At 37.4% G+C, this 72,089-nt stretch overlaps 4 protein-coding genes across 6 annotated transcripts in view; 2 read left to right on the top strand and 2 right to left on the bottom strand.

Annotated features, from left to right (window-relative positions):
- The first annotated feature begins 1,648 nt into the window (after positions 1–1,648).
- On the top strand, positions 1,649–32,272 carry ctxnd1 (cortexin domain containing 1). Its single transcript, XM_084110226.1, has 2 exons — positions 1,649–1,788; positions 31,912–32,272. Exon 2 carries the CDS (start codon positions 31,966–31,968, stop codon positions 32,143–32,145), a length of 180 nt encoding a protein of 59 aa, XP_083966352.1. The 5' UTR covers positions 1,649–1,788; positions 31,912–31,965; the 3' UTR covers positions 32,146–32,272.
- Positions 32,273–43,365: 11,093 nt separating this feature from the next.
- fah (fumarylacetoacetate hydrolase (fumarylacetoacetase)) lies at positions 43,366–59,532 on the bottom strand. The gene is made up of 14 exons (XM_084108203.1): positions 59,319–59,532; positions 58,667–58,777; positions 58,464–58,585; positions 57,830–57,879; positions 56,023–56,113; positions 54,218–54,315; positions 53,398–53,450; positions 52,810–52,909; positions 49,010–49,140; positions 47,090–47,165; positions 46,923–46,969; positions 45,048–45,149; positions 44,062–44,179; positions 43,366–43,908 (listed from the first exon to the last, which is right to left on the bottom strand). The coding sequence occupies exons 1-14, from the start codon at positions 59,481–59,483 to the stop codon at positions 43,832–43,834; spliced, it is 1,341 nt and encodes a 446-aa protein (XP_083964329.1). The 5' UTR covers positions 59,484–59,532; the 3' UTR covers positions 43,366–43,831.
- A 2,278-nt stretch (positions 59,533–61,810) lies between these two features.
- Positions 61,811–70,300, bottom strand: zfand6 (zinc finger, AN1-type domain 6). 3 transcript variants are annotated; one of them, XM_084110174.1, is made up of 7 exons: positions 70,126–70,300; positions 67,053–67,206; positions 66,100–66,169; positions 64,549–64,637; positions 63,526–63,672; positions 63,209–63,310; positions 61,811–62,550 (listed from the first exon to the last, which is right to left on the bottom strand). In XM_084110174.1, exons 2-7 carry the CDS (start codon positions 67,195–67,197, stop codon positions 62,402–62,404), a joined length of 702 nt encoding a protein of 233 aa, XP_083966300.1. In that variant the 5' UTR covers positions 67,198–67,206; positions 70,126–70,300; the 3' UTR covers positions 61,811–62,401. The 3 variants fall into 3 exon arrangements, with proteins under 3 accessions (XP_083966300.1, XP_083966302.1, XP_083966301.1); XM_084110176.1 differs by having other exon boundaries at positions 63,526–63,669; positions 70,126–70,280; XM_084110175.1 differs by having other exon boundaries at positions 69,247–70,244.
- Positions 70,301–71,215: 915 nt separating this feature from the next.
- mthfs (5,10-methenyltetrahydrofolate synthetase (5-formyltetrahydrofolate cyclo-ligase)) overlaps positions 71,216–72,089 on the top strand; it is a 10,290-nt gene continuing 9,416 nt past the window's right edge. The window contains exon 1 of the mRNA XM_084109048.1: positions 71,216–71,494. Within this exon, the coding sequence (XP_083965174.1) occupies positions 71,384–71,494 (111 nt within the window). The 5' untranslated portion in view covers positions 71,216–71,383. The remainder of the gene's footprint in view (positions 71,495–72,089) is intronic.

Consider the following 72,089-nt stretch of genomic DNA (forward strand, 5'->3'; position numbering starts at 1 on the left):
TACAGCAGTTAATTTCACATTCAAAATGCACTAAAACTACCCAAACACTTCGTACATGTCTCAAATCAAGCCATTCTTTTCATAACACTAGCAAAGTTTTAACCCAGCAAACACACTTTGTCAATCATAAAACTTAGACCTAAAAAACTCTAACATCAGGTAGCATTATACAATTTTTTTCTTTTGTAAACTTTCTTTACAAAACGAGAATGACACTCTCTACTGCTTATGGTTCACTGCAGAATATGTTACATAGCCCATGTTTACATTACAGTAGAAAATGAAATTTTCCCCTTTTGAATGGATGATAATGAAAGTGAAAGACTAAACACTTGTGTAGGTGTTCAGTTACATCTAATTGCTTTGATAGTGTTTGATTTTTTTAGATTCAGAATATATTTCAATATGGTATTATTGCAAAATTGTTTGCAATGTCTTGCTCATTTTTTGATTATGTTAGGTTTTGGACTTAAGTTTAAGAGTTTTGAAAAGAGTATGTAAACGTGCAAATTGGCCTAGTACATAAAGTGTTGGTGGTGTTGTGTGAGAAAAAAAAAAGTAATTTGAAAGTAGTCATTGAATGCATTTTGTGCCATAACAATGATAAATAATCCATTGTTTAGCATACATAGACTGATGTTGTGCTCACTGTGTGAAGAGATTTGGAAAAAAGTGACCTAAGTTGAGAAATATGTCCTAGCTATTGGTAAGGCAGGCTTTTTTAGAGAATATCCCTTCAATATGTCTTTTACAAACTACTTATATATTTGCATATATATTAATATTTTGCAATAAACTTTACCTTGGATGGGCGAACAGACAGACAGACAGACAGACAGACAGACAGACAGACAGACAGACTGAAAGAAAGAAAGAAAGAAAGAAAGAAAGAAAGAAAGAAAGAAAGAAAGAAAGAAAGAAAGAAAGAAAGAAAGAAAGAAAGAAAGAAAGAAAGAAAGAAAGACAGATGGATACTGACACACAAATACTGTTGACAGACAGACAGACGGATGGATACTGTAGACAAACAGACAGATAGATAAATGCTGTAGACAGACAGACAGACGGGCAGACAGACACAGACAGACAGACAGATGGATACTGTAGACAGACAGATATTAAGACAGACAGATGGATACTGTAGACAGACAGACACACAGACAGATGGATAAATGCTGTAGACAGACACACAGACAGACAGACAGTCAGACAGACAGATGGATGATATTGTAGACAGACAGACAGATGGATGGATAAATACTATAGACAGACATACCAACAGACAGACAGACAGACATACAGATGGATAAATACTGTAGACAGATAGATAGCTAGATAGCTAGATAGCTAGATAGATAGATAGATAGATAGATAGATAGATAGATAGATAGATAGATAGATAGATAGATAGATAGATAGATAATGTAGACAGACAGACAGAGGGATGGATGGATGGATACATACATAGATAGAGACGGACGGATAGACAGATAGAATGATGGATAGACAAACGTCAAGACAGTCGGATAGATATGCTCAAATGTTGGTCACAAAATGTTGTCTGTGAGTGTATGTGGAGTGGGAGTCCCTCACTTCCATTTCCAAATACTCGTGCTCTTACACACACTCTCTCTCTCTCTCTTTCTCTCTCAGTCTGTTTTAAGAAGCAATGCAGTACGGGTGAGCTCTGAGCTGCAGCAGGATCCACAGCCTCAGTGTCAGACGCTCTGCAGCATGCATCAAGGAACACTTCATCCACACTTTCTGCTCCACGGGATGTGAGTTCAGGTAGGAACGAAGCCAGAACAAAGAGCTGGTCACAGTGTCTCGTCTTATTCCAAGAGAACCAAATAATTGTTGCATGTTTCATTGAATGAGAGGTGGTTTGAGCACTTTTACCTGTTTAAAGCTGGATAATGATGTTGAGGATTGACGACTTCATCTTGTTTTAATAACGGAGTTGTCTTTCATAGCCAAGGGAATGCAAAAAGTTTTTTGCAATCTTTAAGATGAGGATTAAAAAAGCATATGTGATGCTTTTGCCTGTGAATCCTTCAGTCTTTCATGCAATCGCCATAAAAAAAAAAAACTGTTCAGTCAGACCAGAGGCATTTGTAACCATTTAAATTTCACAATTCCTCATAATATCTTTCTGTCTGAGAAAATGAACTGTGACTTTATTACTCGAGAAACTATGAGAAATTTAGAGTGATTTTTTGGTATAAATGTGTTTTTTTTTCCTCCTGTCTAAAGGGTTGATGCCTTTGAATTTAAACTTCTGTACTGTTTATTTTATTTTTTGTTAATAAGAATACATGCTAACTGTTGCTGATAGCTGCTGATGCCTGCGATTTTGAGGACAATTATAACACTAGTTTTGAAATAAAAATTGCATGACTGATTTGAAAAAATAAATCTTTAAAATATCTTGAACATTATTATATGTCTCTCATAGACTTCTGCTTTAAACATTATTCTGGCATTAAAAATAAGTCAATCAGAGCGCATTACTTACTGTATTAATTTCTAAATTATGATCATCTTTCTCAATCTAAATATTTCAATAGCACTGTAACGAAGGTAAGGTGAAGCTACAGACGCGTGTCTCTAATCCCACTGATTCATATCAGTCAGTCCTGCATGATCAAGCAGAATCTGAATCACTGTAATCATTTATGACTGATTCTCTCAGGCGACTGCCAACATTTTCAAGGTGTGCTGTGTTAATGATCACATATAGCACAGAAATACGACACACACACACGCACACGCGCGCACACACACACACACACACACACACACACACACACACTGAATATATATTTAAAATAAATAAATACATCTTTTTGATGAATACATCAAATTACATATTACTACATTTTCTAAAAGCAACTATATGATCATCTTCAAAATTGTAGATAACTAGATTAGATAGTTAATTAGATACGCTATTAAAGTCATCATGAAACTGTTAGTGTAGTACTATTATATTTTTTATGAATATTTTAAATTAGTTTTTATTTGTTTATTTCCCATTTTCATTCTAATTTAAGTTAGTTTTAGTAATTGTTTTGTGTGTTCTTGTCGTTTTTTTTGTTTATATAGTTTTTATTCATTTTTATTTAAGTTTTAGTTTTAGATTTAGTTATTTCTGTATGTCAAGTTAAACTAAATGAAAATGAGAAATGTTGCCTTAGCAACTAGCTGAAATAAAATATGCTAATTTCTTTATATTTTATTTTATTTCAATTAACATTTATTGTATTTCAAACAACAAAAATATTTTTTATGGTTTTAGTTTTTGTTTAAGTTAACTTTAATAACCTTGATAAGTTTAATAAACTTGTCATAAAATCAAAATGTACACATTATTTAAGAGAATTAAATGTTTGTACTTTGTCACACAGATATGAAAAATCTGTCAATTACTCACCCTCATGTCGTTTCAAACCTGTAAGACTTTCAATCACCTTCAGAACACAGATGAGGATCTTTTTGATGTAATCTGAGAGCTTTCTTCTTCTCTTCTCTTGAGCTTCAGCAAGAACCAATGAGGTTCATTCTCGTGTGTTACGCAGCACGTTTGAGCTTCAGCAAGAACCAATGAGGTTCATTCTCGTGTTACGCATCACGTTTGAGCTTCAGCAAGAACCAATGAGGTTCATTCTCGTGTTACGCAGCACGTTTGAGCTTCAGTAAGAACCAATGAGGTTCATTCTCGTGTTACGCATCACGTTTGAGCTTCAGTAAGAACCAATGAGGTTCATTCTCGTGTGTTACGCAGCACGTTTGAGCTTCAGCAAGAACCAATGAGGTTCATTCTCGTGTTACGCAGCACGTTTGAGCTTCAGAAAGAACCAATGAGGTTCATTCTCGTGTTACGCAGCACGTTTGAGCTTCAGTAAGAACCAATGAGGTTCATTCTCGTGTGTTACGCAGCACGTTTGAGCTTCAGTAAGAACCAATGAGGTTCATTCTCGTGTTACGCAGCACGTTTGAGCTTCAGTAAGAACCAATGAGGTTCATTCTCGTGTGTTACGCAGCACGTTTGAGCTTCAGTAAGAACCAATGAGGTTCATTCTCGTGTTACGCAGCACGTTTGAGCTTCAGTAAGAACCAATGAGGTTCATTCTTGTGTTACGCAGCACGTTTGAGCTTCAGCAAGAACCAATGAGGTTCATTCTCGTGTTACGCATCACGTTTGAGCTTCAGTAAGAACCAATGAGGTTCATTCTCGTGTGTTACGCAGCACGTTTGAGCTTCAGTAAGAACCAATGAGGTTCATTCTCGTGTTACGCATCACGTTTGAGCTTCAGCAAGAACCAATGAGGTTCATTCTCGTGTTACGCAGGTTCTGAGCTTCTGTTTATGTTTTCGCTGATCAATGTTAATATGTGAATAACAGCCTAAATTCAATCAATCATATAAAGTGATCGTGTCTCTTCAGAAAATTTGGACTAAACCACTCAATTCATATGGATTAGTTTTACGATCTCTTTATGAACTTTTTTAAGGGTCAAAATGGTAGTTGTGTAGCTGTCTAATATGGAGAGTACAGAACGATTTCATCAAAAAGATCTTCATTTGATCTTCATTATTCCAAAGATAAACAAAAATCTTACGGGTTTGGGACAACATGAGAAGAGTAATGAATGACAGAATTAAAACCAACCATTTAAAAATCTTACAGTTTTTCTGTCTCTGAAACAACTTTCCTCTTGATATCGGCAGATGTCACCTCCCCTCCAACCACCTGTCAAAAAAGACACATTTCACAATCCAATCAGAAAAAATATCCAGTCCTTCATTATTCTGTATCAGAAAATACATCAAATTATGGAAATCAAAATGCTCTTGACTTTGAATTGAATAGAAACATAATGAAGGATAACATAAATAATCTAATGTCAGTCTTTACAAGACTTAATGGCCAAAGAAAAAGCACACTGAGGCGAAATTCCACTAATAGCTGCTAATATGAAACATTTACTCTGTTATTGAATGAAATAACCACAACAAAGCACAATTTTCTTACAGTTTTCAGAGAGCCTATATTGACAAGAATGTTCTTCATAGAGAACGTGTGTTGGTGCCAGACTATTAAAGATGAAAGATTATACTGGCAAACACACTTCATCGATTTGTGCCTGGAATCGTGACGAATATGATTTATTAAACCATAGCTTAATAATTTTTACCTTCACTATTTCCCCTTTAGATCAAAGTGTTGCCCCCTTCTTTTGAACTCACACTTTGATGGTTTTTGCTGATAATCTCATTGGAAAATCAGATATAATGTTCTCCTTCCTCAAAATAAAACTGTTGTTCTTTTAAACCTGTGGAAGTAAAGACCCTTATAGTCAGCAGACTTTAGCTTTATGATGATAAAACGGAAATTGAGCTTTAAACTCTCCAGTTTAGACCTGAGGTTTATTGGGGTGAATGGAGGTCATACAGGAAATTAATTTGTGGAATATTTTCTGGCCACCAAGATATGAACTATCCTGGCAGAGAGATCTGAAGGAAAAGGTATGGAGAGAGAGAGATATAATGTATAAGAGACTGAATGGAAGAATAAGAGCAGTACCCTAGTAAAAAATAAATATATCAAAATGTATTTGAAATACATTTATTTTATGCTACTACAAATACATGTACATATTATGTACTTAATATAAATACTCTGCAATTGTACTTTTAGTATACTAAATTGTATACTTAAAGTCTGCTAAATTGGAACAACTAATTTTCTTTTGTTATACTTTAGGTACACTTTAAATATCTTGAATTTTAAAGACTGATATTATACAGAGACCATACTATCTTTACTACTAGTGATGTCAAAACACACTTTGGGCTTAATATCAAGAAATGTGTATTGTGCAATAAAGAAGTACTCCAAATAAAGTTTAATTATTATATTTTTATCAGTAAGCCTCAAGCATTAAGTCAGTAAATATGTTAATGGATTTGTAGTATACTTAGTATGAAATAATGTATTTTAAATACATTTTGGTATAGTTTGTTTTCACTGATAGACAGAAAGTGTTTGTTTAAATGACCTTAAAGTCTATAAAATCTGGAAAGAAATGTTAGCATTCTCATTCATCTCAATGTCAGTTACAAATTAAATTAAAAGTCCATGTCATGCTTTTAAGAGCCTCAAAAAAACATTTTATGTCACTAGAAAACATCAGTAATATATTGAAATATTAGTATCTTATTTTGCTTGCACGATCCCTTTTTTGTATAGCTTTTCTACAGCTGTACATCTTGTCATTGCACTTATATTGTATTTTTTCATTTACACATGCATGCACACTCTTGAAACCATAAACTGTGTGCTTTCATCAAGTTGAATAGCATAACCAATTTTTCCTTTGTTTTGACATTCCTGCAATGATTGGAAATGGAGGTAGGTCATTTAGATGACAATACGACCAATGCAATTGATGAAGAATAAGCCAGCACATTTTTTTTTAACCCTATTATTGCAGCTAAAAAAGGTATTTTCTGTTTGGTGGATGCAGTAAAACCCACTGCAGCTTTAATAATGAATGAAATCGTTGGACTGCCAATGGGAGGATCTGTATCAGACTCCATCTGCTATTTAGAAATGATTAAACGCATTAACATTGGCATGTGATTTATCTGGAATAAACACTAGGTGGAAACAGATGTGACATCGATCAATGCTCTCCTGGAAACACGCTTATAAGTGTGTGTGTGTGTGTGTGTGTGTGTGTGTGTGTGTGTGTGTGTGTGTGTGTGTGTGTGTACATTATGGGGACAAAATGTCTCCACAGAGATATCCGAAATCTTTGTCCTTGTGAGGAAATTGTTTTGGTCCTCATGGGGAAAACAGCTTAAAATCAAACTAAGTGATATTTTTGAAAATGTAAAAATGCTGAAATGTTTCTGTGATGGGTAGGTTTAGGGGTAGGGTTAGTGTGGGGAGATAGAATATACAGTTTGTACATTATAAAATCATTATGTCTGGAGAGTCCCCGTAAAACATGAAAACACAACATGCTAAATAGAGATATTTAAAAAATAATGATAAAAATGACAAAAAAGCACATAAAAATGACTCAAACTTAAACTATAATTAAAATTAAGTGTGCTTTACTTGAAATGTCAACTAGCCTCCTATTGTGCCCCAACTAAACAATAACCTTGTAAAACCTGCGCAGACACAAACAAAAACACATTATGCAAAATAAGGTGTAAAATGGGAGATTGTGTCTGTGTTTGTGTACTTATATAAAAATATTTCTGGCATAAAAGCCAATAATCTTTAGAGGGTAAAGACTCCATCTCTTTTTTGAGGGTTAGGAAAATTCACGTTGTCCCGGTCAATATTAAAAATCTGTGCTGGCCCAGAGGAGCTGGATGATTCTCTTGTGGATTGATTGTGGCTGCCAAACGTTGTAACAGCTCATTACTTTAAATCAGCCCTCAGGCATTACAATGGTGACATTTCCTTTGAAAAATAAAGTTAGGTACATTACAAGCTACTATTAAAAGTAGATACATTTCAGTATCTTTTTAAACATACACTACCTTTCAAAAGTTTGGGATCAGTAATCAGAAATTGACACTTTTATTTAAAAAGGATGTATTTAATTGATCAAAAGTTACAGTAAAGAGATTTATAAGGTTGCAAAGGATTTCTATTTGAAATATATGCGGTTCTTTTGAACTCTGTTGTATCATGGTTTCTACAAAAATATTAAGCAGCACACCTGTTTTCAACATTGATAATAATAAAAAATGTTTCTTGAGCAGCAAATCAGCTTATTAGAATGATTTCTGAAGGATCATGTGACACTGAAGACTGAAGTAATGATGCTGAAAATTCAGCTTTGCATCACAGGAATAAATTACATTTTAAAATATATTCAAATTGAAAACTTTATTTTGTATATGAAAAAGTTATTTTAAATTGCAATAATAATAATTCACAATGTTACTGTTTTACTGTATTTTTGATTTAATAAATGCAGCCTTGGTGAGCATAAGAGACTTATTTTAAATGTTTTTAAAAAAAATCTTACCGACCCAAAACATTGAACAGTATTTTCTGATCTTTTTTTTTCTTCTTTTTTTTAATGAATAAACGTGATCTCAATTAAGAACATTTAAATTTGAACAAACAGGATTATACTAAATGCAACTTAAAAACAGATAATAAACAGGTAGCAACATTTAGCTAAATATTTCCTTAGACCTTAAATGACTTGAATCAGTGACTTACAAGTTTACAAATCAGTATACAAATCCCATCGTCCACCTGGGAATTCACTTAGAAATGATGTTATATTAAACATCTTCACCTGACACTAATATGAAGCCATTTGTTTGATTTGTAGGCTTTTCTGTGTCAAAAGAACTGTACCGTAGGGTCGCTTATCCTGATGAGAAGCAGGAAAGTGAGAAAAAGTGAACTCATGTGGGCTTATTGCCATTGGGATTGTGGAGGAATTGATTTAATGCCTTTTGGCTGGATTCCTCACTCACTCTGCTAAAACACATCACATCAACTCAGTTGCCCCCATTTACTTGATTCAGAGAAGCATGTGAAATCAAATGATCGGAAGCTGTGAAGTGTTAGAAGACTAGTGTTCAAATTTTCAATACTCTGAGGTTTTGTGGAATGTGCATACGAAATTTCTATTACAATTGTGATGTTATTTCTGTATGTTGTGATGTTGATCTGCAGATTTTAAAAGACCCCCAAAATTGGCTGGGAATTGAACCCTTGATCTTGACATTGCTAGCGCCAAGCTCTACTGTTTAAGCTTTAGGAAAGCACACATTAATAATATATATATATTTTTTAAATAAAAAAGTATTTAACATACTGTTTATATTATTCATTTTGTGAAAAACAAATGTTTAAATCCTGTTGTTAAATACAGTTTTAAAAAGCATATGTTCTCATGTTACATTTTTTTGTAATGTGTGAGATTTATAAATGTGCAAAGTTCACTGTTTTACCCAACTTTTTGTTGCTGCTGTGTGATTAATGTTGAATTCAATTAGGATCAATTTAGCTCATAACATAACTATTGGACCCGGATTTTAACATAACAGTGCTAATAAAATTCTCCTATTGTGCTCTAAATTAAAAATAAATGAGTTTGGAACCACATGATGATGCAGTACTTTTAAAAGGCAAATATCCTGTGGAAAGAGGAGAGAATGTGAGGGAGAAACAAGTTGGAATAGAGAGAAGATTGACCATAATAAAGAGGAAAGGGGGAGAGTGAAGGGAAAAGTGTGGGGTATAGCAAGAGGAGTGTTCCCTGGAGTTAAACGCAAACACACTAACAAACAGTACTGGAAAAAATAAAGCCAGGGCTGCGTTCAGCCCCGACAAAACGTTGTACAACGTTTTTTAAACAGAAACGGTGATGCGTTGAACACACTGTTCTGATGACGCAAGAGTTGCAACTATGGCAGCTGAGAAGGCCATTCTTTGTATTCTTTGTGAAGAATTTTCGGAGCCTGATGAAGTCGGTATAAATATGTGTTTAATACTACAAAATATGCCCGATGTTACAGTTACTGCACTTGCCGCCCAGAACAAAAGAGAACATCCCAATCGAGTGAAGGGATTGCTGTAACTGAAGCACACATCTTACCTAATTCAGACTAAAACACATCTATTTAGCCTCACATACTGACTTTATTTGTAGTTCATACTGTTTTAATACCCTGTATTTTCTTTCTCATTTTTAGGAAAAACACTTAATTACCATTGTTTATTTCTATACTTGCAATGAAGCTAAAAATATAAACAACTACATCATTTTGTTGATATCCTATATTTTTTACAATAAAACTTTTGACAAACATGTCTTCTAATATCCTCAGTTGTTGCGTATACCGAGCTGCATCCAACACATTTGTAAATTACTTTCCTTGAACCCATTTTGCGAGTTCACTTTAATACCACGTGCTTTATATACATGTTGCTGCTGATTGGACTGCAGTTCTGACACACCCACCAAACAAGAGAAAACGTATCTCAAACCCCGTTGCACACCGGTGCACGCCGTTTCCAGGAAACATGACGTTCAACCCGGAAACCGTAGCAAAACGTTGCGCACCGTTTTGAACTTGAACATGCCCCAGTACTCACCAAAGGGGGCGGGGCTTTGTTTGTGGGGGTGGGGGTGGGGGTGGGGGTTCTGGGAGGGGATTGGCTGTCTCCCTCAGCATAGTTTTTGTTTGAAAATTAGGGTGTTGAAGTGTGAACTGTTTAACAGGGTCCCAGGGAATATGCTCCTTCGTGAGGTCTATTTATTTGTTTGTTTGTTTTTTCTGTTTTTTTTGTGCAAAATGGTCATTTACAAAATGGCACAAGCATGCAAATTGGTTGATGACATAACTGCAATAAAGTAGCCTACAGTTAAAGGGTTAGTTCACCCAAAAATGAAAATTCTGTCAGTAATTACTCACCCTCATGTTGTTCCAACCCCGTAAGACTTTCGTTCATCTTCGGAACACAAATTAAGATATTTTTTATTAAATCTGACAGCTGTATTTTTGATTAAATCTAAGTATTCTCAAGCGACGAGAATACTTTTTGTGCGCAAAAATAAATAAAAAATAACGACTTTATTCAACTATTCATTTTCTTCTGTGTGGGCCTCTGAGTGAGTTCACATAGTGTAACAGCAGCGCTTCTGGGTTGTACGTCAGAACGTAGGCTCACTATTGGCCAACGCTGGTCATGTGTGTGATGCATGAGCCTACGTGGTGACGTACAACACAGAAGCACTGCGCCAGAGCCCGTCTACGGAGAGCCTGGCCACTCCCTATTAAGTCCTATTGTACCGAATTGTGGTTGTAGTTCCACCAGAGTTCCACTGGGGGCGATCGCCCATGAGTGCAAAATGAATGGAAGTCTATGGCGCTAGATGGCTAAATTTGTCTCTTTCACCCGATTGCTGTTGAGAAATCTCAGATTTGATTGTAGGTTTTGTAAGTTCAACATGGGTTATAGGTCGAAAGTTGAATGAACGAGTACTACTTATGTCCTTTCGATTTCTTACAGGTTGAGTTGTTGTTGCCCATAACACGCTAGCGTTCTGCTAATGAACGCTGATTGGTCAGTGAAGGACTGATTACGACCAGAGATACCGCTTGATGGCATCGTGGCATCCGAAGCAGGACCAGAAACAAACAAAACAAAAACTCTTCTAGCACGTGTGTTTACCTGTGTCAGCTGTGTTGTCGAAGCCTCGAGAGAAAAGAAAGTGCAGAGCGCGAAAGCACCAAAGTGACTGAAGGATTGCCGTAAAGCAGTATCTCTGGTCGTACGATGTGTATGACGTCATTGACATTTTAAACTACAATTTTTTAGTGACTCTAAAAAATCTAACACCCATACAATTTATTTGCATCTCCTTTCGAATACAACATTCAAATTACTAGACAAAAAATTATATCCTAAGAAAAGTGGATTTTGAGGGGTATAGCTCCATAGACCTCCATTCATTCTGCACTCGTCCTGTGAGCGCCCTCATATGGAACCAGCGTGGGACTGCAACCAGTTCAGAAGCCAGAAGTTTACTGAGAGTGGAAGTTCTCCCCTTATTAGACATTCTCTGACTGCGCTGTCATTTTCATTTTGCACCAAACATTGCATAAATGTAATGGAAATTTAAATACAGAAATACATTGCCATTTTACATATTGCATTGTCATTTTGCATATTACATTTCAAATTGAATATTGCTACCCATATGCTTCCATATTTATGGTGATTCGCGCGCCACTCATGCAAAATTAAACAATTGGGATTCAGTCAGACTCATATTGTGCAGATAATTGATCCGTTCAGTTCGTACAGCTTATAAAAGCTCCGAACGCGCGATGAATATAATTAATTAATAGCTTGATTCTATGTTTCGGTGTGTGCGCTCAGAGTAGCCTACCGGCAACATGTGAGAAGTGCCGGTACGCAAGAAAAAGTTAGGTTACGCTACTGATTAAAACATAGAAGTGGCAAGCAGTACCGGCCCACTTCGAGCACTGACTGTAATAGAGGAACTGCTTGTCATTGTGAAAGGTATCTAATCTCCATCAAACAGGACTTTAGCGTCCAGTGATTCTGAACAATCCACCTTAAAGAAAGTGTGAGTGCGTATTCATGCTGCAGGACTGGCCCGAACAGATGCGCTCTCTCTGGTCTTCATCTCTGACAGATGGCCGTGATTACAGCTGGGAATTGGAAACCAGTTGCATTTGTTAAAAAGTAATGGAACAGAATGATTTCCATGACTTTCAGTTTGATTAACAGTTTTGAACGTCTGTATTTTGCTGCCAAAGCGCATGGAACACTATATTTGTGTTCGGGTCATTTTAACCTGGAGAGGATTTTCTTTTCATTGCACTAAAACTTACTTCTTACTTACTTACTTGTGACTTCACTCACACGCAAGGTATAAATACTTTCGGTAATTTTTTTGTGAGTTTTTCCCTCCTTGTTACACTTGGTGTTCCTTACCGGCCTACAAAAATTGCTTATAAATTACTCTGTATTGGATATTGGATTCAATATTTTTGTCAACTTTTGTATTTCTTTTTTAATCTGATTGATCGCCTACTTTATCTGAGCTTATGCACCTAAATGTTTGACCAAAAAAAGCATTATTTGTGGGTAATTTTGGCAATATTGAATCAAAAAAAACACACTATCACACTAGTGTGCTTTAATGTTTAACCAGGAAGTTTGTTTTGAAATACTTTTATCTTGTTCAAAATGGCACAAAGTCACTTAATTGAAAGAAAACAAGTTGACAAAAAGATTGAATCCAATATTTTGTGAAAGTATAGCATAACAAACGATTTACAAGCAATTTTTAAAAGGCTGGTCATTTTTGACCGGAAACACAAAAGGTGTTACATGGTTTTCAACACAGCACAATGTTTAAAATACTCTGTTTCCAGCAGAATTACTTAATCCACAACCAAACAACAAAATAAATTATGTTTGAGCATGCAGTCTGAATTAAAAAACTGTTAGCCACAAAACATTAAAAAGACTACAGTAATTTTTCACATTACATTGCATTGTTTTCACTGGTCGCACACAACAGGAACCATAAAACATTATCTGTGTACTGTGCGAAGTCTGATTCGTGAACAAAAGACTCTTATGAACTAATTATTTTTCTTGAATCAGTCAGAAAGACTCATGAATCACCCTCAAATTAGTGAGCTATCGATTTATATGGATTTAAAGTTTGTGGCACAAGCTGTTTTTTCATATTGTTGGTTATATTCATATTTTATGCATGCAGTGTTGCAGCTCAAACTATATATGTATTTTTGAAGGATTTAAAGATATTACTGGAAAACAGGTAAAAAAGACAATACATTAAAATGAATAATGGAATTAATTCATAAAAATAATTAATATTTATATTCGTTATTATTTTTACAGTAGTTTTGTTCAGGATACTTAGAAATAAATATTGGACAACATTTTCCTTAAAAATAAAAAATGGATAATGGAATTGTTATAAGGAATAGTTTTTGAAATAGAAAAAATAGAAAAGTTTAATCCGTCAGAATAATGGTTAAATTCCTTCCAATTCCCATCCCTTGCCATGATGAATGGTATTATTAGCTGATAGCTTCCATTTTTTCCATGCAACACAACCCAACACACAAAGGCTCATACACAAGAGTGTCTAAAGAGGTCCAAGAATTTATTTCCCCGCTAGTCACTCGTAAATTGAGTTGTTCTTCATGTCAGGCCTGAGTGGCACTGTAGTCGCTCTCTCTCTCTCTCTCTCTCTCTCTCTCTCTCTCTCTCTCTCTCTCTCACACACACACACACACACACACACACACACACACGTTATCTCCCATCCCAGCTTCGACAGCTTAACACCCTCAATGGCTGAGTCGTTAATCACAGCATGCAATTATCAAAATACTGCAAATGTTGCTTACTATCACAGCTTAAATGATAACAGTCTGTAAAATAATTTATTAGACCCTTTAACCACCAAAACATATGGGTACAATACTACTCAACTAGGCCAGAAACATTCTGGATGCAAGTACCTGCTTGGCCAACACATTGCAAGTGTGCATTGAATATACTCACATGCTCTCTTGCATTGCTGTGGTGATAATGTCTGTGACATAATTGTATTTTTTTATTCAGTCAGCTGTAACATGTTGACAGTTCAACTTTAACTTACTTGTTTAGTAAGATTATCTTCAGACTGTTGCTCTGCTATGACAGTAGTTGGCCTGAAAGAGAAAACTGACTGAAGATGAACAGTTTATGCTATAGTACCTGCTTTGGGTTGCATTATGAATTGCGGTATGACATATTTCATATAGTGCTTGCATTCGCATACTTGCCTTAAAGGGATAGTTCACCCAAAAATGAAAATTCTGTCATCAATTACTCCTCATATCGTTCCAAACCTTCGTTCATCTTTGGAACACAAATGAAGATCTTTTTGATGAAATATGATAGCTTTCTGTCCCTCCATTGACAGCTACACAACTGAAACATTGATGCTTCAAAAAGTTCATTAAGAGATCGTAAAACTAGTCCATATGAATTGAGTGGTTTAGTCCAAATTTTCTGAAAAGACTTGATCACTTTATATGATGAAAATTAAATTTAGGCTTTTATTCACATTGAACTCAACTGAACCTGCTAGATGCGCGAGAACAAACCTCTTACTGAAGCTCAAACGTGCTGCGTAACACGAGAATGAACCTCACTGGTTCTTGCTGAATCTCAAACGTGCTGCGTAACACACGAGAATGAACCTCATTGGTTCTTGCTGAAGCTCAAACGTGCTGCGTAACACGAGAATGAACCTCATTGGTTCTTGCTGAAGCTCAAACGTGCTGCGTAACACAAGAATGAACCTCATTGGTTCTTGCTGAAGCTCAAACGTGCTGCGTAACACGAGAATGAACCTCATTGGTTCTTACTGAAGCTCAAACGTGCTGCGTAACACACGAGAATGAACCTCATTGGTTCTTGCTGAAGCTCAAACGTGCTGCGTAACACGAGAATGAACCTCATTGGTTCTTGCTGAAGCTCAAACGTGCTGCGTAACACAAGAATGAACCTCATTGGTTCTTACTGAAGCTCAAACGTGCTGCGTAACACACGAGAATGAACCTCATTGGTTCTTGCTGAAGCTCAAACGTGCTGCGTAACACGAGAATGAACCTCATTGGTTCTTGCTGAAGCTCAAACGTGCTGCGTAACACGAGAATGAACCTCATTGGTTCTTGCTGAAGCTCAAACGTGCTGCGTAACACGAGAATGAACCTCATTGGTTCTTACTGAAGCTCAAACGTGCTGCGTAACACAAGAATGAACCTCACTGGTTCTTGCTGAATCTCAAACGTGCTGCGTAACACGAGAATGAACCTCACTGGTTCTTGCTGAAGCTCAAACGTGCTGCGTAACACAAGAATGAACCTCATTGGTTCTTGCTGAAGCTCAAACGTGCTGCGTAACACGAGAATGAACCTCAATGGTTCTTGCGCATCAAGTGAACATGCTTGAGCTTCCATTTACCTCAACTGATGTGTGAGTTGATGAATGCTTATATGTGAATAAAGCCTAAATTCAATCTGTTCATCATATAAATCGATTGTGTCTCTTCAGAATTCATTTGGATTAGTTTTATGATCTTTTTATGAACTTTTAGAAGAGTCAAAGTGGTAGTTGTGTAGCTGTCAATGGAGGGACAGAAAGCTCTAATTTTTCATCAAAAAGATCTTCATTTGTGTTCTGAAGATGAACGAAAGTCTTGCGGGTTTGAAACGACATGAAATAAAAAAAAATAAAAAAAAATAATTGGGTAAATATCCCTTTAAAGTTTCAGACCACAGTTACCACAGTTTTACTTTTTTAATTAGAACTGGAGTAACTATGGTATTTTGGCCAAAAACTAGACTGCCATGGTAGATTTCTCTAAAGGATTGTGATGCATTAGTGTTTGTATTAACTAATAACTCTCACACCTGAATGTTGCAAGTCAATTAAAATCTTTAGCATTGTTGTTTCATAATTATGCTAAAATATATGCAGTGTTTGATAGGGCTAATCAAGTTGTGATTCAAAACGGCAATCATCACTAACATTGCTCATAGTTAAGCTGTTCATTTGTTCAGACTTCTAAGAATAACTTATCAGAAGCCATTTGTGCTACTGAAATGAACAGCTTTAAATAAAGCTATTTTAATTATTAACTTGAACTACCCCATTAAATAGTTTGCTGAATGCAATTATCTTTATTTCTTATTGAAACATGAAGTTGGGATGAGTGTAAAAACATACAGAGTGTAAGCTCACAATGTACTGTTAATATGAAGGGATTTTCCATGCTGATTTTGTTTTACTTGCCTTTTTGAATTAAGCATTGCATTTTTTGTTTTTTAGGAAATGTCTGTAAACTTAACGGATAATGTTCTTGCAGAAAATGAGTGGTCAAAATTGGCCAAAATCAGTGGGTCAAGGTTTGCCCCTAATGATTTATATTGTAACTACAACCTGATGCAGCCTTTTTGTCTTACATTTCGTAATGAACTCAGACAAGCTCAGTTCTTTTCTGTGAATTGGAATGTGTGCAAAGGATTGTGGGTAATTGAAGGACATGAAGGATATGCTTGATGCATCCTTCATAATTAAGTGAATGAAGGACACAAAGCTAAGGCTTTGAGACGGCCTTCGGCGGCGCTTGATGACATGGCAGCCGAGATATGCAGCTTTCCATTTGTGAAGCACACTTTAATAAAGCGCTGAAGTGATGATATAGTTTTTAGGTCAACCAGGAAAATAGCTTCAACCTGGTTCCCTTAAACAAAACCAAAAGGATTTTTCCATTGACTTTTGGATTACTTTCATTTGGAGCACTACATTTATGAATTTTGAATCCTATAAATACAATCACCAGAAGTAAAAAGTTAAAGTTAGGTTATAAATGATCTTCACCATGGTTGCATGACTTTAACATCACCAGCATTAAGCTTTGACAACTTTTCAATCTTTATTTGAAATCTACAAGTTGGAAAGTTTGAGTTTGAATAGTTTGCAAGAGTGTGATTATAAACATATTGAAGCAGTGAAAGCGGACTAGTGAGTAGATGAGTTTACCTATTTGCTGTGATGATATGTAAAGGAATATTTCACCCAAAAATGAACATTCTGTCATCATTTACAATACCATACAAATTTTATTTCAATAGCATATTTAAAACAACTGCCATTGACCAAAGTGCTTACCAGCATAGATAATACAACAAAAGCAATTACATACAGTCATAAAAACAAAACTAAATCATGTTCACTCAATCAATTCTAAAAGCCATACTAAAAAGATATGACTTCAAACTAGACTTAAAAGCATCCACAGATGGGGAAGATTTAATGTGCATTGGAAGAGGGTTCCATAAGCGTGGAGCTGCCACAGAGAAAGCCCTATCACCCTTTGATTTTAATCTAGTTTTAGTAACATGAAGAATCATCTGACTAAAAGATCTCATATTTCTTGTGTTTTGATAAGGTATCACAAGGTAAACAATAAATGTTGGGGCAATACCATGCAATGCTTTAAAACCCATCAACAAAACCATAAACTCAATTCTGAATTTTACAGGCAGCCAGTGTAAAGAAACCAAAACTGGGGTAATTCTCTCTCTCTTCTTTGTACGAGTCAAAAGTCTGGCTTCAGCATTTTGCACTAATTGTAGACGAGATAACTGACCCTGTGAGATACATATATATAAAGAATTACATTATCAATGCGTGATGATATGGAATGCAAGAATAACAGTCTCCAGGTCCTTAAAGGAGAGTATTGGTTTCAGCTTAGAAATAGTTCTGAGTTGATAAAACTAGCCTTAACAACACTAGTGACCTGTTTATCTAAAACCAAAGCCGAATCCATGATAACGTCCAAATTCTTGACATGATCTGAAACACTTATCGACATAGAGTCCAACCTTATTATTTCCTTAGAGGCAGAAGAGGGTCCAAAGACAACACACTCAGTCTTATTGGTATTAAGATGAAGAAAATTGCTTGCCTACCAGGCTTTAATCTCACCTAAGTGCTGTACAAATGCATCAAAAGATTGAGAGCCTTTCGGATCTATTGGAATATATAACCAAGTGTCGTCTGCATACAAATTATACATAATATTTAAAAATTAAGCCTATAAAGGGCACATGTACAAAGAAAATAAAAAAGGCCCAAGTATGGAACCCTGTGGCACACCACAATGTAAATTAGCTGACATAGAATGCAAATTTCCAATGCAAACCGAAAATAATCTGTCCTTCAAGTGTGATTTAAACCAGGTGGTACCCTTAATGCCAATATCTTCCAAACGGCATTATAAAATACCATAATCAATGGTATCAAAGGCGGCCGTGAGATCGAGTAGAACAAGGATAACTACCTTTCCAGAATCAACTGCTAATAAAATATCATTAAAAATCTTAAGGAGGGTAGATTCTGTACTAAGTATGGAACAAGTTGTGATAAAACAATCTTTTCTAAAATGTTCGATAAAAAAAAGGTCATTTCGATATAGGTCGGTAGTTACTTAAGACTGTACAATCTAAATTAGGTTTCTTATAAAGTGGCATAATGCATGTTTAAAACAGGCAGGAACATTTTCATTGATCAAGCTACTATTAAAAAGAGATTGAATAGTAGTACCTAAAAGATCTCAAACAAATTTAACAACAGCCGAGGAAAGATAAAACAAACTGCAAAAATTCACTAACCAATGGCTTAGAAGGACAACACACACATATATATTAAAACTACCAAGAATAAGAAAATGATCACAGGTAGGAACTGTGACAGACAAAAAGTTAATAAATTCCTTATTGTACCTTGGAGACCTATACATAAGTGCACATAGTAACAAAGAGGCAGTCAATCCTAAATAATTGGGTAAAACTTTATAATAACATTCAGTTGTAAGTCATTTATAAGTGGTTAGTTAATGATGAACTAATCATTTACAAAACATTCATAACATTCATTGTTCTCTGTAGTCTACTGTTGTGTAAGTTCATGCCTTGGTTTTTGTTTTCATGCCACGCCATGTTTTTGTTTCATGTTTTGTTTTAGTTATAATAAACTGCACTTGGGTTCTCATTTACACTTGCCTCCAGTGGATCACTTTACAGAATACTTGACCTCGACCATGAACCCAGCAGTTGCCCTCCTAAATCTACGCCAGGAAAATCTTCCCCTGGAAAAATATGTGGAGGAATTTTGTGGACTGTGCTACCAGGTAAAATTTAATGATGTGGCTCTCAAGGACATTTTTCGTTTTGGGCTGAACGATCTGGTGCGGTCCCAATTGCCCAGTATATTGACTATGCCCTTTTGTTAAGCGGCTCAACTCTTACTGTGGGTTTAGCGGCTGAGGAACACCACAAACCCACAGTATCCTCTCAGCCTGAGCCACTTCACGTCATGCCTGCCAAGCCTGAGCCACTTCACGTCTTGCCTGCCAAGCCTGAGCCTCTTCACGTCATGCCTGCCAAGCCTGAATCTCATCACGTCATGCCTGCCAAGTCTGAGTCTCTTCACGTCATGCCTGCTAAGTCTGAGTCTGTTCACGCCACGTCTGCCGCTGAGCCAGTGTCTCCGGACAAGATGGCCGCCACCGAGCCAGTGTCTCCGGACAAGATGGCCGCCGCCGAGCCAGTGTCTCCGGACAAGATGGCCGCCACCACGTCGCCTGAGCCCTCAGCAGAGATGGCCGCCGCCACGCCTGAACCTGAGCCCTCAGCAGAGATGGCTGCCGCTAATCCTGAGCCCTCAGTGACTGCTACACTAACCATTATGGCCACAGCCATATGGTGTGTGTGGTCTGTGCACACATTTGAAGTTCACGTCACGTCTGCCGAGCCAGAGACTGTTCAAGTCACGTCTACCGAGCCAGACTGCTCACGTCACGTCTGCCTAGCCAGAGACAGTTCATGTCACGTCTGCCGAGCCTGAGACTTTTCACGTCATGTCTGTTCCAGAGCCATTGTCTGTTCCAGCCCATAACCCCATCGCTGTCCCGAAGAAAACAATTTTTTTGGTTTTGGGGGGGGGGGGGGGGGGGCAGTAGGGTCCTTGATAGGACCATGGAGGCTGCACCCCCATGGTCTCCTGAATTGCCGGCTCCACCCTGGCCACCTGAACTGTCTGGTCTACCCAGGCTTCGTGCACTGCCGGATCCGCCTATACACCTATACAGACCTATACATAAGTGCACATAGTAACAAAGAGGCAGTCAATCCTAAATAATTGGGTAAAACTTTATAATAACATTCAGTTGTAAGTCATTTATAAGTGGTTAGTTAATGATGAACTAATCATTTACAAAACATTCATAACATTCATTGTTCTCTGTAGTCTACTGTTGTGTAAGTTCATGCCTTGGTTTTTGTTTTCATGCCACGCCATGTTTTTGTTTCATGTTTTGTTTTAGTTATAATAAACTGCACTTGGGTTCTCATTTACACTTGCCTCCAGTGGATCACTTTACAGAATACTTGACCTCGACCATGAACCCAGCAGTTGCCCTCCTAAATCTACGCCAGGAAAATCTTCCCCTGGAAAAATATGTGGAGGAATTTTGTGGACTGTGCTACCAGGTAAAATTTAATGATGTGGCTCTCAAGGACATTTTTCGTTTTGGGCTGAACGATCTGGTGCGGTCCCAATTGCCCAGTATATTGACTATGCCCTTTTGTTAAGCGGCTCAACTCTTACTGTGGGTTTAGCGGCTGAGGAACACCACAAACCCACAGTATCCTCTCAGCCTGAGCCACTTCACGTCATGCCTGCCAAGCCTGAGCCACTTCACGTCTTGCCTGCCAAGCCTGAGCCTCTTCACGTCATGCCTGCCAAGCCTGAATCTCATCACGTCATGCCTGCCAAGTCTGAGTCTCTTCACGTCATGCCTGCTAAGTCTGAGTCTGTTCACGCCACGTCTGCCGCTGAGCCAGTGTCTCCGGACAAGATGGCCGCCACCGAGCCAGTGTCTCCGGACAAGATGGCCGCCGCCGAGCCAGTGTCTCCGGACAAGATGGCCGCCACCACGTCGCCTGAGCCCTCAGCAGAGATGGCCGCCGCCACGCCTGAACCTGAGCCCTCAGCAGAGATGGCTGCCGCTAATCCTGAGCCCTCAGTGACTGCTACACTAACCATTATGGCCACAGCCATATGGTGTGTGTGGTCTGTGCACACATTTGAAGTTCACGTCACGTCTGCCGAGCCAGAGACTGTTCAAGTCACGTCTACCGAGCCAGACTGCTCACGTCACGTCTGCCGAGCCAGAGACAGTTCATGTCACGTCTGCCGAGCCTGAGACTTTTCACGTCATGTCTGTTCCAGAGCCATTGTCTGTTCCAGCCCATAACCCCATCGCTGTCCCGAAGAAAACAATTTTTTTGGTTTTGGGGGGGGGGGGGGGGGGGGGGCAGTAGGGTCCTTGATAGGACCATGGAGGCTGCACCCCCATGGTCTCCTGAATTGCCGGCTCCACCCTGGCCACCTGAACTGTCTGGTCTACCCAGGCTTCGTGCACTGCCGGATCCGCCCTGGCTTCCTGCACTGCCGGGTCTGCCCACGCCTTGCCACGACCCAGGTCCGCCCACGCCTTGCCACGGCCCAGGTCCGCCCACGCCATGTCCCATCCACGCCATGCCTCGGCCCAGGCCCGCCCACGCCATGCCTCGGCCCAGGTCCGCCCACGCCTTGCCACGGCCCAGTTCCAACCACGCCTTGCCACGGCCCAGGTCCGCCCACGCCTTGCCACGGCCCAGGTCCGCCCACGCCATGTCCCGTCCACGCCATGCCTCGGTTTTGGGTTTGTTCATTTCATATTTCCATGTCTGTCATGTGATTCCCTGTTTGTCATGTGATCTTGTCATTGGTTAATTGTCTGATCATTGTTCACAGGTGTCCCTTGTCTTGTCATTAGTCTGTGTATTTAAGCCCTCATGTTTGCCATGTGTCTTTGTCAAGTATTGTTCTCTGTAGTCTACTGTTGTGTAAGTTCACGCCTTGGTTTTTGTTTTCATGCCACGCCATGTTTTTGTTTCATGTTTTGTTTTAGTTATAATAAACTGCACTTGGGTTCTCATTTACACTTGCCTCCAGTGGATCACTTTACAGCATATCACTTGCTAATCATTTATGAATGTTTTGTAAATGATTATTTCATCATTAACTAACCACTTATAAATGACTTACAACTGAACGTTATTAGAAAGTGTTACCAATAATTGCATTTCAAAGCTGGTATAAGTCCCAGATGGCAGCTGACAACATTGACAAAATTATTTTTGTACACTGTTGCAACACCTCCACCTCGCCCAAGTTCTAGGAGAGTTAAAAAACGAAATAATTAAAGGGAGAAAGTTCCGATAAAGGACTTAGGTCCAAATCATCAAGCCGCGTTTCAATCACAAAAAGGAAGACCAAAATTTCTGATGAACAATAATCATTTAAAATGAAAGATTTATTCACCAACGACCTTGCATCTTGACAGAGATGGAGTAAACAACTTGTGAGAATTTTTAAAGCACTTATCTCGTTTCAGCGATCGAAGATTAAACTCACCCTCAAGTTGTTCCAAACCTGTATGAATTTCTTTCTTCTGCTGAAAACAAAAGAAGATATTATGAAGAATGTGGGTAACCAAACAGTTGATGGGACTCATTGACTTCCATTGTATATTTTTTTTATTCTTAAACATTCCCACATTCTTAAAAATATCTTATTTTGTGTTCAGTAAAAATTCTCACAATTAAAAATTCTCACAATTTTTAAAGCCAATTTATCAGCTTTTCATCTCCTTTCAAACGTGACCATTCCAGAAACGGACCGAATAGATAAATGGAGAAGTCGTTAGCTGGTTATCGGAGATAATCTCTGAGCAGACACTTTTAGTTTCATACGGTCTGTGTTTGCGCTTTATTCCCCAAACAATGCGGTTTCTAAATGATTTAGGGATTCTTTTTTAAAGCCGCAGCCCATGTCCACACCGGGGTTAATTCAGAGATGAAAGGTTTCCTTCTCCATGTGTCCTGGTTGGAGGGGACAGCTGTAATTCTCCATTAAATTGCTAATGTCGTTGCCATGGTTACTGTTGCCTGCGTCCTTGAGTGAACACTAATTACTGTTCTCAAACAGCATGTCTGCTTAAAGACCAGACCTCACAGAAGACCTGAAAGGGCTTGTGGGCTTGATGAATGCAGGGATGATCCACAAACATGCTGACAGAGGTGGAATGTGGTACGGTTCTTCCAGGCAAGGCCTCTCAGATTGGAAATTTGTTTCATTATTAAAGTAGATTTCTTTTCAATAGCGCCAAGGGTCATATAAATGAGACAGGGTATCGACTGAAAGTATATCAGGTTGTTCAATACTGCTTTACATTATTTACTCGCAAAAGTGATGCCAAAACATTGAGTAACAAAAATACAGAGTGAGACATGTCAAGATGAGGAAGAGCTTACAAACAAACAATGTTACAACTCACATTAATATAGGAAACAACTGATGTGTGAATTCATGTGTAAATATGAGCTCTGAACATGGATCATCCAATCAGAATTTAGAATTGGAAGTATCCATTTAAATACAGGTACAATATGTAAGATTTTTGTAATAAAATATCCAAAAATCACTTGCACAGTGTGATATATTTCCTGCAGTTGTGTACTTAAAATATCCCAAAAGTTCCCAAAGATTTTTAATTTCAGAGAAATTCCAATTTTAAATAATGGCTCGTCCCTGGTCATTGTCGCCTGTCAATGACGTAATATCCGCATTATCCCTGGTTTCCACTTGTACTGCCATAGTAACCATGATGACAGATGTGGACAACTGCATTACGTCTAGCGGCACGCTCACGCTGTTGTTGTTTCGTTCAAACATTATGGACCATGGCAAGCAGACTTTGGGACAAAAGGAGAACTAAAACGAGGATCAATATCAGCATGGCGTTTTCGAAATGCCGAGAGCTCCACGTCCATGACGAACTTCGACTTGACAGAGACACTGCTCTTGCATGTAAATTTATTAGACAGGCGAGCAAATGTACATAAAACTAATCAATGTTATATACTGTAGCTCAATAACATGATGAAAGGTTAGAATATGATCAGTATGTTATTTTAATGTTGATTTAGCTTACTGCTAGTCTCATACAGACAAACTAACACAATATAACATTATAACTTTCAACACACTCAAATGCAGTTTAGTGTGATAGTGTAATGTTAGACCAAGTGAAACAGTGCTGCGTTACCTCAAGTTTAATTTGTCAAATAAACTGACCTGTGTGAGTAGTAATTCAGCACTTGCGGGTAGTTCGATAGAATTAAATGTCCTTATTCCTTTATATACGTGGGACTCGCGTGTGGCACTGATATCTGTCTCTCATTAGCAATCGTGACCTGCTTCATACCACAGTCATGTTAAAAAACATGAATGTTTTCACTTATCCATAAACATTATTAGATCCATCGGCATGACGACAAGTTCCATAATTCCGCTTATGCGTCATCAACCTACGCCTTTGTTATTGTAAGAGGTTAGCGACCACTAGCAGCAAAAAAACTAAAACAAATTGTAGCTTTAACAATTTAAAATTATAAATATAGCACTTCATTTTACAGTCCTGATCCCCAAGTAGTGTACTGTACATACTTTGTACTTATTATAGTTAATACAATAACTGGGTAATAACTAGGCATTAACCTTGAACCTACCCCTAAACCTAACCCTAACCCATGTAGTTGTAACACTGTAAGTACACATAAGTGCACGTACTGTAAAATAAAGTGCAGCCTTATAAATAATTCAATATGTTGGCATGTCTTATCGTCTTCTTTGCGCTTGGCCCCGATAATTGCTGCTTGCAGCTATATTTGAGATTGTTTTAGTTAAAATGAGGGCAATTAATTTGTTTGAAATAGCGCTTTATCATCATGATGATATATCCATCCTCATGCCTCCTCGTGAAGATTCGGCGAAGCATCACATATTGAATTTGGGATTCACTGTGATAAATGAGATATGTTCTGAACAGCATTGCAGAACATTACTGGTTTAAACCTCATTTAATTAAAGTAAAATATATGAAAATTCACAAACCTTTGATAAAAAACCTTTTCTATACAGTTAAAATATGAAGAAATCTAAGGCCTCATACAATTTTTTGAAATGAACATTTTAACAAGACTGATATTTAAAAAGAAATGCTGTTCTTGCATTAAAAAAGGAGAGAGAGAGAGAGAGAGAGAGAGAGAGAGAGAGAGAGTGTAAAGTTTTTGGGCTTAGAGTGACGTTTAAATCCTTTCAGTGTTCCCCCATTAACTTCACATAATGTCACTTAAAATGACCTCAGACAATGTCTGTACATGTTCAGTATTGTTGTCTACAAAAGAACATAGGCTACTTACCCAGCAGAACTGCAGGACTAATGAAGCGCAACGGTGACATTTTCAGCACTCCTGGTTTCAGAAGTATTTCCCCATTCTTTCATTTCCACAGAGATGAAAAATTGTTCAATAAAGAGTTATGATCCATGTAACCAACACAACCAGCTCTGAGATGAATCACAACATTACAAACCTTGAATTTAAAAAAAATAATAATAATTTTAGGGTCAGTGTTGCCTCACAATAAAATAACTTTTTATTTTGAAGTTTGAAGTTTGAGTTGTCTCCGCATAAAGAACTTTCCTAACTTATATCTGAATGAAATTTAGTAAAGTGGCCTTGCATTATTATTATTATCTTAAGATCATGAGAAAACAAGACATTCTCAAATGAAAATCAACATTTACCATGCTCCCTTAAAAAGCTACACCAATCTGAATGCATTTGTTGTATATTTAATGTTTTAAATATGTTTGTGTAAATATATTTAACTACCACCTGTTGGTGAGCAAAGCATCCTTAAACAGATGATTTTTATACAATATATACTGTAACCATTACCAGATCCACTTCACAGCCAGTCATAATCAAAGGATGGTAAAAAAGACAATCAGTGCTTCTAAGAAATGCATTAGCAACAGTACTTATTTCCTTTTTGTGTGCAGACAATGAAATTGACTGATGCGGCAGATATTGATATGCAACCCGCTACTAATAGAAAAGGAATCGATTATACTCCTGTCTTCATATCTAGACATAAATAAGAGGAAATAAAATCATTATAAAATTGTACTTGGCATCTTCGCTCAATGATGTATCTGAATTAATGTTGTTTAGTGAGTAATCATCTGTTACATCAGCCATCTGTACTGAACTAAACGTGACTCTAACAGAGGGGACTAATGCGTGTTTTGTGTGCACTCTTATCATGCAAAACATTTTCATCACTATGCATGCACTTCTTCTGAATTACTAATATGGCACTGTTATGGCTGAACATCACATTCATAATATCTGTTTAATGATCTCATCAATGATTCATGTTAAACTCTAAAAATGCAGAACACTGCATGATTACAAACTATAAAACACATTTACAGTTATTTGTTTAACAGAGAATAGAACATGATGAAAGGAAGAAACACTTACCTTTTAAAATACCTATTAAAATAGAGAACAGTTCTTTTAAATTGTAATAATATTTCATACTATCACTGTTTACTGTATGTTTGATCAAATAATACATATATAGGCCTATATATATATATATATATATATATATATATATATATATATATATATGTTTGGGGTGTGTGAGTGTCTCACGGGTGAGAGGAGCGATTTAAATGTTTTTTTTCTTTCTCTTTTCTTCATTTTTTCTAGTTTTGGCTTAAATCTTTTCTGATATATGTTTTCTCCCTTTCTGTTTGTAAGGGTTACTTTTTTGTTGTTGTTGTGGTTTTCTTAAGATAGCATTAGGTGAGTGTTTTTAACATTAGAAAATGTGGTGGGGCGGTAAGATCTGGCTCTAATCTAAGTGGAGGTGTTGCAATTCTGTTTTCAGAATTGAACTTAAAGCTTTTGGTTTTGGTGAGAATTTTATCTCTTGGATCAAACTGTTATACACTGGAGTTTCTACATTGTTAAAGGTTGGAGGTGGGCTAAGTTATCCAGTGTTAGTTCATATAAGACAAGGCTGTGTACTCTTTAGCAACTGAACCTTTACTATGCAAACTTAGGGAGAAATTGCAAGGGTTTCTAGTGAAAGGTTGTGAAAACAGGTCGATCACTCTTTTGGCCTATGCTGATGATATAACTGTTTTTATTACAAGTGATACAGATGTTATGAATTTAAGAAATGCTTTAAACATTTACGAAAAGTCTTCGTCGGCTAAAGTAAATTGGGAAAAGAGTGAAGGATATTTATTAGGAGATTGCTAGGGCCCCTCCTGTGCTTCCAGGGGGAGTTAAATGGGGAACAGGGGGTTTGAAGATGTTGGGAGTGTTTTTAGGAACAGATCAATATAGGCAGAAGAACTGGGAGGGTATGGTAGAGAAAAAGTGTGACCGGTTGTCTCGAAGGTCATGGGTGCTGCCTCAGCTATCGTATGGGGGCAGGGTATTGGTCACGAATAATCTGGCTGCATCTGCATTATGGCATAAAATGAATGTTCTGGATCCCCCAGAAAGTGTGGTTGAAGAGCTACAAAGAAAGTTAATTGACTTTTTCTGGGATGGGCAGCATTGGAAAAAATCTGCTGTACTTTTCCTACCTATTCAATAGGGAGGACAAGGTCTGATGGACACTAAAGACATTTGACTTCAAACAGCACAAAGATTACTGTGGAACCGTGCTGGGCTGATACAGCGCGTGCTGTGTTGAGGAAAATGAATTCCCCATTCTACAAAGTGGGTTTGAGAGCATGGACTTCAGTTTTTATGGTTAAGAGGGTTCTCTCAAATATTGGACTTTGGACAGAGAATGAACCTCTCTTTATTAACCCGCTGTTACCAGCACAGGCACTGGAGCCCAGGAGCATTCAGAATGTAATGGCAAGAGCGGGGTGTACAAGAATTGCTGACCTAAAGACTGGTGAAAACTGGAAAAGTCCAGAGGGAGTCATTTTAAACACATCTAAATTTCAGGACTCCTGTGCTGGAAGGTTTTGAGACCGTCTCAAAAAAGGCACTATATAATATTTGTAATAATAATATATAATAAAGTGTCTCACTACAACTTACTCAAAGATTGCAAAGAGACAAAGTGGTCAGATTTGTTCGGGCCAGACTCATCCCCTAGGGGCTGCTGGAGGTTCCTGTGCAAACCTCCTATAGAGAAACGCACTGTGGATCTCCAATGGAGGGTTGTTCACTGGGCGGTAGCTACAAACAGACATGTGGCACACATTGACCCCACTGTAGGGAAAGAATGTCCTTTTCGTGGCACTAAAGAGTCAATAGATCATTTGTTTTAAAATTGTTTAAGGTCAAGAAGATTGTTTCAGATCTTAGATGAGTGGGTTAGAGATTTGGGGGTAGTTTTTAATAATTCATTTTTCATTTTTGGACCAAAATATGTTGCATCAGACAGGAAAAAAATCTTGTTAATTAATTTTGTGGTTGGAGGAGCAAAGATGGCAATATGGTTAACACGGAAAAGGAAATTGAAAGGAGAGGGGGAAGTAGATCCTGAGGTTAAAGGCTCTTATAGCAACTAATCAAGGCAGAGATTGCATATTTTAAACTAATGAATAATATGGAGAGATTTATTGAAATTTGGGCTTTGAATGATGTTTTGTGCACAGTGGATTATGAAAATGAGCTGGTATTAAATTTATGAATTTTTGTGACAAAAAAAAAGTTTAAATGAGGATTGTACATTTTATTTATTAATTTGCTACGTTTATGAGAATTTATGAGTTTTTGAGTGGGTATATATGTGTATTTTATGTGTATTGTACATTTGAGAAAATACATGTTTATGAGGAATGTCTATACAAGGTGTGTTTAAGGTCTCTCTCTCTCTCTCTCTCTATATATATACATACACTATCCATATATCCATGTGTATAATTAGCCCTCATGTTCCCATTGTCTTTGTCTAGCTTTGTTTGTGTATCACTGGTGAGTGTTATGTTATGTCATGTCAAGTCAAGTTATGCTTAGTCAAGTCTTTGTTTATTTTGTACACGTGTATGTTAAATAAATACTGCATTTAGGGTTTGTCAAGCTCGCTTTCAGTGGACTTTATTACAGATAGCTAGAACACTAACATGGTGGATTGTCCCCTGGAGGCTTTTGTCAAGGAATTTTGTGGACTCTGACTTAAATGATGTGGCGCTCAGATATTTGTGAGTGGGTTTGAGTGAACCCATTTGTTCCCGGATGCCTGGAGGGAAAATCCATTTTTCTTTAGCCGAATTCTTCCACTATGATTTGCTGTTCAGTGGTTCATCATTTTCTGTGGGAACTGCGGATGAGGCGCCCCGCAATCCCGCAGTACCTACCATATCAGAGTCCCATCACGCCATGGATGCCACGCCAGAGGCTCGCCATGGGCACCATGCAAGGGTCCTCAGCCAACTTGGCTGCCAAGTCTGAGCCTCGTCACATCATGGCCGCCAAGCCTGAGCCTCGTCACATCATGGCCGCCACGCCAGAGCCCCTTCACATCATAGCGGCCACGCCAGAGTTGCCAGAGTTTGCCCAGGAGATTTTTTTGAGAGGGGCTGTATGTACCAAGGTCCATAGACAAGGCTGACCACTGCTCCACGACCCAGACCTGCCACGACTCCACTATGTAGGCCCACCTCTGCTCCACGTTTTGTTCATTCTTGCTTGCATGTCTTTTATTTTGAAGTTTAGTCATAGTTATGGTTCCTGTTTGTCATGTGATTACTTGTTCTGTCATGTGCTTCCTTTGGTTCATGTATTGTGTTGTTCTCATTGGTTGGTTTAGTCATGCGGTTCTTCAGTTCTGGGGCATGTTCAAGTTCAAAACGGTGCGCAACGTTTTGCTACGGTTTCCGGGTTGAACGTCATGTTTCCTGGAAACGGCGTGCACCGGTGTGCAACGGGGTTTGAGATACGTTTTCTCTTGTTTGGTGGGTGTGTCAGAACTGCAGTCCAATCAGCAGCAACATGTATATAAAGCACGTGGTATTAAAGTGAACTCGCAAAATGGGTTCAAGGAAAGTAATTTACAAATGTGTTGGATGCAGCTCGGTATACGCAACAACTGAGGATATTAGAAGACATGTTTGTCGAAAGTTTTATTGTAAAAAATATAGGATATCAACATAATGATGTAGTTGTTTATATTTTTAGCTTCATTGCAAGTATAGAAATAAACAATGGTAATTAAGTGTTTTTCCTAAAAATGAGAAAGAAAATACAGGGTATTAAAACAGTATGAACTACAAATAAAGTCAGTATGTGAGGCTAAATAGATGTGTTTTAGTCTGAATTAGGTGTGTGCTTCCATTTCAGTTTCAGCAATCCCTTCACTCGATTGGGATGTTCTCTCTTTTGTTCTGGGCGGCAAGTGCAGTAACTGTAACATCGGGCATATTTTGTAGTATTAAACACATATTTATACCGACTTCATCAGGCTCCGAAAATTATTCACAAAGAACACAAAGAATGGCCTTCTCAGCTGCCATAGTTGCAACTCTTGCGTTATCAGAACAGTGTGTTCAACGCATCACCGTTTCTGTTTAAAAAACGTTGTGCAACGTTTTGTCGGGGCTGAACGCAGCCCTGTTTCCTGGTATTGGTTCATTGTGTTCAGGTGTTCCTTGTTTAGTGATTAGTCCATGTGTATAATTAGCCCTCATGTTCCCATTGTCTTTGTCTAGCTTTGTTCGTGTAACCACTGTTTGGTGAGTGTCAAGTCTTAGTCAAGTCTATTTTGTACACGTTTGTTAAATACTGCATTTGGGTTCATCAAGCTCATCTTCAGTGGACTTCATTACACACACATCAAACATAGAGTAAACAGAAATATGAAATATTATAACAATTTAAAATAACTGTTCTCTATTTTAATAAATATTTTATAAAGTAATTTATTAGTTGAATTTTCAGCATCATTACTTCAGTCTTCAGTGTCACATGATCCTTCAGAAATCATTCTAATACGCTGATTTGCTGCTCAAGAAACATTTCTTATTATTATCTGTTGATTATTATCAATGGTTGTGACTCTTAACAACACTGCATTACTCTTAATTTAATGCATTATGCTTAATATAAGTATTAATGTAAAAAAAATCTGACCCCAAACTTTTGATTTCTAACCAGGTATAATTTATATAATGTAATTTAATATATATAAACAATACAATTTAATAACATTTAATACAATGTACACAAATAAGCTCAATCCTGCTCTATCCGATTGACAAGACTGTTGGAAAATTTTTGGAAATTACTGATAATGTGCCAAAAAGGCAAACTTATCCCCTGGTATCTGGCCAGCATCGGCTGATAATTGTGGCAATTTAAAATCAGTTTGGCAAGGGTTAGGGCTTTTAGTCACAAGTTTGTAGTTCAAAACCATGTACACATAAGAGCTAAATATGGTTGTTGGTTTCTTAATTCTACAGTTCTACAATCATATGCACAAATTACTCTCTCACTCCACATAGTCACTGAAAAGTCTTTCAAAAGTCAAACAATTGATAAATAGCTCAGACCGAATGTAAAAACTAACACATCCTGAGCGAATGGCCCCTTTATAGCTCAAATGCAGATTTTACTACAATATTATTTGTGGTAATTCGACAACAGGTCACAGATGCTGTTGATGGACTTTAAGCTAACCTAAAATGTACTGAGCCTAAAATCCTTTATGCTGATTGGTTAAACCAGCTCATTTTATTGGACTTTCTGGCAGGCAGAGATTTACTTGTCTCTCAATCTTCCCACCCTCAGATAAGTGATCAGGATGGTAGCAGAGGCCTGGACTGATGAGGACAGACTGAAGCGATGGAGGAGACAACACCAGACCCTGCTTTTGTGGATGTGGACCAGGGTTTGACCCTGGCATGCATAGCCTTCCTCTGTCTACTGCTGGTGGCAATGATCATCCGCTGTGCCAAAGTCATCATGGACCCCTACAGCGCCATTCCCACGTCCACCTGGGAGGAGCAGCACTTGGACGATTAACAGATCCGAGTCTGCAGTGCACCAACACCATGTTTCAACCAGTACAAGATGACTATGGGATATTCAAGCTGCTAGTCATCTTCTGCTTTAAGGATCACAAAGTTTCCTAAGCTGAAGACATCTTTATGGAAACTGAATTTAATTCTTTGCAGCTAACTCTATCAAAGAAGGCATGAATCCTGAAATGACACCCAATGAAACCACTCCAAAACCGAAAGCGCACAAGGCCAGAGAACCAGACCAAACAAACCAAAATCAGACACTTCTAAACCACACTAACCTGATGCTCTGTTCTCACAACCAATGCATCCTGAATTTATAATAAGAAACATGGGAGCAAATTTATATTTTTATATTACATGATATACACACCTGAACACACTTCTAGCTACGCAAGCAAAATTTTGTATGCAAACAAAGCTGCATTCTTAGCATTGCCACAAGGGGTGCAATAGCAGACATGAACTTTCTTCTACTGTCAATCTTCATTTACTTATGGTGGAGCAAAGTTAGTAAACAGTATTTATTTAGACATTCACATTTGCAGTTAACTCTATCGCCCCCTTGAGTACTTTGTAATCACCCCTACAAGTACAGTTTGTACAATGGAACTGCATCCTTGCAATTCACTGATGAAGCGTTCACATTTACATTGTTTTTGGTCTAAATTGTGATTATATTTTTGCAAGACGACAAAACCTTGACTGAATGCCTTGGGGCAAAATACTTAAGATGAAAAACACCACAAACTGTTTCATTCATCTTAATGTTTTTACAAGAGCATCTGTCTCTTTCAATCACAATCTGATTCCCTGATGTGGTTTGATTTTGTTGTCTTTGATGAAGTGTACGCATTTGCAGAGAGCTATAGTCTGCACTGCATGCTGTCAAGTGCCTCAGCTGAAGTCATAAAAATGAAGTAATAAATGTATCTTTCATTCATGGGCACAAAAGAAAAAATGCCAATGTGTCCTGTCTGATAAGAAAATGCAATTGTGCTACATGTCTGTTCTGAACCACAATAAAGATTATATTGATTCCAATATTTTTGGTAAATCATCACCAACCATTGGTGAATACACTGCAAATCTTCTCACTGGAAATCTTAAAAGGGGCTACATGTAAGAATATTCATGTAGCTTATTCATCACTTTTTTTTGTATTGCCAATGTGTGAACAGCTTGTAACAAAACTTAAACGAGACCTTCCTCGACTTCCTAGGTTGTCTATGAAAGCCTGTAAACTGATTTTTGTGTGACGTTTTTACCGGGACAACCCAAAGGATGTGACATTAACGTGCGCTCCCGAGAACCTTCAATGACACATGAAATGAATGCTTAGCCTATAGAACATTCAGAATACTACTGAAGAGCCATTCTGTACTGTAATGTCAATGTGTCAAAGAAAAGTGATTAATTCAAAATAGTCTCATATAGCCAGTCTCAATGAATATTGGCCTATTGAATAAATATGAATAGATTACTCACATGATATGATGTCAGTTGATGCCATTGTTAGTCTGAGAACTTTTACCTTTCTAACATGTTATCTTCCTTCATAGCGCACCCGCTCCAACGTTTACCAACAGTGCAATCTTTTAAATGAATGAACTGAACTGGTTCTGAATCCGTAACTCTTGGGGTAACATTTCAGTCACTCATGATGAATCAGTGCAAGACGAGTGGTTCTCAAATGAATAATTAACTCACAACTACTAAAACTGAGAATGTTACTTGATAAGCAGATACTCGATAAGCAGAATGAGCAATTCACTTACTCACTGAACCGATACATTTTTCTGTCAAATATGCATACGGCCTGGCCTCAGTGTTGCATTAAAGGGAAAGTTCACCCAAAAATGAAAATTCTGCCATAATTTTCTCACCCTCAAGTTATTCCAAACCTGTATGAATTACTTTCTTCTGTTGAACACAAAAGAAAACATTTTGAATAAACCAAACAGTTGTGGAACACAATTTCCATAGTTTGGAAAAAAAATAGAAGTCAATAGTCACAACTGTTTGATTTGTGACATTCTTCAAAATATCTTTTGTGTTCAGCAGAAGAAAGAAATGCATACAAGAAATGCAATGATGACAGATGACATTTTTGGGTAAACTAAATACGAAGCAGAGTTACTGAAAAAATCCATTCAAAACTGATTGTTTTGACTATATGTCATCCACTGATGGAAGCCTCACTGACACAACAAATCAAAGTTCTGATGTCTACAGAGCGCCTCAAGACATTTATCTGTGAAGAAGGTTTTATCTAGACAGCCAGAAGTGCTTTGGTTGTTGATTTTTTACTTTTCTCATGTAGAGTTTATAATGAAATAAGGCATTACAGTAACAAATGGTATATTCTGTAAATTCACATACAGCAGCATTGAGGAGCGTGACATCAAATCTGTTCTCGTGCTGCGTTATGATCGCTTTCATTAAAAACTGATTCATGTTTTTCCCTCGCATAACTCATCTCGTAGCCTACAAAATGACCCGATGATTCAGCACAGTGACAGTGAGAGCATTTGTTGTCCAGCATAAGAACCACAAGTTTCTTTCCTCTCAACGTATTTATTTAGCCATATGGGCGATCGATCAAGCTAAGAATACCTCAACTTTTTATTTGTGGTTCAAATAATTTCCTGGCAGTGTCGCCAACATGTTACTTAACTCTTATCAACGTTTGCATTGCATTTTAGCTTTTTTGGTTTTTTTTTGGTGGGGTGGGGTGGGGCATTCATGACAGAGTTTGTGCAGTCCAAATACAAACTGGTGTTTTAAACTGGAGTCCAGATTTGAAATACAACAAAAAGACATTATTACTACCCTAGAACAGGTGGTTCATGATGCAAAGTACATTTCTGAAATGATCAAAATGGATCAAATGGATCATTAAGTAATCAAATGAGAAGATCACTGTTGTTTTGAGGTCTTGTACACTGTACTTCAACATAGGCAATGTGTCTAATGCATCAGACCTGGTTTTCATAGCCTAAAATTGTCAACATAAAATGCATTTTTTATCACGCACTGATGGATTTTGCATAATAAGACCAGGAGGATGTATTTAAAAAGTTAAACAGTAAAAAAAATAAAAATAAAAAAATAAAATTGGGATAGACACTGACATGCATTTGTTGACTAATGTGAATTTCAGAGAGGCGGCTCCAGTTGTGTTTTCCATTTTTGTATTTTTCTAACCATATTTTCAAACATATTTTTATAATTTTATAGAACAGATTGAATATTTCAAAGTTACACAATATAACTACAAAACACATCACAAAATTCATCAAATCCATTGTTAATAATTATAATCTATAATAATAATCTGTTTTCCCTCCAAACTGATGTCATTTCCTGGAGGATGATGTCATCATGTAATTTTTATAATTTAGTATACATAAATGTAAATATGAGGGAATATTTTTGAAGAAATTTTGAAAGATTTCAAGTTCAACAATACCTAAAAGTTTGAGTTTATTTAACTTTTGTTTTTATTTCTATATTAAGATTTTTTTTTTCTGTTTATCCTATGAACCCCTGGTATTTGAAAATATTTAAAACTAACTATTTAACCGACCAATGAATTAATAAATTAATAAAAAGGGTTATTTTTGTCATAACTTACATAATGGTAAATTGATTTTCCATTAAAACATAATTCCTAACAAAACATGTTGCTTGAAGAAAGGACAGACATATATAAAAATATTAAACTGGTATTGTGATAAAACAACACATGTAAATAATCTTTAAAAAGTGAAATTAAATATATGATAAGAAAATCAAAATGTACTGCATACAGGAATGCAGGAATGATAATCTTACCAAAATATGCACAGTGTGCAGTATGTCACCATTTATTCTATAAATACTTGAATTATTTGATTTCCAATCAGTGTAAATGTGTTTACATCAGTGTTCAGGCAATTGTTTGAAAGCTTTGAGATTAGCTGTGCGCTACTAACTGAACTTTTAGCCAAACACACACACACACACACACACACACACACACACACACACACACACACACACACACACACACGCACACACACACACACTACACACTACACACTACACACTACAACAGCACTGCTCCACTTGCCACAGAACACACACAAATCAATATTTCTATTAACTTTAGAGGCACAGTAACTATGGGGACATGATTCATGAGGGGCAGCTGGGTAAAAGCTCTCAGCAGAGCTAACTGAATTATGCTAACAGTAATCATGTGCTGCTGTTGAGGCCAATGTACACTATTATTCAAAAGATAAGAAAATCTCTTATGCTTACCAAGGCTGCATTTATTTGATCAAAAATACAGTAAAAACAGTAATATTATGAACAGTAATATTAACCATTTATGTGAATATTTGTTAATATGCCATTTATTCCTGTGGTGTCAAAGCTGGATTTTCAGCATCATTACTCGAGTCTTCAGTGTCACATGACTCTTCAGAAATAATTATAATATGCAGATTTGCTGCTTGATTCTCTGATGAATAGAAAGTTCAACAGAACATCATTTGAAATATAATAATAATTAAAATAATACTAGTACTACTAATAATGATGATAATGATGATGATGATAATAATAACAATAAAGATAATTTCTTAAAATGTTAATGGAAAAAAGTCTCAAAAGTATTTGTGTAGCTATGCTGTTAGCACCTGTTATAGCCCTTTGCATATCTTTAAACTTACGTGTGTTTGGAATCTGATGTTATTATGTTTTGAAATGCAGTGTGAAATGAAAATGATTCACATTTTGTACATTTGCATTTAAAATGTACCTCTGCATTGATTAAATACCCCTCTTGTGGATTTCATTTATAACACTCTGATCCAGGGGGCCCAATTGATTGGTGGCATTTCAAAGCATTTCACACACAAACACGCACACACACACACGCACGCACGCACACATACACACACGCACACACACACACAAACACACACACACTACCCCAAAATAGTATTAAACCATACCAGACCATTTACAGTGTTCATTTTCATTTAAGTTTGAGTCATTTTGTTATGTGCTTTTGATGTTTATGGTTTTTATATTTCTATTTAGCTTTACTTTTTATTTTTATTTTTAGTACTTCAACTTAAACCAATATATTTCAGTAACCGATATATTTCAGGTACTTTCCCAATGCAGAAGGTGCACTATATAACTTTTGGCCCTCTAGTGGTTAAAGAGCAAAACTGCATTTTTTTGTGGAAGAACATTTTTTTTTTTTTGTGCTTTGTCTCTGCGTGACTTTGCAGATGAATGTGATTCTTTCTCACAACTAAAAAAAGAGCGAGAGAGGTTATCCTAATGATCATAAAACATGCACTATAAGCTTAAGAGATATAACCAGTTTAGATGGAAAGGATCTCTGACTACTGAAGACATTACTGTTACACCCATTAATAGACACTGTACTTTCCTCAAAAATAAATTCTAGCACAGCGCAACAACAACCATAATCACAATAGATAATGCTTTACAATGAACTCTGTTAGAGAGCTACTTATGGCAGTTTATCTGTTCAATAAAATACCTTACTCACCTGTTGAGTAATAAAAACACCATCTCACAGTACCAGTCTTATTGGTAGTATACAGGACACACACTGTTTTCAGAGATTTATCGCCTGCCCCTCTTAAGTTAAAGGTCAAAGTGCATCTGTGAGGCTGACAAGACACATCAATAAAAGTTTGATCACAGAGGGGGAGAGACACACAGTAAGAGTGAAGCAGATATCCCTCCATCTCTGTTTCCAAACCAACACACATTCACACATACGCTGAAAGAGTCGTGGATGCCAGCACAGAATCACAGAATCACACAGACCATCTGACCTCTGATGTCTCAATGACTCACAGACGGGCCCTCGTGATCTCCAGCAGCACGGCTCCAAACGCGCATCACCATCTGCTAGCAGGACATGAACACAACAGAAATGATTCATTGCAGAGGCAGTCCTAATGAAAGGGTCTGTAACAACAATTTATTTATAATAAGCATATTTCACATCGTATGTTTTATTTTTCAGTTTGATTTGTCAGTTTAAATGTGGTTCAGAGCAGCGCTGCCACCTGCCCTTACTGTGGTGATACCATGGCATCAGATACTATACCATAAATACTTAAAATATCAAAGATAATTCAGTGAATTACTTGTCAAAAAACAAACAAAAAAACACCAAAACTGTATTGCCATGGTGCACATCCGAAATACATATGTTGTACTATGGTATATGTGCCAAAAAAGTAAAGTGGTACCATGGTACAAGTACATGTCCAGAAACATGGGGAATAAAATTATGTATTTATATATTTAATAAAAACATGGTACTATTATGGTACATGTACAAACAAAAACATTGTAGCACCATAGTATATGTGTGTGAAAAAAAGTAAAACCATGGTGCAGGTACATTTCCAGAAAGAACTGTGTTGTAAAATGGTAAATATGGTAAATAAATAAATATAAAAAGTCCAAAAGACATGGTAACAACATAGTGCATATTTCAAATATATAAGAGAGAAAATAAAGTACGATGGTGCAGGTACGTCCAGGAGGAAAAAACATGGCAGTAAATGGTATTTAGATATTGTCAGCACAGGTATGCCTACCTGTTGGGGATCGCTGCCTGACGCACCTCCGCCGGTGCCATTGGACCAGCTGTGGGTCATCAGCCAGGAGCCACCCTTCACTGATGTTTTGCTCCTTCAATCCCGGAACATCTCGAGGTGATGGAGCGGCCCCCCGCAGCCGGTCCTAGGATCCCTGTTTACCCCATGTTCTGTTCCTTCTGCAGAGCCAAAGCCAGAATCTCCCTCTTTCTGCCTCCTCTGCCAGATCTCTGAGTGCCCTCTTTTGTTCACGGCCTGTGGTACCCAAAGACTTCAGGAGCCGCTGGGTAGATGCTCCTATGTAGCCCCTACAGCCGATTTCTACCGGGAGGGTAAGAGCCCTCCACCCAGCTTGAGAGCAGAGGACGATGTCAGGCCGTAAGAAGGTTGCGGTGATCTCTACTTCCCCTTGCCTGACGAAGTGAATCCGCTGCTTGGATGTTGCTGAATGGGCCCCGTTTGCCTCCAGTCTGCGCGTCTCCAGGACTTCTGCAAACTTGCTCAGGACTTGGTCATGGCACCATCTGTAGCGGCCCTGGATCAATGCTGCCTTGCACCCAGAGAGGATGTGCTGGAGGCTCGGATTCTGGGAGGAGCAGAGATGACAGTTCTCCTCCGATCCGTACCACAAGTGTAGGTTCTGGGGGCTGGGAAGGACGTCATACGTGGCCCTTATGAGGAAGCTAAGAGTTGATTGGGGCATCTTCCACATATCAGCCCACTTGATGTTCTTGTTGATAGCGTCCCAGGTTGTCCATCTGCCTTGCTGGTGTAGACACATGACTCTGATCTAGCACTCCTTCTCCATCTTTGACACTTCAGTGATCACCAGGTCTTTCCTTTCCTTTGTGGATGCATTGGACCACATTTTGGGTGCAGATCCCCTTTCAAAACCTGTCCTTCCTGGCTGTGAAAACCCAACAATCTTCAGATGCTTTTGCTAGTTGGTGGCCTGTTCCACTGTCTGGGTCACACTATGCTTGCGTCCTGTGCGGATTTGGGCTTTGTTGTTTCTCACAAGCGGGTCGGGCGAGTCTCGAATAGCAGTCTCACCTTCTCCTGCTTGTAGCCCAGGCTGATGGATTTCAGTGGGAGTTCCAAGATGGTCCTACCAAACAGTGCATTGTTGGCAAGGCCATGGGAGAGGTCAAGCCATTTCTTGATGTAGCTGTTTGTCTTCCTGTCCATTTTCAGGACTGTTGTTGAGGTAATGTCGCACAGTTTCAGAGGCCACATCAGATGCTTATACAGAGTAAACTGGTAACACTGGTATGTTATTGGCATGGTACATGTCTAAAAGAAACAAAAAAAAACAAGGTAGTACCATGGAATAGATCATAGTACAAAAAAATGTTACTGTCAAAAAACATGTTTAAGCTGAAATATGAGCAATAGCAAATAACAGTGAATGCCTACTTTAACAAGAACCACTACTTACTGTTAAATCTTCCAGGTAATATTTGACAGTGTGAGTTAGAGAGCATTGTTCATCGATACACACATCAGGTCTGCTCCGTGAGTAATTACAGAAACATTCACTTCAGTCAAAAGCTTGAGAAGGCTCATTAATGCTGTGCTGATCCTAGTCAAAACTGCAATCAAAGACAAAGGGCTCAAGCAGTGACCTGTCAGTCAATCTCTCCGTTTGGGAGCATTTTTCACTGTACCTGTTTGAGAGTCTCTGACAACTGCAACTCCCTGTAACTCCACCAAGAACAATGCTGGTTGAATCCTAGACTTTAAGGTTGCATTTAATGTGTCATGAGTTTGCAACAACAATAACATTTTGTTATAATAGATTATATACAATATATTCATTCAGTCAATACAAAGAAAGTAAAAAATGAAATTATTAGTATTACATTTTTTTGTATTTTATCCAGTATTTGTGTGGTGCTGTCACATCCACCACATCCATCTTCCTCATCTGTCTTTGCACTACACTCCCCAGAGTCCTCCTTGGCGCACACCTGCACTCACTCTCCTCTCTCTCCTCTAAGTAATTATCATCATCACCTGTACCTCGTCTTCTCACCCCTTTATATTCATCGTCAGGTCTCGTCTATACAAGACACACAGACTCCCTTCCTACACCTACCTGCATACTTACCGTCGATCCCGATCTTCTTCAGCCTGTCTTCAGTCCATCTTCATCATCTGCATCTGCAAGAGAAAGAGAGAGACTTTGTTATCATTCAGTTAAGCTTCATCCAATTATCTACTTCCTGTTTACTCACCTTTCACGCTGTGTCCGATCCATTCTGCTATTAAAATATCAAACTTACCATCTTGCCTGCTTCGTCTATGCCAAACCTGACAGAAGACCAGACCAAGATGCAGAATCCTTCGGATTCCAGAATGAGTCAGTTCCATTCATTATTCTACGCAGCCCCGTTCATCACCCGGTTGTGTCCAGCCGAGCCGGCATTTCAGTTCGGGTCCGAATCGCAACTCAAGGAGGATGACTTCAGCGATCTTCCCCTCATCGGCCCAGTTGAACCACAGCCACTAGTCATCTTCACTTCCTCACCCATCCTCATCCAGAACCATATCGAGCCTTCAAGTGTCTGCCCAGCTGAACCAGAGTCTGCAAGCGTCTGCCCAGTCGAACCAGAGCCTGCAAGCGTCTGCCTAGTCGAGCCAGAGCCAGCAAGGGTCTGCCCAGCCGAGACTGCTCACAGCGACTGCCCAGCCGAGACTGCTCACAGCGACTGCCCAGCCGAGACTGCTCACAGCGACAGCACGCAGCCCTCTTCGCCGCTGGTCCCGCCCAGCTCAGAGCCCTCTTCGCCGCTGGTCCCGCCCAGCTCAGAGCCCTCTTCGCCGCTGGTCCCGTCCAGCTCAGAGCCCTCTACGCCGCTGGTCCCGTCCAGCACAGAGCCCTCTTCGTCGCTGCCCAGCACAGAGCCCTCTTCGTCGCTGCCCAGCACAGAGCCCTCTTCGTCGCTGCCCAGCACAGAGCCCTCTTCGTCGCTGCCCAGCACAGAGCCCTCTTCGTCGCTGCCCAGCACAGAGCCCTCTTCGTCGCTGCCCAGCACAGAGCCCTCTTCGTCGCTGCCCAGCACAGAGCCCTCGTCGCCGCCGGTCCCGCCCAGCCCAGTGTCAAAGCCTGATAATTTCCCCAAGGAAATTTTTTTGGGGGGGGGGCTATAAGTCCTCTCCGCCATGGCCACCCGAAGGGTCCTCTCCGCCATGGCCACCCGAAGGGTCCTCTCCGCCATGGCCACCCGAAGGGTCCTCTCCGCCATGGCCACCCGAAGGGTCCTCTCCGCCATGGCCACCCGAAGGGTCCTCTCCGCCATGGCCACCCGAAGGGTCCTCTCCGCCATGGCCACCCGAAGGGTCCTCTCCGCCATGGCCACCTCCTCAGCCTGCTTCGCCATGGCCACCTCCTCAGCCTGCTTCGCCATGGCCACCTCCTCAGCCTGCTTCGCCATGGCCACCTCCTCAGCCTGCTTCGCCATGGCCACCTCCTCAGCCTGCTTCGCCATGGCCACCTCCTCAGCCTGCTTCGCCATGGCCACCTCCTCAGCCTGCTTCGCCATGGCCACCTCCTCAGCCTGCTTCGCCATGGCCACCTCCTCAGCCTGCTTCGCCATGGCCACCTCCTCAGCCTGCTTCGCCATGGCCACCTCCTCAGCCTGCTTCGCCATGGCCACCTCCTCAGCCTGCTTCGCCATGGCCACCTCCTCAGCCTGCTTCGCCATGGCCACCTCCTCAGCCTGCTTCGCCATGGCCACCTCCTCAGCCTGCTTCGCCATGGCCACCTCCTCAGCCTGCTTCGCCATGGCCACCTCCTCAGCCTGCTTCACCATGGCCACCTCCTCAGCCTGCTTCACCATGGCCGCCCGAAGGGAAGTCTCCGCCATGGTCCCCTGACCAGTCTGATCTGCCATGGCCGTCTGGACCATCCTGGAGTCCGTCCATCTACACCCGGTCCACCTCCCCATCACGGACTCCAGGATGCCCACCCCCCCCTCCCGTGTTCTGCTGCTTTCGGCGCGGGTCGCGCCTTGCGGGAGGGGGGAGTAATGTCACATCCACCCTCATTCCTCATCCTCATCTTCCTTTGCACTACACTCCCCAGAATCCTCCTTGGCGCACACCTGCACTCACTCTCCTCTCTCTCCTCTAAGTAATTATCATCATCACCTGTACCTCGTCTTCTCACCCCTTTATATTCAGCACTCAACCTTCAGTCATCGTCTGGTCTCGTCTATACAAGACACACAGACTCCCTTCCTACACCTACCTGCATACTTACCGTCGATCCCGATCTTCTTCAGCCTGTCTTCAGTCCATCTTCAGAGAATCTTCATCATCTGCATCTGCAAGAGAAAGAGAGACTTTGTTATCATTCAGTTAAGCTTCATCCAATTATCTACTTCCTGTTTACTCCCCTTTCACGCTGTGTCCGATCCATTCTGCTATTAAAATATCAAACTTACCATCTTGCCTGCTTCGTCTATGCCAAACCTGACAGGTGCGATGCATTTTATTGTATTGAGTCATTAGCTCAGCAACATGCATATGTTTTATGGACATTATGTTACAAAATAAAAGCATGACTTAAGACATTTTAAAAGGAATCAGTAACTTTATTGAATTATTTTTCAATAACACAGAATAACAAACCATTTCATGTGTGTCATTTCTGCAGTAACTAGCTGAATTGCTTTAAAGCCCACGAAGACTGCTTTTCCATCATTTTCTCAAGATCACAATAGTTATCTAAAGAAAACTTTTGACAATCACTTATACATTTAAGCTCCTTCATAGTGATATTTAACACCCACTTTTCACAATCCAACCAGTTCCGATGGACAAAATCAAGTCCCGTCCTGCATTTTTTCTTAATGAATCCTGTTTCACCCAGAAATTCACCAGATTACAAGTGTAAAAATAGTTTTACGTAATTTTTAAAAGTCCTAAAGACCTTTAAATAGGTTTTAAACAGGTTATGAATACTAGAGGATGAATAATACTATAGATGCCATGTGTTTTGTCTGGCTTACAGTAGGGAGGGAGAGCAAGAGAGGTGCTTCACTGTTGCAGAGCAGGAAGGATCTTGCCCTCACACAGACCGAATCCCACTCTATAGCCACTGCCCTCACAATAACCTGCACAGAGAGAGAGAGTTCATATCCTTTAGCAAAGAGCAATAGGGATCACAATATTTCTATCAACTTATAGCTCCCCAACTCAACAACAGGTAAAACTGATGTGACAGAAACCATTAAACATGCACACGCACACAGACTCTAAAAGCCCACCTGAGAGAGTGACCTCATCTCCATCCTTCAAAAAGGTCCTTGTCTCTCCATTGCCGAGGTCAATAGTCTTGGATCCTCTCCATGAGAGCTCCAGCATAGAGCCAAAACTCTCTGGATCCTTTGTGCACACAAACACAGTGTCAGTACTGTATAATACAGCTCTGTGTAGAAATATACTAGTTAGTTTATTTTTTTCTTTCAGAAAACAAACAAGCTTGACATATTACTATTCTAAACAATTATAGTTAAAATGAATAATTAAAGTTACATAAGTTAAGTTATATTATTTACTAAATTTAAAAGATTGAATAAAAAATATAAAAGTGACTTACAGTTTATTTACTTAAATTAGTTGTATTATAATTAATAATTATAGAAAAAATTATAATTAGTTAATTATTATATTATTTACTGAATTTAACAGATTGAAATGAGATGTATTATTAATAAATATAATTACATTTAATAATTATTGTTAATTATTATATTATTTACTGAATATAACATATCAAAATAAAGAACTGTCTCCATAAAGTTGTCTCCAGTGTAGTTACTTAAATTATTTTTTTTTAAATTATTATTAATAATTATAGTTAAATTTAATAATTAAAGTTAATTATTATACAATTTACTAATTTAACAGACTGAAATAAAATAAATATGAATGTGGCTTCAATGTGCAGTTATTGAAATTAATAAATGGTTGTATATTTAAAATTATTATAAATAATTATATTTAAATTGAATAATTAAAGTGAATTATTGCATAAAAGTTACTAATTTAACAGACTGAAATAAAATAAATATGTAAATGTGGTTTCAAGTATGTCTACTTGAATTAATTAATAAATAAAAAAATGTTTAAGGTCATAACATAACAAATTTGTCTCTTTAGGCCCATCATGAGACAGCAGACTTTCTTTTTCGAGTGAACTGTTTCTTTAATATACTCTACATCAATGACATGCTTGCACACACACGCGTACCGGTCCACTGATGGTGCCAGATGCCAGCAGGTCGCCCGCTCTGACGTTGCAGCCGTTGACTGTGTGGTGTGCCAGCTGCTGTTTCATGGACCAGTACATGTACTGTGAAGACACACAACACATTACAAGCAGCTGGTGTCTATTACGAATAGAGAAAATGTCTTTCTCTGTATGTGAAAGAATGGCGTAATCTCTTCTGTCTTCTGCAACGGAATGTTTTTTTCCCAGAACTGATAACACACGGAGCAGGCGCTGAGAGATAGAGGCGGGGTTCACTAAGAATGAATTGCTTTGTTTATTTGCACTGCACAGCCTGTGTTGCTTTAATGCCTGATTCACTAATGGAGTTATGCAAATCAGGCAATGGTGCAAAGTTGCAAATCTTGCACAGGGCAATTTATGGCGAGGCAAACAGATGCAAAACCACACATACACAGATGTATTTATGGAAAGACAAAGACACCAAAAACAATCCCAGTTGGGATAAAAATAATCTCTAAAGGGTTCAAAGGGTGATCACATAAAAATGCTAAAATATTTTCTGACCCACGTTTTCAGTTCTTTGCTGTTTCTTGTCCCACAGCATGACGACATGCTTACAATATGTTGGCCAACCAGTCAGAATATTTGTGTAGTATAATTTTCATTGCCTTATGCAATTCCTCTACGCATTTTTTGTGCTGGAGTTTTTCCAGGGAACTTCATGTATAATCATATGGATACAGTAACTTGTCACTTGTCAGTAAGGATGCAGTAGGGTCCGATACTGCACTCGTGTACAATACTCGTACTCATTAAAATGCTCCGATACCAACAACTGATATAACACAGCGTGTAGAGTATGGTGCTTGTCACAAAGAAACACCAAAAAAAGAGCAAACAGAGAGCAGAATTGATATACCAGAGAAGGATGTCTATGAACTAAATGTATCGAATAAATATAATGGTAAACAAATTAAATATTTACGCCTATGTAGCTGCTGTGCACGAGCTGATAAGCGAAACACGTGGAGTGGATTAAGCACACAGCGACATAGACCCACAAGTTTGTCGAGCGCATCCCTTTTCCACAGACATCGCTGGAAAGTTTTTTTATTTTATCACATATTACTAACGTTAACTGACGGTAAAGAGAGAGAGAGAGAGTGTGCGCACTTCTGTTACTTGCTCTTTATTGCTGATCACTCACTTAGCACATGTGTCATTTGGATTAAAACTAAATCGTATATGTAAGTAAAAACGTGAATTGTTACGTGATTTATGTATAACGAGTGATTCCCTATATTATTACAGGATAAGAAGTTTAGTGAGCGCACACATCTGAAGCACGCGCCCAGAAAGCCGTGTCTCAGAAAGTTCTTGAATACTTAATTGAATTCTCTTTCATATCTACTTGCGTTTGAACTGACGAATTCACACAAAATTATGTAAATATGCCTGTCTTGGCAAGTTTCCTAGCCAGTAGAAAAAAAATCCTTAGCACTGAACCCAGCTGAAGCAGCTCTTAATACGTGCTGTGCTATTAAATGAAAGATAAAATATAATAGAGCAATAGAATGAACAGTGAAAGTAACAGAAGCATGTACAATACCTTTTAACAGGCATAATTAAGGATGAAAATAACTTTGTTATTTGCTAAACAAAAATTAAACCAATGAAAATGATTCATATTATTTTGCTTTCTCTACCTAATATAATTAAAAGTTACAAATGCAATAAATATACAGGTATCGGTATAAGTAAGTACTAAATTAAAAGTATTGGTATCGGCCTTCAGGAAAAAGTGTTAATGGTGCATCCCTACTTGTCAGTATGAGTTTGTTACTCTTGAAACAGCAACATATAAACGCAAAACAAATACAAAACATCTCTTACCTTAAAATTAGACTTGCAAATGGTGGCGGCCTCTTGCATCTCCTCACCTGGCCAGATGAGAAATACATGAGGTAGAAAATGAGACTGAGCACTTAAAAGATAAAAAGTGTCACATGTGCAAAAGAAGCACAATGACAGACAGATGTTACAGATAAGATTACGTATACCTTTCACAGTGACAAAGAGGTTGATATTGAACATGTAGGGGTCATCGTGACATAAGTATGGAAGAGGCACAGGGTCCTAAAATTATATACATATAAAAATAAAAAAAACAACATTAGAAAAATCCCACCAAACATTACAGTTTTTCTTGATTGCTTAAACACTATAACCAGGCTTTTGAACTAAAATTTCAAAACCATAACGCCATTTATCAAAAAGCACACCCAGGAGGAGGAGGGGGAGGAGGAGGGTGAAGGGCAAGGGGCAAGGAGACAAGTCTCGGATGAAATTCATGCCACTCTAGTTGCCCATGTCTTTGTCCATGGTATGACTATGAGGGAGGCTGGGCTACGAGTAAGGCCAAACTTGAGTCGCTTCACCATTGCATCGATCATAAGAACCTTCCTGGAGAAAAACACGTAGTTTTGGAAATGTTGTTTTGAATTTATTGCACCAGTGTGTGAGACTATGTTGTAGTATGTGTGTTTGTGAGGGCTTGTGTGTGATGTCTGAGGGCAAAGTTTGGTTTTTCAGCAAAAGTATAGAGCTTCATTTTGACCTGAAAATAGGATGTTTGGGGAACTGGGTGAGACGTTATGGATTTGTGTTTACCGGTTTGAGAATATGAGGCATAGTTTTAAGAAATGTGTTTAAGCAATCGAGAAAAACTGTAAGTACACATCTTGGCCAATATATGGAGACTCATCTGAATTCAATGTTTGCATCAAGAGGTCAAGGTTTTGTCTGGTTTGCTTGGTCCAGAATAGATAGCCCTGCTTGTAGATGCTGAAACTACATCCTTATGCAGGAAAAAGAGAATGTCTTTGTAAAAAATATTAAAAACTGTTAAAAAGTCCATGTTGAACTCCTAAAAATAACGGCATTCAGAACAGCATCAGAACAGACCTGCAAGCCATTTTTGGGTGGCGACCCACCGATTGAGAATCACTGATCTAACAAATGAATGCCTAAAAGAGAATAAAGATGTGTTTTTGCCTCATTCTCTTATAGTGGTTTGGTTTTTTACAGAAAGAAGAAAGTAGTTAACTCAAAGAATGGCCTTTAGCACGTCTCATTTCCCGCTTATATGCAAAGTCTGTACTGACGTCTGTGATGATGACGTGTCCGTTCCTCAGAGCTGTAACAGGACTGGAAAGTTGAATAAATTCAAACTATGACTATCATTTTTAAAGATAATACCTATGTAGGCAGCATTTCAAAGGCAACACAAGCATGATCGCAAAGGGCTACTACCAAGGGTAAGCATAATTATGCTGCCTTTTAAAGACACCCATCCATTTTGCATGAAGAAGGGCAGTTTGCGTGACACAGAGCTGTTGTCTATGTAGAGAGATCCAAATCAGGCTTTTTGTAAGGCTTTTTGTAAAGGTTTTCATTTTTGAAAGAAGGATGCTCACCAAGAATCTTTTGTATATAAAAAATACAGTAAAAACAGAACTATTGTGAAATATTAGTACAATTTAAAATAACTGTTTTCTATTCAAATATATTTTAAAAAGTTAACTCAAATCTGAATTTTCAACATCATTACTCTAGTCTTTAGGGTCAGATGATCAAGAAATCATTCTAATATGATTTGCTGCTCAAGAAACAATTCTTTTTGTTATCAAAGTTGAAAACAGTTGCGCTGCTTAATATATTTTGTGGAAACTGTGATACATTCTTTTCAGGATTCTTCGCTGAATAGAAGGTTCAAAAGAACAGCATTTCTATGAAAATGATGTTGATGGTATGGCCCTTATACATCTGTACTCAAATCTTGGCCAAAAAACAAGCCAATGTATTGTGCATGCACGTCAGAGTTATTATTATTAATTTTTTTTACTCATTTTAACAAATAACTGTCTGAATTTACAGTGTCATTTCCTTATCAGAATATTTATACAATTAAACCAATTTACCTGGACAGGATTGGGTTCAACAAAGGGCATCAGTGCTTCCATGGGAACAACCCAGGGAGAGATGGTGGTCCCGAAATTCTTGCCCAGGAATGGACCTAATGGAACGTATTCCCAAGCCTGGATATCCCGAGCTGCGACAACAGAGAGAAAAAGACACTACAGCAAGAAATCTATACAAATCATGAACTGGCATTGTGGAAGTGAGGTTTGCAGGGAAAAACACCACTCAAACTTTCTTAAAAAACTGCAAAAATATTATTTGGTCCCTTTATCCTTTATTTTTTGTAAGAAAACATCTTAAATGTATGTCTCCTGAGCAACTAGATGCATTTACATTTGTAACTTGTATGCCCTTTTTGTATAGTGAAACGATCATGCACACAGGCTTCTCACTGCTCTCTCTTTAAACTTTTATCTCTTCTTGCCTAAGTACGGGTATGCATTTCCTCCTCCTCGACTAAATTCAATTAGTTTCTTCATATAAAATGTACAATTATTCACTGTACATATCCCTAATGAGGCACAATCAAGCTGTGTTCCAAAACCTAGTGAACTGCCTTGCCGTCTACAGCCTACATAGGCATATGTGTGCATACGATCGCTTAAAATGCTGCCCATGTAGTTCACCAAGTTTTTGCAGCAGAGCATAAGATAAGAGCCTTATCTTAGTGATAAACTCTCCAAAACTACATTTGGTTGTTTAAGGAATAATATGCTGCAGCATAATTTCTCCCATTTCACCATAATGCATTATAGTGCAAAATAATTTATTTATACAACCCACAATTTCTTAGCAAAGTAAGTCTTATAAAGCTTTTGTCCAGACAAATAAATTAGATTGCATTGAGCAATATTATTGAATTTATATCCCGCAAGCTTTCATAAAGTCTGCCGCCTCACGACACTGATATTCTTTACTGTGTCAGTTCTTTATTTATTCATTGCGTTTCAAATCCATTCATATATCTGAAATTGATACAGCCCAGAAATCCCATCCAGATTGATGCATCAGAGTATTTTTCATGGCCTTACACAGAACAGATGCCAAAGAGACACTAATACGCACCATCAAGACGTCATTGCATCTGCATGTACACAGACAGTTTCTAGTATCTGTTCCAAACAGGACAAAATATTCTGAGCTGTACTCATATAAAATACAGATATCTACCCTCTGCATAATTCTGACAGAATCTCACTAGAAGACAGGTAGCATTTCTAAGGAATGCTCGCTGCTGGTGAGGAAGTAACTTTGGAGATGAAAGAGAGGTTTTCTAAAAACAAAATGCAAAATGCAAAAAAAAACAACAAAAAAAACACTGAATGTAAAGTAAAATCTGGAATGAAGCCGTATAAAAAGTCTTCAGCATTCCTGAGACTGACATTAAAAATGCACTAATACATTTTTAAACTGCAACTAAAATGCACAACTTATTGATGCATTTTGGTATTCAAAACATTTTTTTTAAATGAAAAATTAAATTAGAGCACATTTCTGAGCACTTGTACTTTGGATTCCTGTCCTTTGGTTTTGAGCTTCTGCCTGTGTCCTGGATTGCCCTGTTTGCCTGTTTCTTGGATTATTTTGACTACAGTGTGTTTTTTACCATTTGCCTGTTCTTGACTACTCTTATGGATTATCCTGAAATAAAGCTGCATTTGGATCTTTCACCAAGTCTCAGAGCAGTTTTGTAACAATAGTTCACTGTTTTGCAACAGAGCAGAAACATTTGGTAATGCATTTGCAAAATAATAGCAAATATAAAAAAGTAAATAAAAATATCCTGAAAATGGGCAAATTTGATCTTGTGATTTTAATGCTTTCATACTGATGTCAGCCAATATTCACTGCACAAAAATGCAATACAATTGGTACAAATTCCCCATTACAAAGTCAAAAGACTTTACTCACTCTGTTACAAAACACAGTACTCTGTGAATGGAAACTTAACAGCTAAGCAGCTGCTGTGTAAATGGGCGTATGCGTGCTTCACCAAGCATCACCCAGTGCCTTCTCGGCCTAAAAGTGTTTCTCATCTTCTAAATCTGCTCAACGGCTCATAAAAATGCAATGTGTTTAGTGTTCTCAAGAAGGAACCATTGTAGGTTTGGGAAGAGATAGGGGTTGTCAGATTGTCAAGTAGTACCAATATGGTTTTATGACATAGGAACTTTATGAAGGAACAAGAGTCCTTCATACAAGTACAGTGCATGATAATGCTGTTGTATGGAATTTTACCGTTTTTCAGTCACTCTCAAATCTCCTTTGCTATTTTCCATACAAAGCTGTCGTATTGCATTAGAAAATTTGGAATATAGGTGCATTTATGCTATGTTGTAATACCAAAATGACGAGATTTAAACTTGTAAAAAGCGTTCATGACCTCGCTTGTAAGATGGGAAATTTCTGAGAGCTCCTACTTGCACCACCTGACCGCTGAAGGTTCATTTAGTTGCTGATAGTTTTGCCAAAGAAATCCATAATTCCCAGTCTGAGGACGTGGAACAGCTCAGAATAGAGCATCACGTGTTGTCATCTCGAGACTGCTGTAATTACATACTGTAATCTCATACTGATTTACCTTTATGATATTTTTAGGGTTCTTTTTGTCCTTAAATCATCATCCAGTTCTGTTTACAACTCAGACATTCTGCCTTACATTTCACTTTGATATTATTATATAACTTCAATCTGGTATTAAATTATTATTGGGAAAATTAAGTAAATGATGGCAAAATCATTTTTGGGGGGGAAATCTTTCCTTTAAAGTGGCCCTACTATGCTATTTTCTCCAACATGCAGGTCAAGAAACACTTGGGTTTCACTTTATTTTGATGTTCCCTTTAACACATTCTGTTGACTATAAGTAACATTGCACCTACATGTCTACTAACTCTCACTAGAGTGTTAGTAGAGTATTAGAAGAATGGTAGGGTTAGGGTTAGAATAAGTTGACATGTAGTTGCAACGTTACTTATAGTCAGTAGAATGCCTGTTGGAGGACCATCACAAAAAAAAAAGAGTTAGCATATATTACGTTCAAAAGTGACCATCAAAATGATGTGTTACCAACACTTTTTTTTCATTTTCTCATAATATACATTGCAGCATGACCCCTCCTTTCCACAAGCCTACTCTACTCTGATTGGTCAGACGGCCCCATCTGTTGTGATTGGTCTACCGCTTACAGCGCTTGTTGGAAATGAAACGGCCATTACCATATCTGAATTTTAGCTATTCTATTATCTGAATTTTATTCTAACCCTAACCCTAACCCTAACAGCGATAATGAGTAACGATGGCGTCTGTTTTACCATATCAATTCGAGTGCGAGTAATTATCCTTTGGAAGTGCATGCAAAGTGCATATCTTCTTGCAGATCAGAAACCAGCGTCTTCTTGACATGTTGAAAACACAAACCAAACTCTTCCAAGCCTCAGCTACAACTAGTGTTTGAGGGCGGGTCAAAGTAGATGTTATTCGAGGGCATCTAATGAAAACCATAGGCTGGCATTAAAGAGATTGTTCACCCAAAAATGTTTTCTGTGATCAATTACTCGACTCCTTTCAGGTAGTTCAGAATCGGTTAATTCTTTTGGAATAATCTAACTCCATTTATTGTGCACTTTGATATTTGAAACTTTGCAGACCTTTTACATTCACAAACAGCTGTATTCCACACTGCATTCAAGTTAATAACAGAAAAGGCATAAATGGAGCACTTTAAGCTTATATAAAATCATATAAGATGATGTGGGAGAATATGTATTGCAGAAGACAACATATTGCTGGTTCTCACCACTCCAGTCGTTCATAAGCACCATGCCGAAGATGTGCTCGTGAGCCTTCTCCACTGGGATGGGCTCTCCCAGATTGTTCCCTTTTCCCACAAAGAACGCCTGAAAAACAACACAAAAACATCCTTCATTCATCTTTCTTAAAACTTGCATAAGATATTGCACCACATGAACAAAAATATTGCAATGCCACTGTAGACTATATTTAAGAGGGGGAAAAGTGACACCAAACCTGGCGCAATGTGTATAAAAGTTTGAAAAACAATTTTATGTTTCATTGTTGCATAGAAAATCAGTTAGAGCCATTTCAGAGCAAATACAATATAGTGCATATCGAACATCAGCTGCAAAACACTGAGACCTGCAAGGAGAAATCAATAAATTGAGTGCCATTTAGGGAACATTTCCACTGAAAGTACATTCATTGTAAAGACATTTCTCCTGAGATTATGTGCCTTGTTTATATGAACAATGGGGAAGGAATGAGATCTATATAAGTATTTCCTGCACAGGACTGAATGAGCAAGAACTTATGATAACATGCTCAACTAATAAACTAATGAACTATATCACATAAAACATTTACTCACCATCTCCAACTCTATATCCAGCTGTTTGCTAGGTCCAAAGATGGGCGGCTGAGCTGAAAGAGAAAGACAGAGAAAAATATAGTTATGATACAAACAGATTTACAGCTGTTTTAATGGATAAATTAGCAGAGTTCATTATAGACTGAATTAATTTACCTCAAATTTATAGTTCTCACTTAAACATGTCAGATCAGTTCTCTAGTGAGGCTGTAATGATGAACAGCACGGGTTTGCTGACCAATGAAAGCAATCATTTAACGTAAGTGAAAATATCAAAACAGCCCAATCATCCACATGGAGGTTCTTCATAAAACATGATGCCATTAATCATTGCTATGATGTCTATGAAGCAAACAAAAAAATGCACATATTGTGTTTTGTTAATGTGCTGATTGTGCTGTATGTTAATACACCACACATTATTCAAACAGAGAATATTTCAATTTGCATTTAACTGCAAAAATAGACTAAAAATATTTTGCAAAGAAAACTGTTTTTATGCTAATGTTTTGAGAACGCTATTAATGACCAGATAATTTTGAACGAACATTCTATTAACATTACTGGGGAAAAAAATTGAGAACTTTAATAGAATCTTGCCAGAACGTTAGCCAAAGTTCTGAGAATGTTCCCTGTTAGCTGGGTAACTTAGGACCAATTAAAAAAAATAATAATAATTGTGAAGATTTTTAATGGCATTTTAATGTGCAATCAAACAGAAACCATGCATTTTATTTTCAATTGTATCAATTCTAAGCTACTTTACAAGTGAATAACTTCTGTTAACAAGTCCACAGCTTGTCCAATGTCTTTTGTTTACCTGCATCTGGTCTCATCTGTCCTTGAGGTCTTCTGATTGGTGTTCCAGAGACCACCACAGAGGAAGCTCTCCCATGATACCCCACTGGAAGTCTCAGCCTACAGGACAGGATAATATGTCATTCCCTTTAACACGACACATCATAATCTTTCTTTTGTTCCAATACAAAACTGTATGACTTTCTTCGCACTCCAGAACACAAAAGAAAATATTATGAAGAATTCTGACTTTCAGTGTATGAACAAAAAAACAACAACTTTGAGACATTTTTCAAAAAATCTTCTTTTTGGGTGAACTATATAACCATTCTTTCTCTTCATCATGTAACTATCTAATCTCAACATGTGACCAGCAACACCTCTCTCATCTATAGGTTGTGAAAGTAAAGTAAAATAATCTGTTTAATGGAAAAGAGCTAAGAGTTATCTAGAAAAACTGCCCAGTGTTGTGTAGTTTTCAACGTTTTATTATTTGATGCATTTATGGTTTCATAAATATTGCACGTTTTATAAATATCAGCTGTTAACTGAAAATCATCCTTTCTGCTCTTAAATCTCATTCTTCACATTTGAGCTAATCAGAACCAGTTGTGTTTTATTTTTATTACACACATTTCATATAAATAAACATTCTTATATAAAAGTCCTCTTTAAATTTCAGAGTAAAGGCACATCAGTTACCTAAACATTATGTATTTAGGTTTCCAGATAATAATCTTATAAAAATAAAATCGTAAGCATTTAAAAAAAGCATTCTCTACATATTCAATGTCATGTCATTTTTTTCTTACAAATAAAAATGGTCAGATATACTTTCAGTGCAGGTGAATTCAAATCATTCCTGTTTTTGGTTTTTAAAATAATACCTTTCCAGTTAGGATAATGCTTGAATTTAATAAGGTTTTTTTTTATGTATGATAATCACCCCAAATTATTGTATTGTATGGTTTCAGTTGTAATTTAATGTTAAGTGTAAACAATCATTTCACTGTATTAGACCCACAAGAAACAACAAAAGCACAAAACCAACATAAATGCATAATATCTGTCTCCTCATCTGAAAAATAACACCTTTGAGTTTAGTCATGGTTTGTTGCATGAAAAAATAAATGAATGTAATAAATGTTACACAGAAAGAAATTACCAGCAAACGAGTTTGGAGTGACTTGAGGGTGAGTAAATATTGACAGAATTTACACTTCTGGGTGACCTTGTACATTTCATCCTACTCCAAAATCACCCAGAAAACAAAACCCCAGCTGAGGCCCGCGTTTGTAAATGAACTATACATTTTCCTCCAGACTAATTCTCATTTTTTCCTGAAGAAGTGTCTCGCGTTTGAAAAGTCCCAGTGACAGATTGACTGAGCCGAGGGGAACTTCAGGTAGGTGACTGAAATTGAAAAAATAAAAAACTTCCCTTTCCATTTCCACACGAGTCCTTGTTCTGTCTCCAGGCGAATAACCCCCTCTCTGGGCCTTGTAAGTGAAAATGTGACAAGAAATACAGTTCTGTTTTGGAGGGAAGAGTTATTGCTAAAATGCGTTTTTCACAGTGAGCTGGAAAATACGCAGGTGCATTATTTAGCCTGACAGGCGTATGCTGGGAAAGAATAAAGAGACTGTTTATGGGAATAACTTACAGGAACTTTGCTGGGTCTTTAAAACTCGAACGCTAACTCAAAAGAGGAGTGAAATATATGAAGTCAGCAGGAGCTGGTGATGATGTGATTGTGTTTCCGGCGACACGATTGTTTCGGATGTTAGCATTTAAGAGGGTGAGGAATATTAATGGCCTGTCACGTACCAGTTGGGCATCAAGGCGTTTTCTTTTCCACGGAACATTATTCCAACGTTGGTGGCATGATCTTTTGATGAATAAAAGTCTGTGTAGTCGCCTGTTGGAGGGAAGGGAGAATAAAAGATGATGGAAAATGAGTAAGGGGGTTAATGAGGAATAACATGTAGTGACAGGAGTGAAAAATCATAATTTGTCCCCCCCCATGTATCTGTTAGAATTCAATTCTGTTTTCGGTGCACTACACTGAAAAATGTTATTTAGTTATTATTAATAACTAATCCATTTTTTCAAAGATGTATGATTGCTTTGTGTGAGAAAATGAATACTTATGTCTGAAATTTCCATTTATTTTAGTTATTCACTTATAATCGCCACCTCGCGGTCTTAAATCTCATTCACAATTTTAGGTTTGTAATTGGTCACGTGACAATTGATAACTAATGACATGTGGTATAAATTATGCAAATTCTGATGCAACGTTCCTAAAAGTGATTTGAGAGCTCCGGTGCAGGGGAAGAAAGTTTCATGAAAGAAAGAAAATAATTCAGGGTCGGAATGACAGGACAAAATTTACAAAAATTAAATTAACTACACTGAATTAAATATATGAGTAACTTTTAATGTTTGTATGAACCATCCAACTCCTTTATCAAGCCATTATGAAACCACCTTTCAGAAAAGGTTCCAAATTTCCCATATCCAGAAACTTCTGATCTCCCTTCAAGAATCACTAGATCTTTGACTTGTATGGGACTCAATTTGGCTATGTATCTGGAGCTATCGGTCCTTACTTATTAATTAAATGTGCTCTCAAAACAATTACATGTGTAAATAGTGCAAGAAAGAAAAGACCAATCAAGAATTCAGTATTCAAATAATATGACTACCTCATTATTGATTATATTTGAAGGCCCGTTCACACCAAGAATGGTAACTATAAAGACTGTAATAACTATATTAGCATCCACACCAGCAGACGATACTGTTATGTTTATTATAAGGGTGCGCTGCTGTTCTGTCGTCTGCTGTCTGTTGACAAAATACATATTTTATATATAAAAGTTAAAGCTGAGGTAGCTACATAAGTTAATACTTAAGGTTAGAGTTATTAGAACAAACCATAATGTTTGAGGAAAATTATATGATTATTAAACACAAATAGAAAACATATACCAAAATAATACAGAAATAACACACAAAAAACAAGGCTGTAATCTTCTATGGCATGAGAAGGGGTTTTAAGGTTTCTGAATGGCTCTGAAAGATAGTTAATGAACAGTGCACTCTAGTGGTGATTATGGAACATAACCATAAATTACACTAGTTTTATGACGCATCCTAAACGATCCAATTCATAAAGTAGTCAAAGACTGTTTAAGACTGTTTTAACATCAGAGTCAGCATGAAAGTGTTGATTATGTATTATTCATGAGTGTATGTTCTTCCAAAGTAAAAAAAAAATGTCTTCAATAACTTGCTCTGCCTCTATAACAACTTAAGTTTTTGGCTGACATGACAAATCCATTTTGTTTGAATTCTACACCGCCATGCTTAATTCTGGTATGTCATGATGATCCATCAATTACTTATGGATAAAATAAAGTCCCGCCCATCATTGTTTTCTAGATGATTATTTTGTTTTATTCTGAAATACAAATGATAATTGAAGTTAAACAGTTGCAAAAGGCATTTCATGTCGACTTTAAATCTAAATTGAGGAGCAGAGTTGATATAAAACACAAGTAATAGATGAAATGTGGTTCTATGATATGGAAATATGAAGTTTGAGTATAAGTCAGGCCATCACACCCACCTATCTCAGCTGGGATATGCATCGCTGCTGAACTCTGATGAACAAACGCCCTGGAGATCACAAAATCACAAACGTTGGGTTTCCATGTTTTACAGGGACATTCCATAGAAATAATGATTTTAATACTGTACAAACTGTATATTCTATCCCTTCACTATAACTCTAACCCTAAACTTACCCATCACAGAAAACTTTCTGCATTTTTTACATTTTCAAAAAACATCATTCTGTATGATTTATAAGTTTTTTTCCTCATGGGGACCAGAAAAAAAGTCCCCATAAGGACAGGGATTTCAAGGGATTTCAGGGATTTTCATGTTTATTAACGTAGGGTTTACCAGGACCACACACACACACACACAATAATGAATGCCATAATGAAATTTTCTTCAGCTTCTTTTCTAAAGGTCATCTCCTGATTTAAATAAATAAATGTTAAATAAACAAAATAAAAATATATAATGATAAAAAATAAAAAAAATAAAAATGCATACTACTATTTAAAATGTTTAATGTTGCTGCATAATGTGTACTGTTTTTTTAATTATAGGCAGTATACAGTGCATACTTAGTAATAATGTGCAATAAAAAGTACACTAACGAATGGACTCCATAATGTGGGAGGGACATTTACCTGCTTCTTAAACCGACGTCATCACGCAGCGTGGACTCATTTGCAGCCAGCAGCATCTGGAGGCACTTTCTCGCTTCTCTCCAAGCGTCATAACCCAGAGCCATAAATGCATTGAGTGTGGGCTTTGATGGGGGGAAAAACCAAGAGTAAGCATGCAGAATAACACATAATATGTAATACAAAGCTAAAATGATGAAGCTCACCTGCTCAAAAACATCCTGGTGGGGCCCAAGAGCTGGTCCATTGAAAAGATGCTTGATAACACTAAGGTCCAAAATTTGGTCTCCAATGGCTACGCCGATTCTGCGCCTGGGCTGTTATAACCAAATATGTTATAAAGTTAGAAAGGATCTTGTGACTAGAACATTTCTGCATGAATTTCAGAGTGTCTTTAGTTTTCTATTGCTTTTATGACAGCAGCACAAAAAACAATCATAATGTTCTTCTGCATGTTCCAAAGAGCATCTTGTGCTTCTGTGGAAGCAATGTGTGTACAAAGGAGTTTACATGGTCACAAATGGCATTATCATTTTGCACGGTCTACTTTAATACTTTAAATGCTATATATGCTTAGGCAATATTTAAAATGCTGACAATCATGCCAAATAAAGCTTTGTTGACAGAGAGGGTTTGCTTTAGATTCTGAATCCTGATTTTCAGTGTGTTCCTTGACCCTTGAAACCAACTGTGTCCACACACAGAATTGCAAGTGCAAGTAATACTATTCTAAGTATAATCATTTAGTTTTATAATGACTGCTTTTTTAAAACACTCTCATTGCATAACAAGACTTTAGTAATTCGGTTTCGACCAAACATACTGACATTTTTGGGATTGAGTAAACTGTGTACTTACATTATCTGGCGTGGAAAAAACTCCGTAAGGCAAATTGTGATAAGAAAAGTCACTTTTCTCCTCAACTTTTACGAAAGACATTTTGAAGTTACAATTGTACTCTGAAATACTTCTCAGAGTAAACAAAAGCGCAAGTAACTTCTTCCAGATGCCCAGTTGAGACATATGAAAGTTACCGCCTCACGTGTCGAAGCGGCGAGCCAATCAGAGACGCCCCCTTCTATCCTCCCAACGTCAAGACCTCTTCGTCTATTCGACGTGACTCAGCAGAAAAATACCAACCACAGAACGGTACCCCAACGTTAGTGTATGGTTCTCATTATTTTTTAGATAATTACTAATGTTGTAGGAACGTTCATTTTAGCTATCATACGCGGTTTTAATGTGGCGACCTAATGTTCCAAGAAAGTAGTAGAGTTTTTTTTTGATAGACTGAATTGGCTAAACACTCATCCAACACTGAATGTAGATTATTGTTATTTTATCTCTTCATTTAAATTCCTAAAATTCTAAATATGTTGCTTTTTAGGTTTACAATTACAAGCCAGGGTTAAGCAAATCATACTTGTAGGCTAATATGTAAATAGTAATTTACCTGCAAAGCAAATATTGAATTACAATTTGACATATTTCACAATTTTCTGCAATTAATTAAGCTCCAGTCAATTATTCCCAAATTCCTAATGTTCTAGGAACATACTTTTTGGTTAACTGTTTTTATGACAACCTAAAAACAATGTTGTCTAACGTTTTATTTAAAGGTTTTATTTATTTTTATAACCAATTATTAGAACACAACAGAGAATTATTGAATAGCTAAACACCCATCCATTGTTCTCATTACTTAATTTTTTCAATTACTAACACCCTAGGAACATTACTTTAAGGTTTCATGCAAGCCAGGGTTAAGCGTATAGGAAAATCATACAGATGCATGCAATATGTAAATGATCATTTACAGCACCTGCAAGGCAAGTGGCTATTGCATTACAATTTATAATTAATCAAACTTTTCTGCAATTAATTAAGCTCCAGTCAATAGCTCCCATTATTTTTAACCAATTTCTAATTTCTAATAGGAATGTTTTTGTGTCACGTACAACCTTATAACAACGTTGTCTCACGTTTACCCAGTAGCACCTCAATGCAGTACACGAGATCCAGGGGGCGGAGTTGGATCCAGATATAAGGGGTGAAGATTGGTAGGTTTAGGGGTGGGTTTAGGGATTAAGGGGTGGAGATGGGTAGGTTTAGGGATTAAGGGGTGGAGATTGGTAGGTTTAGGGATCAGGGGTGGAGATGGGTAGGTTTAGGTATATGTAAGGTGGGAGGAGTTGGATCTGGATCCGACTCCTCCCCCTGGATTCATGTTCTGCAGTGAGGACCATCTCCGTTTTCTGAGGATTTTTTTTATTTTTATATAACCATTAATTAGCTAACATTCCCATTGATAGATAACATTGAATAAACACCAGCGTTGGGTGTAATGCATAACTTAATTACTGTAATTGAATTACATTTCCCTTGAGAAAGTAAAGTCTTAATTTTTTCTGTAATTTAATTAGTTACTTCTGATGTAATTGCATTACTATATAGACTATAGAGCAGTTCTTTATAAAACAATATGGATTTTACACAAACATTTAATGCATGTTGAAATGTGTTTTTATGTTGTTAGTTGGTCAGTTCAAGAATAATTTATGCAATTTTATATTTATTTGAAGGAATTAAGAGAAGTTTCATTTATATCCTTGTATTGTTCAACTGGTTGAGGTTGATATCAGATTTAAAAAGTAATTAGTAAATAAGGCACTACTTTTTAGAGAGATTATTTAGTACAGTAATCTATTTACACTGATGAAAATGTAAACAGTAGCTAGCAATTAATTGCTTTTTTTGAAGTAACTTACCCAACACTGATACACACCCATCCAACACAGAATGTACGTTCTCATTACTTTTTTTCCATTTCTAATGTCCTAGGAATGGTGGGTTTCATGGTTCATAAATACAAGCCAGGGTTACACATAGTGTGAAAATCATACAGACGCATGCAATATGTAAATTATCATTTACAGCATTCGCAAGGGATGTACTGCATTACAGTTTGTCATGTTTCACACTTTTCTACTCCAGTCATTCAGACTAAAACACTTTTTGGCAGATGATTTCAGCCTTTCCGTATGCTGGACTTGTTTTTCTTTTATAAAAAAGTTTTATAATCTACATCTGACAAGATGTACCATTGCTACTAATGAAATCACAGATGTAGTAATGATTATATTCAACGTAATGTCAGAAACCAAACAGCAATATTACACAATGTGCAAACCACTGCAGCGTAAAACCAAAGGCAAGATTTTTCAGCAGTTTAAGCAACAGTCTTACAATAACTTTTAATACTAACAGTTTACACAGATGTATGTAATTTAATGTAATTAAACAAAACAGGGCATGTATACTAAGCTAAATTGATTCACTAGAGCCCTTGCTACAGTGTGACGTGTAAAACTTTATTCAACATGAACACAGTGTATTCACAAACATAAATAATATCACTCGCAACTTTCACTCACTCGAATAAATGAACTATAGGAAAAATGTAAATCACAGTCTGTAATGAAGTGCAAAAAATCTGTTAAACCAGAGATCGCAGTAACGCACATAATAACTTGTATATTAAAAACATGTATTCTTTTATATTAAGTAAATCGTCTAATTTTCTTGCTTACGATCCTTATTGAGAAAAATGAAAATAAAAATTAAAGACACATTCTGGCAATGGTTTCAACATGCAAGCTTTGTTCATCACCAGAAATACACAGCCACCCCGAAAAGTCGTCTTAACATGAGAACTTGAACCCATTTAGTAATGCAAATTAAATTACTGCAATTATATAAATATTTTGCGGTTTACATACCAACATATTTTGTAAGTAAATAAATTGGAGGTGTAAAATGAAACAAAGGGACAAAACAAATTTGCGTAAATGTTTCATTGTAGCATGCACAATTCAAGATCTTGTGAAGGGTGTTTGTGGGGAAAAGAGGTAAAAAAAAAAAAAAAAACTGAAATCTTCAGCTCAAATCTTCTTGATTTTCTCCCCAACGACAAGCGGGTTTTCTTTCCTTATTTTCTCAGCTGCATCAGCCTTGTAATCAAAGCTACAGTTGTGAACATCTGAGTATCGGTGTATGCTGCAAAACAACTGTCCACACCGGCAGTCAAAGCCTGTTAGATAGAAACAAAAGTTAGATTAACTGACCTTCATACAGGAAAAAAATAAATAAATAAAATCTCAGCAAAGCATTTAGGTAGCTCACAATGTTTTGTACCAAAGCCTGTGTGTATATGTAAAGGATAATCCACGGCTAGTTGTGCATCAAACGATTTTAATGCACAATGTGGAGGCAAAGAACCACCCGACGCCAAACGGAGTGCATTCAAATCGTTTAATGCACAGCTAGCTATGGATTATTTCTCTTATACCATGGTCATTTGCCAGCATTGACAAGTTAAAGCTGTTATTGATGTTTGCAGCGCAATATTTGACCATAAGGTAAAAAAAATGTGTTATTTTCATCAGTTACATCTAGCATCCTGCCAGCTCTGAATCAGACACAGAGATGGAGTGGTAGGATTACCTTCATTTAAATGAATGAATTATAGCATTTATATCGCGCAGCGATATCTCGGTTCTGTGTGTGAGTGACGTATGTGCGTGCACTTAAGTGCATTAATATAGAACGGTGCTTAAACCGACTGGAACTACCTGTGCATCAAACGGTTTTAATGCACACCTTCCAGCCAATCAGAATAGAGTAGTCAGAGTATTCATTTATAGAGTATACATATAAATCAATAATGTATAGTATATAATTTTGCATACCTGTGAGCCCCACTTTCTTGCGGCAAGTGAAGCAGCGGTTCTTCTTGGGTTTGGATTGCTCTGGCACATCTGAGGTCTGCTCTGAGACATCTAATTCTGAGGCTGTTAAGAGTTTAATACAGGTGGCAAAGATTTAGAAATGCTGCTAACAATAACAACATCTCAATGAGATTCTAAACATCAACAATTCTTGGTTGGCACGCGGTTAGAGTCTGAAACTTTTCCTCAGATATTACTGATCAGAACGTGCTGAAGGACCGCGTGTTCTCATAACTAGGAAGTTATGGCAAGCATGAATCAATGAACTCTGTACTTACTGGACACTGCTTCTGTGGGTTCAGAAGTCTCATCTAACTTTCTCTTTCCTCTCGATGTGCCATCCTCCAGTGAAGAGCTACCTGCCGTAAGCAGCTTTTCCGTAGTGGATTCCTGAATGTTTCTCGCCAGTTTACTGCATGAGACTTCTATACAAACAAATACACAGTCATTTTCCCTAAAGAATCTGCATGAAGGGTCCATAAACTCAAAGACTTTTAACACTAGTATACACCGATCTAACCCTGGGTTAAATAATGTTTTTTTTTTTTTTACATAATATTTATTCATGATGTACTAAACTTGATGACTGCTATGTTCTGATTCATATATTTATTTATTGTTTCAATTCAGTTAAATAACTGTGTTGATGTTGCAAAGTTCATCTATTACAGTCATGTGAAAAAGAAAGTACACCCTTTTGAATTCTATGGTTTTACGTATCAGGACATAATAATAAATAAAAACTGGTCCTTGGCAGGTCTTAAAATTAGGGTGTACTTTCTTTGTCTTTTTTTCACAATGGTGCCATTATTCAGCTCAATGTTGATTCAATTCAGATCAATAACAGTGTCAGTGTTGCAAACAGTGCAGCAGAGGGATCAGACCCGATGAACGACCCTGGATGAACAATTTCAAATGTGGACAGCCCATATGTAAAAGAAACTACTCAATTAGCATTAGTTTGCTGGCAAAAGTTAAGTTTGGTAAACCAGTGTGCTCTGTTATTTAGTTACTTTCATCATTAATTTCTCTAATAAACAACTATGCCTAATTAAGTAACAAACAAGAGTCTTATGATCAGTAGACAAAGAAATGTACACCTGTTTACCCCTGAAAAAAAGACGACGACGTAATCAAATGTAGCCTGGACAAAGCAATCAATATGAAAGATGATGTCTGGCTGTTTCTATGGAATTTTGGAGAGCTTTTGTTTCTTTCTGTGCCATGGTAATCCGTTCAGTGTCTGGTTTTGGAGCGGTGGATGACATAATAAACAGGTCAAAGTGAAAAAGGGAAGGTACCTGGCATTTTCAGGCCTGATTGAGCTGCTACTGAAGCACCGTCTTTATGTGTAACTGCTGCTACTGCTGCTGTTGTTGAGAAACACTGACTGGAGAGGATGATGATGAGAAAAGATTATGTTATATAAGTGAAAATACATCATACAGTGTAAAAACATGTGGGAGTGGGTGCTATGACCAAAACCTTATATCACAGGATGAATAACTTTATAATCACAGCTGGAAATTAAATGAGAAAATATTTTAATAACCATGCTGTAATGCCTGTTTGTGGATAATCCTGTTAATTGACTACATTACAAATAAATGGTACTCATTTGATTGGCATATTTTGTAAATTTAATTGGAACTTGATGGACAGAAAATGAAAAAATAAGACCATTTATAAATGAGCAAGTCTGATATCAGGGCAAAAACAGCTTCACATTATTCAATATGTAATACCAGAGTTTAACAAAAGAATCAAAACCTTAGAACTGCCCACTGATAACCATACAAATATATCTATTGTTATATACAGGGTTTCAAACTTCCTACACATTTTCCATTTCAAAATTCCATACTTTTCCACACTCAGAGGTTTTTCAGCCCATATTTGTTGGTTCATACAGCATCATTTTCAGCATTAAATTTGGTATATAGGACAGTCATCTGTAAATATTCTTATTTTCCCCGTTTTTTTTCCATTGATTTTCTCGAAGTGATAACATGCGCTTACATGATGAGAAGAAACCCAGGCAACATTTTAGTTTTAGTGTCATTGTTACACGTTACATATAGTTACTGTAGTAATAACTATAAATTAAGCATAATTACATGCAATTAACCCTAAACCAACCCCCATTCCTAACCCAATAATAAGTACATGTAGTTAATTATTATTACTCAGTACTTAAATGATACCTAAAATAAAGTGTAACCAAAACATAAAACACTTTATAAACTGCATATATTCACCTCACATCGGTTTGATACTGTAATCATGGTTTGATGTTGAATGATCACCACCAAACAGCAGAGTACAGTCTGATTTAGATGATTGTTCGTTCCTTTATCTGTTTCTGGTTTGAGTGACACACGCACATTCATTTAGTGAAGTTCAAAAGAGACTCGCTTATGGTACAAGACAAAGAGCTTTGCATACTAAAAGTGCGCCTTGAATTTATTCAATTGTGTTTGACAATCACAAAAGGATCACTAAATTTTTGCCATGAAAACACTCTGGTTGTATGATAAATTTTTTTTGTTTTTTTGTTTACATTTTAGTAAACTGAATAGGGTTGATAGTCTGGAAACACAAATATTTTCCATGCTTATCCACCTGGAAAATAATCAAATCAAATTCCACATTTACCATACTTTTCCAAACTGCGTAGGAACCCATATAAAATGGTAGAGCAGAATGATACATAGGGCTGAAAACAAGCTTTTGATATAATAGCCCTTCTGATATAAAAGTTGCACAAATAAACTTGATCCTATGCAATTACAACAACTTACACAACTGCTATGAGAAATGTTGGAGGGGTGGTAAAGAGGAAGATGTTGTACCTGTTTTGTTCATGCTGTGACGTCGATTGTACAGTCATAGATTCTCCTTTACTGCTTATGCTGGAAGACACTGCAGGCAATGAAAGAGCAGGAAACCCAAAATGTCAACACTTCCATTATAACTTCTCCTTATGTGAGGGTTTGTTTTTTGAGCCACGTTTCAGTATGACACTGTGTCCCACCCAGGCATGACGGAATAACTTACAAGTTTCAGTGGCATTGTATTCCTGAATGAATGTTAAATGCTGTAGAGAATAATGAAATCACAGCTTATCAAAAACTTTTTGATGTAGATAAGAAGGATTTTGGTCCAATGATATTTCATTGTGGGCAGTGTTGCACAACACACACACACACATAAGACTAAATGTTCTGTTGAGTGTCAGTAATTAGAACAAAATCTCAGAGTTAGCGATAGACACAAAAAGTTCAGAACGAGTAAAATTGTTTCTTTTTTTGTAAAAGAAATGAACCCGTTTATTCATCAAGGATGCATTAAATTGATCAAAAGTAAGAGAAGGCTTTTACTGTATAATGTTAAAAAAAAAATCTATTTAACACTTTTTGTATGTTAAGATAAGTGTTCTCGTCAACAGCATTTTGGTTGTTTTTCTCTCCGCTATAGCTATATCTTTGCATGAATTTAAATTTCATGCATTTCAATTTGGTCAAATGGCTTCAGTATGTGTAGATGTACTTGTGATATTTGAGGATGGCTGCTGCAGCAGCATGTATAGGGTCAGGAATGAAAGAAAATATGTGGGACTGTCATGTAGAGGGAGTAAGAGTTGATGACGTTATCAGTGTTTGCCATTCCTTAGCTTTTGGTGAACTGATGCCACTGCCTGACATGATCAAATACCATTGTATTTTTACATATGTAAAAGTAAAACAATACTTGCTAAGACAGAACAGTTGGAAAGGAGTCTATTTTTGTGAGACTTCTGACTCACCTGGATCACTGGATCTGCCACTGTTGTTCTGCCGCTGTAAGGAGTCTTTGTAGCAGACCGAGCACATGCCGTTGTTACGTGGGTTCCCATAAAACCCACAACCATTAGAACAAAGCACTTGGGTCTGATTGGTCTCCTGAGCCATATCCCTTTCCTGTGGAGAGAACAAAATAAGAGATTACTATTAAAAAGCCACAATTGTATGTGGTACAATTTTAGAAATCTTTTCACCAATAAATTGGTCACATTGGAGTAACAGTTACTTTGACGGCAAAATCCATAATTCATGAATTTATCCTTTTTGGGCTAAACAACAGACAATTGCATGCATGAGAAACGAATGGTCCGTTTCACCTTAAAAGAGCTCCGAGTCTACGATCTGTGCTTTGAATACTGAGTGTATGGGTGAATTACACTTTGTGCAGATGTTTGAGTGAATAAGACACTTATCTGATTGTCCTCTGACATGTTCTAACTGTCTCCCTGCACCTGCCTGTAAGGGTCTGTTTCTAAGACTACCTCTACAGCTGTCTCACACTCATACTGTACAGGAAATATCCTCGCTGTGTTGAGAGAAAGGGGGCATTAATAGATGGATAGATACATGGATAGATACAGATAGACATATAGACCTAGAGAGACAGACAGATAGATCCAGACAGACAGACCGAGACAAACAAACAGATAGAAAGATAGATACAGACAGACAGATATGTAGACAGAGAGAAATACAGATAGATCCAGACAGACAGATAGACCGAGACAGACAGACATACAGACCAAGAGAAACAGACAGATAGATACAAATCAGACAGATAGATAGATAGATAGATAGATAGATAGATAGATAGATAGATAGATAGATAGATAGATAGATAGATAGATCCAGACAGACAGGTAGACAGACAAAGAAAAACAGACAGACAGATAGATAGATAGAGACAGACAGATATTTTATTAATTATGCATTTTAATAAAAGTATTATTAAATAAAATAAATAAACAAACCAGGTATAAACACTGATCTATCTTGCCTGCCCACTTGAGATCGGATCACACTAGATGCTTTTGGTTTAACAACTCCATATAGATGCAAAATAACACTAGAAACATAAAAAAGAAAATACAGTCACTACTGCTTCCATGTTGACTTTAGCATTACACAAACACTCAATAGATTTCAGTAGCACACTAGAGTGAAACCAAACACAAAGCTTCAACATATCAGTGTTCAGTCAATGTTTAAGCCAAACAGCAGCTTTAAATCAACTTTCAAACAGGTTTAAGTTGGACCTAGTGCTGACACGAGGCATAAAAAAGAGCTTCATTCTGTTGTAAAGGTTAAAAACTGAAGCCACCAAGCAATTGAAGTTGCTTCAGAACAATTCAATTACTCAAATCATACTCATCTCATCAAAAACAACATGTAGATAAACCTACACTGTCTGGCTAAGTAGTGTACAGTGTAGGCCGCTGTGCTCACATGTGTTGCCCTGTGAGAAGGTTATTAAGAGACATGCCCTGACACTGACGTTAGATCAAAAGGTCAGATAAAGACACTCAGTTTCTCTCCAGCTCCATGCAACAGGATCACAGAAGTCAAGAACGCTAACGTTAACCAAGACCATCATAATTATTACTGCTCGAGTTCAATATGAACTACTAACACTGAATATTAAACTTTGGGGTGTAACTTGTCACACACTTTAAATTATTTACTTGTGCTTTACATAGAGGACAGGGAAGTTGAGCGCATTTCATTTCCTAAGGTCAGAAACTCATCTCATTTACAATTAGAATGGACATCTGTCTCAGGTGATCCAATAACAAATGCGATAAAGCCAGGTCTAAACATCATCCAAATTTTGTGAAACTGGATTTTTCAAACAAATGTGACTACATTGTAATAGGTTTGCAGGCAGAATTGAGTACATGTAAATACTCAGTGTTTAGTACAAAGCCTATAGTCTTCTTAAATCACAATGAGTTTGTTTCATTATCAATTAGACTGACTACAAATAAAACTTGTAACAGTCGGATCTGAACAACGGGGGTAATCAGGTTTCCACGGTAACTCTTGCACTATTTACACTGTCCTTTGTTTAAATAATCATATACTGTAAATGACAACACCACAAGACGCAGATTTCAACGTAATATCTCGCTCATATGTCGATACGTTTGCCTTCCTTACCTGGTAAATGGTTTATAGTGAGCGCCTCTGTTTATCTACTAAGTAACGTCGCTAGCTGTTTAAATGAAAGCTGGACATCGTAAAACACATTGAGTAATAATAGAAAGGGTTACCTACACGCCCACTGAAACGCTATTGGCTGCGTACTGTAAGCCACGCCCACGTGCATCACGATAGTCTTCCAGTCATGTTAAGTCCGATTCATTTTAGAGAATCGGTTCATTTGAACAGTACATTTAAAGGTCAATTCGGTCTGATTTGTAATGTTCATAGTGTTTTGTGAACTGGTTTAAACAATTCAGTGATTGGAGTCGACTCTTAAGAACGATTCGTCAGGAATCAGACATCGCTATTTTCTTTATTTTACGCGTAAAGTTAAAGAAAGGTGCATGTTGATTGATGTCGTGGACGATGTTGGGATCATTACGGATTAGCAGCAACAACTCACAATATATGGGAAATGTTTAAAAAAAAAATAATATTAACATCACAGCTAACGTTACTTCCCTAAAGATATAAACAGAAGTTTAACCATCTGGCATGCAGATTTCATGTAGACAGAGACAGTTTTTTGCACAGACTTGTAAACTAAAAGGCAGTATAGTACAAGTATAGTTACTATTGCAACAATGTTTGTTTAATTTTCCAACTAATAATCTCGCTATTAGCTTGTTAGTGACAAGGTAACGTTACAAAGCTTTTCTAAACTAACGACTATTTGCTCTCTTACGAATAAATAAGTAATTATTCAGTAGCTTTTGCCACGCGACCATATAGTATACGACAACAGGTTTTGCTCTTGTCAAGTTGGCTAACAGATCACAAAACGCCGCAGCTGTTTCACTGATTCAATTGATTAACATTCGCATTTACACTCACCTCCCGACTCCTGACGATTACTATATCAATATCGCTGGATTAAAAGAGTTTGGTTTATTGTCTTGCACTATTAAAATGTTTGCGAAGTGTTTTCGGCGTTCACCAGCTTCCCTTCCCCCACCGAGAAACAGCCTGTTTGTTAGTTTTGACACTCCAGCCCCCACTTTAACCTACCCAGTGACGTCATGATGGGACTTAGTTTATAGTTTCATAGACAGTATATAAACGTATAGTTTTCAGTATAGACTGTCCCATGTGACATATCATCGTTTCACTTGTTTAAAAAATGTTTTTAAAAGGTATAGAGGCACCTTTTGTGACACTCCAAATGATGTACTTTGTATCTCTTTGGGACTGTTCGTTTATAAAAACATATTTTGGACTCTTTTTGTTTTTTATATATATTTAGTCCAGAATGATATTTTTAGAACAAAACCAAGTATGATATCCAAACATGCTTGTAACCTTCAAGTGAATTTTTTTTTTTGTAAAAATATATATATATTTATTACCAGGTAAAATGTGAAATGACTTAATAAACCTTAACCCTCAAACTTGCTTCGTATTATGATTATGATATAAATTAATACCATTAGTCTGAATTACAATATAAAATAATAATAAAATCCCCTCATCATGTACTCACTGTCACCCTCGTGTTGTTACAAACACATATACTTTATTATTTTAATGTGTATTTTGTGTTGTGTGTTTATGTGAAACTTTTGGTACAGTCAGCTTGGCCAGGACTTCCTAGAAGAAGAGATTTTTATCTCAATGGGACCTTCCTGGTAAAATAAAGGATAAATAAATACCATAGACCACCAAAGGTTAGGCAAATGGTCTGTGATGATCATTCACTTTCATTGTATGCCAAAAAGGACGAATTAAAAGAGAAGGGCAACTCAGGCTGTCAGTCCTTAAAAGTCTGGAAAAAAATCATATTGTGTGTCCCACGCAATAAATTAAAGTAAATCGAGTTTGTAACAACATGAGAGTGGGTTTTCAAAAGACTTTTAAGAGCTGTAAACTGACTCCGCCCACTCAGGATGGCTAATCCATTTTTACACTGGCTACGCCAACTCAGGACGACTAATCTATCCTGCATGACTAGATTACACGCACATGTGCAGACTCCACTGATGTTATCACTTTCTCACGAGTTAATAATTAATTGAGCTGCTGCAATGATTACAACGATCTGTATTTTAATGTGTCGGTTTGCAGTCTGAGTGGATTTGAGCAGTGCAGATTCATTATGGCAGCTTTGCGTGCAGCAAAACAAGCTTTAAGAAGAGAAATCAAGAGTCGAGTGGCTGCAGTGAGTGATCAGGAGAAACTCAGACAGTCTCGAGTTGTCTCACAAAAGGTAAATGTCATCGATGTGTCAGCTGAGCGACACGAGCTTTCAGGGGTCTTGTAATATACGGGACAGTAACGTTAGTTAGATTGTACTTTGCACATAGGATCTCTAACAGTTACATATACGTAACTTTACCTAATATCCACCATACAATTTTTATTTTGTTGCAGATATTTTAGAGCATAGCAAATATGCACAAATACATTAACTTTTTTAATTATTTATAATGTTGAATATGTAATGCTTCACCTTTTTTTACGTTATTGACAGCTTTTTTGATCCCACCAATTTCCTTTTGAGATTTTGGATATAAAATAAGCTGTATTTCTGCACATGACTCAGGAGTTTATTTGCATCCTGGTCCCCTGCCTGTTCTTTTTTTTTTTTTTTACCTTTCTTGCACAATGTCCCTGCATGGACAGTTTTAGCACAGGGGTTTTCAAACTTTGGTCCAGGGGGCCACAAGGGAGTGCTGGGGGTGTTGGTGGAAATGTTTAGAGAAAAACAAAAAATAAATACATTTACAAATAAGATTTAAATAAATTATAAAAAAAATTATTTAAATAAATAAATACAGGTAGGTTTCTTCAAGCGACTTGAA

The sequence above is a fragment of the Abramis brama genome (assembly GCF_963993115.1).
Source record: "Abramis brama genome assembly, chromosome: 3".
NCBI classification, from domain to species: Eukaryota; Metazoa; Chordata; class Actinopteri; order Cypriniformes; family Leuciscidae; genus Abramis; species Abramis brama.

Bases quoted from the DNA above. Each gene is read 5' to 3' on its own strand.
- zfand6 (XM_084110174.1), bottom strand. From the start codon at position 67,197: ATGGCTCAGGAGACCAATCAGACCCAAGTGCTTTGTTCTAATGGTTGT. The intron at 66,170-67,052 runs GTGAGTCAGAAG...CATTGCCTGCAG, and splicing joins TGGCAGATCCAGTGATCCAG to TGTCTTCCAGCATAAGCAGT. The intron at 64,638-66,099 runs GTACAACATCTT...CATCCTCTCCAG, and splicing joins TCACAGCATGAACAAAACAG to TCAGTGTTTCTCAACAACAG.
- ctxnd1 (XM_084110226.1), top strand. From the start codon at position 31,966: ATGGAGGAGACAACACCAGACCCTGCTTTTGTGGATGTGGACCAGGGT.
- fah (XM_084108203.1), bottom strand. From the start codon at position 59,483: ATGTCTCAACTGGGCATCTGGAAGAAGTTACTTGCGCTTTTGTTTACT. The intron at 58,586-58,666 runs GTGAGCTTCATC...CCCCCATCAAAG, and splicing joins ACCAGGATGTTTTTGAGCAG to CCCACACTCAATGCATTTAT. The intron at 56,114-57,829 runs GTGGGTGTGATG...TCCCTCCAACAG, and splicing joins GCATATCCCAGCTGAGATAG to GCGACTACACAGACTTTTAT.